The sequence below is a fragment of the Corylus avellana genome, chromosome ca4 (genome assembly GCF_901000735.1).
Source record: "Corylus avellana chromosome ca4, CavTom2PMs-1.0".
In the NCBI taxonomy this organism is placed as follows: Eukaryota; Viridiplantae; Streptophyta; class Magnoliopsida; order Fagales; family Betulaceae; genus Corylus; species Corylus avellana.
In genome coordinates this window covers 26,101,503-26,173,591 of record NC_081544.1, presented here as the reverse complement: position 1 = coordinate 26,173,591, position 72,089 = coordinate 26,101,503, and the positions used below count along the sequence as shown (strand labels likewise).

The following is a 72,089-nucleotide window of genomic DNA, read 5'->3' as shown; positions in this document are numbered from 1 at the left end:
AACTCTTTACTTATGCATATGTGATATTTTTCAGTCATATATAAATGATGAAATGTTTCTAAAATATCTAATTGATTTATGTTATGAGCTTAATGTTTCCATCGAATGATATAATTTTATTTTGGATAGTTGGGCAATATACTGTGGATCTTCATGCATATATGGGTGGCGGGTACTGATACAGTATATACACTTTACTCTATGGTCAAATTCAGTTCGAAGTTGCCTTTGTACCAATGATTTATACTGTGACATGTACAACCATGTTTGATTGACGGTCACTACGGACGGATGCCATTAGTGATGCGAATCACATGGAATAGAACACAGTCAAGCAGGTTTTGATGGACAGTATGTAGCACCATTGAGGTACTAATGTTGTACTACGTATCCCTCAAGATAATGCCAACCTTGTTGACAAATGAGTTAAAATCTCGGATAGACCATATGAAAAAAAGTTATGATTACACTATATGATTATGTTTTAAATATCGTGTTAACCTGGTTTATGCATGTATTAAAACGTGAATTTTCTGTTAAATTACGGTTATTCTCTTTAAAATTAAATCCATTTTCGTATTAATTAATTAGCGTAATAGGAGAGACATAACCTATAACTTCTCAGTATACTGGATCCTTTGCTCGAGATGGACTGATGATGAAGAAAACTTATGTTCATCCTCGATCTACGTACTGACTCTTTTAGGCTTAATTGAGGCCCCATTTCTAGCTTCCTATAATTAAGCCGGCTAGCAAGCTAGCCCCATGGCATCAGTGAGACATGTTGGGTGTGTACTGCCTGCACATCCACTCGGATATTCTAGCTCCTTTAGAGTTGAGACAACTAATAAGTGGGCTACACCAATTGCACATCACCAATTCAAACAATGTTGGCCTATATTGTACCTTGAGCAGGGATACAGTCAGCTTTAAATTTGAAAGGAACTCAGAGTCAAAAAAATTTTGTGGAAAGATCAATTAACAAAAAATACCTTAAATTATTATTGTTTTTAACCTTAAAATTGTTTATTTTTTTGCCTTAATTTTTTTTTTCTTGTCATTTGGGGAAAAACTAAAATCACTGCCGGTCCCCTCCTAAATCCGTCTCTGACTTTGAGGGCACATTAATTTGAAACCATCCCATGTATGTCACCCCCTGGCCTCCTCCAAGTGATAGGCTGCCATGCATGCATGCACCATTAGAGATCTAGCTAGTAGTGAATTCGTCTAGCTGCTTCAACAAACGCTTAAAATTAAAAAGCTGGCCATGGTTGGCCAACTGCTGCATGCTCCACATGATTCAAGCATAGATCCGACATCGTCACTTATAATACTAAATAATACAAATCTTTATTAAAACTTAATTATACTTGGGCTAGAAGCCTAGAACTACAGTTGAAAGACCCATTTATGATCCTTGTCCTAGTCCTACGAGGAGTTTGATTTTAGTAGCTTCTGAGTCGTCTAAATAATAGTACTGGCTAGCTAGCGCGCTGTCAACTTATGGTTCATTAAAGAATTGACTGAAAAGTAGGCGAAATTGGTTTCTTGTTATAAAAGTCTTAAAAGATATGATAATTACGTGACAATCGATCCCAAAATAATGGATTTTAATTTCTATCACGTCTGATTATATTATATTTGCACTAAAAAACAATATTGCATGTAATAGCATATATAGCCATCTGGCATTGAGGCATCGATGTTTTTTTTCTTTTTTCTTTTTAATTTTTAATTTTTATGAGTATATAAGCATATATAATGCATTAATTAAAAGATCGACGTAGCCTTTGTATAAGTTAAATTGGTCAATAGACTCAATTCAAAGATTTAATATTTTGTTATATTAATTGCTATCCATCATCGTTAATTAATTTCTACATCTTTAATATGTAGTTAATATTGAAATTATTAAATCTCTAAGGAGTAACTCAATCAGCTGGGAACCACGCCTTATGAAGCGGAGATCACTAGTTCGAATCCCCTCTCTTATGTGGACATGCCAAAAAAAAAAAAAAAAATTGAAATTATTAAATACGATAACTGAATATAATATTAATAATAAGTACACATAAATATATTCGTTAAAGATACGTGAATAAAGCGTGCGAATAATACTCCTTTTTAATAATTTTTAATTTTTAATTTTTTTTAACATTTGAGCCAAAATAACTCATCCGCTAGCAAGAGAAAACAGACTTACCATCATCGGTAATAGATTACTGTAATTAACATAACAATAAAATCTTCCACAAAAACACTTCTATATATAGATTATAATGATAGAAATACATGACTTTAATTGATGATTATTTTGTTTCATTCTTAGGACGAGACCCCATGCAACGTGAAGCTTAGTGGTGTCCAATACCACCACCGCCTCCCCCGCCAAAGCCGCCGCCGCTACCACCGCCAAATCCACCCCCTCCGCCTCCTCCTCCTCCTCCACCAAATCCACCACCAAACCCGCCTCCGGAGCCTCCTCCTACCCCTCCCCCAACGCCACCACCTGAGCCGTATCCCCCACCAACACCACCACCTGATCCACCTCCAACTCCGCCACCAAATCCACCACCTTTGCCAATCCCGCCTCCAATGCCACCACCTTTCCCAATGCCTCCACCAAAGCCTCCCCCGCCTCCTTTACCAATACCACCTCCAACACCGCCACCTTTCCCAAAGCCTCCACCAGCTCCCCCTCCAACTCCACCGCCTTTACCAATCCCACCACCTACTCCACCACCTTTTCCAAATCCGCCACCATGACCACCACCGGCACCACCACCAACACCACCACCCTTGCCGATGCCTCCACCAGCTCCACCTCCTACTCCTCCACCTTTACCAATCCCACCACCAATGCCACCACCCTTGCCAAACCCTCCACCAGCACCACCACCAATCCCATGCCCACCACCCTTGCCGAAGCCACCAGCAGCACCACCTCCTACTCCACCACCTTTACCAATCCCACCACCAATTCCACCGCCCTTGCCAAAACCTCCACCAGCACCTCCACCAATTCCATGCCCACCACCCTTGCCGAAACCACCACCAGCACCACCTCCTACTCCACCACCTTTACCAATCCCACCGCCAATGCCACCACCCTTGCCAAACCCTCCACCAGCACCACCACCAATCCCATGCCCGCCACCTAAGCCTCCACCACCACCAGCTCCACCACCAAATCCGCCACCAGCACCACCACCAATTCCATGCCCACCACCTAAACCTCCACCACCGCCAGCGCCCCCGCCAACACCACCACCAATCCCATGCCCACCACCTAAACCTCCACCACCTCCAGCACCACCACCAGCTCCACCACCAAATCCACCACCAGCACCACCACCAAATCCGCCACCAGCACCCCCGCCAACACCACCACCACCACCAGCTCCACCTCCCCCACCAAACCCACCTCCAAACCCTCCTCCCTTCCCTCCACTTAAAAACTTCTGTTCTTCCTCATTCTTCTCCACGCTCACCACATTCCGAGCAACCACACTAACTACAAGAACATAAAGACAAAGTAGGGATAATAGAGCAACTCTCCTAGGGCCTCGACCCATCTCAGCAGTTTCTCTAGCTAGGAGTGTAAACTCTTTGTTGATGAAAGCTTTACAGGCACAAGGGTTTTTATATTAGAGGGATCCGTTTGTCTTTGTATTAAATGCCTTTCAACTACTAACCGATCGCCACAATAATGGATAAATGCACCCCACACGTATCACCATGCTTTTGGTGCATTTGTCTTTTACGCCTACACTTTTTTCTTCTCACTGCCATTCACATAAAGAAAACCCTAACATGCAAATCCTGTAGGTGCGCAACTCTGACAAATGCACCCATTTGCAGCACCCCACCACATGCGGCCTCTGGCTCTGGGTGCATCACATAAGGTACAATACAATCTTCCTACTTTCTAGAAAGGTACAAATCAAACTACTGGAATATTTGGATCTTGTCCATCTGATATACACCATACATGCACTCCGATCGTCCAGTCTAGGCGAACACATGCAAACTCAGAAAAATAAAAAAATAAAAAGGTAAACATATATCTTTTTCATCTGATAATATATATATATATATATAGGATACATAATTATTAATTAAGTTTTTATGTTCAATTTGTAATGTGCCTAGTTCACTTACTCTTTTATGTGATAGTATATTGTACGTCTATCTTATAGGTAGGATTTTGTCAATTTTAATTTTGAAAAAATTCTTTATGTAGAAACAACGGTAAATAACAAGTATTGTCAATAAAATTTTGTAAGTGATACATGCATTTGAAAAAGAATCTAGTATGTTTATATACTTTTGTACATCAATTTGAGTATTTTAATTCTCTTTTTAAGAAAAATTTCAAGATTAGGGCAATTTTTTTGCAAACTATCATAGTGATTTTAATTTCTTGAAAGTAATAAATAAGTTTATCACAATTGGGTTATTAATTAGATATCATTGATTAACATTTTTACTATAACTGGGGTCATAATTAGGGCCTTAATTAGAGATATTGGCTAATATTTTTACCATAACTGAGGCCTTAAAAAAAGATGGGGGCCTTAATTATACTGGTACTATTTAAGGGGCTTTATTTCATTGAGGGTCTTAAGCAACTGCCTAAGTCGCCTAGCTAATAGAAGAGCTAGCTGGCCATAACCGAAGTCCTATTTGCTAGAGGCTAGACAAAAAGATGTAATTAAAGACATATTGTGAGGACCGGCCACCATGATATGAAGCATTCAAGCATACATTGACTCAAATTTGTTAGATATTTAAGCATTGCATGACATATAAAGAAAAATAAATGTTATTTAATGGACTACTACACAATTGGATCAATAAAGGCTTGTGAGTAAAATGATTAGCATGTTATAAGAAATTCAAAGCAAACTACGTGATATATAGTTTAGAGAGATGCATTGGGGTACGTAGGTCTAATCTTGGCCGGCCTATACATATATATATCTTCTCTCTCTCTCTCCCTCGATTAATTAAAGTACGATTTTGCAAAATTTTATGAGTAATGTTATTTAGTAAATTATTATACCACTGTTATACAACTTGTTGATGGGATGTGAAAATCAGTTATTAAATCAGCTCTTCTAAAAAGAAGAATCAACCGTTGATTTTCACTATTCATCATTTAAATTGTATAACAATCGTATAACAATATGCTAAATAGTTGGCAGTACTCAAATTTTATATATGGCCGACAAATAATTAACGAAAAGTCCTTTTTTCCTCGTTTTTCTTTTCCGATTATAGCAACCACCGAAAACTCATCAAATCCTACCTCAAGGAATGGTAAGCACATCTTGCTTGTCACTAGAAAATAAAAATATATGTTTAAGATCTAAGGGCATGCATGCACAATGGCATTAATTAATTAAGAAAAATAATATAATCTCTGGCCCTTGATAAACAATTCTAGTATTGCAATGTGCACATGGGCCATCCATGGTGCAACCAATTCGGAGATGAAGAAGAAAAAACATGCAAGGGATTTATGATGTTCTTCAAGAGATGGTCCTTCTTGCACGATTTCACGTGGTCGGTAGATAAAGACTTTAAATGTATGTTGAAAAACTGGTAGATTAATTTGTTTGGCATTCAATTCCCATCAAACCAGCTGTGGCCTAATTTCTGGAAACTATCTGTTTTATATTATGTGAGAACATGCAATGTTCCTCGATTGAGATACTTTGGATTTGGTTTTTCTTATCATCTTAATAGAGATAAGCTTGAAAGCACAGCCCTATATATGTATATGGTGCTTTATGTAGAGGTGCCACCCCAGTTGATAATGACTTGCTGATAAGGGTCAATCATGACTAGCTGTTGATCTAACCAGTAATTGAATAAAGTGGGTTCTCAGCCATATTCATATATTTTCTACCTTTTTTTTTTGTAGTGAATCTTTTCTACCTATTGCAAAGCTTATATTTGTATTACTCTTAGACTGCTCCACAAGATAACATATGAATATATATAATGTGATAATGAATGATTTTTATATTTCAACTATGAACTTAGCCAACATTGGTAAGTGTAGAATCGCAATTTGTGGAATTTTCTCTCTTGAATTCTCGGTGGCTATAGCTTGTTTCACCTTAGTTTGTCTAGAACAGTGTGGTTAGCGATGAATTTTTATAACTAATCGCCTAGGGTGGTGTGGTTAATTAGCGGTGGTAGGATAGACGGAGGCGATTAATAACCTTTATATATATAAATAGTAGAGCAAAACAGCATGGTTTTGTGGTTTAATACCAAAACGATGTCGCTTTGGTTTAGGGTTTCATACCAAAATTCAAATGCATACCAAAAACCATCTTAGAAAGGCTAAAAACACAAAAATATACCCAAAAAAACAATATATACTTGACACGGTGTGATGTTAGCAAAAATAATCGTTAATTGGTAGTTACTCAAAATTACTAATTGTTTAAAGCGGTGCAATTAACAATTATAAACAATAACCGCTAATTGCCACAGCAAATACCCTAAAAAATATAGAGTAATACTAGAGACTATCTTTTTATCTTCCTAAAGCTTATGTAGTTTTCAAAATTATCATTTAATCAAATTTAAGTATGATTCATTTGAAATTTAATGGTGATTTTAAAAATCACATCAACTATAAAAAGATAAAAAAAAAAATAAAAAGATAGTCCTAACCTCACTCAAAAATATATCTAAGAAAAAAAAGGACAATTTTGCCTTAGTCAGTCATTTTGAATAATATGAGGAGAATGAAGAGTAGACCAAGTCCCTCCTAGTTTAATTAGAGAGTACAAGTCTTAAAGTCCCATCCAACAACCCAATACCAACCCCTTCCATTTTTCTAAAGAAAGAGAAAAGAACACAACACAACGACCCGCTTTGGTACCCGTTTCAAAACGTTTTTCCTCTTTTTAAAATCAAATATATTTTTTTCAGAATTAGATTTCCCATTTTAAAATTTGTTAAATAATAATTTAGTTCTACATCTGTTTATCTTTTTTTTTTAAAAAAAAAAAACATTTTTTTTAGTATTTATTTCTTTGAAAATATAATTCACTTTTAAAAAAGTTCACCAATCATTTTTCTTAAGTAAATCTCATTAAAAAAAAAAAAAATCAAATGTAAATCAAAAAGTACCGCTCAATTTTAAATCATATAAAAATCAAATGTCAAAATCAAATGTCAGTAATTAAGAGCACTCACATTAATTGGCTCAACAAAATGTTGGAATGGTAGATCCAACTTCCAAGCAACCACTAAATGATCAACCTTTTAAAAAACAAAAGTCGGTTGAGACCAAAACGTCTTACATTATAGGTTAAAAATGTGGAATGTCTGTTAACTAGAGGTAGTTTAATCGGTTGAGATTATGCCTAATAAAATAAAAATTATTAGTTTGAATCTCCCTTTTTCTCTTATGCAGATATGTAAAAAAAAAAAAAAAAAAGTGGTATGTCTCATTTCTCATCTTTGATAAGGAGAGGTTGAAGGGTACTGTTAAGAGTATTACGGGTTTTAATTTCCCAAAAAATAAAATAAAAATCCTATAAAGGATGTGACATGGAGGCTTGTCATTTCAATTTGTATGCTTATTATAGTTAACTTGGTAATACCATGAACATTTTTTCAGATGAGATATCCATGGCAAAAATATTTGTTTAGATTTCAATTTCAGTTATTTCATTATCTCATATAGCATTAAGGATTATATCTATACACTACACGTAATAACCAAAAATGTATTCAATGTAATGCGTCTAAGGCACATCATTGACTCCAATCCTGATACTCTAATGGCAAGAATTTTTAAAGAGAAGTATTACGTACCTTGATGCAGATTTTATCTTTTCAAATCTCGGTAGCCGCCCATTTTATGCGTAGAGGAGTGTATGAATGTCAAAAAATTATTACAGGCAAGTAGGATGTGGCAGGTGGGAAACGGACAGAATATTAAAATATGGCATAATAAGTGGATTCCATCTTTTTCCACATATGCTGTTCAATCGCAGTTAGCATACTAGAGTGAGGCTCGAGTTTGCTCCCTCATAGATGATGACTCCAAATGGTGGAATACACAGTTGATCGAGGCTATTTTTAGGAAGGAGGAAGCTGATCTTATCTATAGTATGGCTATTTGTCCAAGATTAGAGAGTGACCGGTTGGTATGGACAGGTACCAAGAATGGTGATTTTTCCGTTCGGAGTTACTATCACCTTGCAAAAGGCATGATGGAAGAGTCAAAGGGGAGTTGCTCAAATATGGATTCTAGTTCAAGGGTATGGAGCAAGGTTTTAGAAGTTGAAGGGACCTAAAGTGGTTAATTCTTTTTTGTGGAAATCATGCAATAATATCCTAGCCACCAAGACTAACCTACTTAAGAGAGGAATCACACAAGACCCCTTGTGCCCTATATGGGGTTTGGTACATGAGACAGTGGAACACCCTTTGTGGACTTGTCTGGCCACCAGGGATGTCTGGCACGATTGTTCAGCGAGAATACGTAAGTGTACCGTGGATGATGATAACTTCGTGAATATTTTCATGAAGCTGCAGGAGAGACTCGAGGAGGAGGAGATGCTTCTAGTTGCCATAACTGCAAGATCTATTTGGTTGAGGCGTAATGCGGTTGTTTTTTGAGGAGAATTCTTAGCCCCTTCGTCAATTGTTAGAAAAGCAAAAGACCAACTAAAAGCTTATCTATCAACGGACCAAGCATGTAGAGCTCAGTTGCTCAAATCCCGAGTGGTGGTGGATGTTAGTTGGAAGCTGCCAGCTTTGGGTTTGCTAAAGATCAATTGGGACGCGGGAATTGACAGAGACAGGGGAATAGTGGGCATTGGGATCATTGTTCGTGACCATGAGGGCTCACGAATAGCGACACTTAATTGTTCATTATTCGCTAATCTGGACTCTACCTCAGCAGAAGCGTACGCAACATGGAAGATGATAGATTTCAATATGAAGATGGGTTTCCGTAACATAATAGTGGAAGGTGATTCTCTGGAGATTATAAAAGCTCTCTGGAGAGAGGAAGTGTGCAAGAGTAACTACAGGTACCTAGTGGACGACACGAGAAGCATCCTGAATAGCTCATGCAATTGAGAGGCAAGCCATGTCAAAAGAACTGGGAATGAAGCAGCTCACCGCCTAGCCAGATATGCATTGAGTTGTAACTCTGAGTGTACGTGGCTTGTTGATTGCCCTCCCTGTATCCAGGAGGTTGTACTTGCTAAGCAAAAGTCTGTTTGTTTAATATAAGCCTGGAATTCCATTTCAAAAAAACAAAAAAAAAAAGGCACATCATTGACATCAATACGTAGAGTTTTCACACTCCATTAAACCTTATACTATGATATTACTGTACTTTTCGTCCTCTTTGAAATAGCAATAACTTATAATGTTTCTTGCAAATTTGGGTTTTCCATGCGGATTACCTATAACCAAATCCGAATTCGCATTATGCGGTTATCATCTTTAAGTAACTACATCTCCTATCTAGGTATGCGGTTACTAGCTGTTATTTGTGCGGTAATTAAATGAAAAATCACACTGCTAACCGCCTATCAAGTAATGAGCTTTTGGGGGCTTATTTGAGTGTTTTGAGCCTTTACTAAACTTCTTTTAAAGGCATATTTTAAACGATTTTGAAATTGCTTTAAGCCTGTTTTAATTTTTTAGGTATATATATGACGTTGTTTTGATATACATGTAAAGGCATACAGATGAAGTTATTAACCACATCCGCTTACCTTAAAATTGCTAACAACATCTACATAGACGATTAGTGATTTTTAGTAACCACATCCATATGCAACCGCGGTTAATTGCCGCCCACTTTTACAATTATATTGCAAATACTCTTCTATCAAGATGTCCCCTAAAAACTTGTACATACGTAAAAGTTGGAAGATATTTAAGCGAGCAAGTAGTTTTGGTCGTACCTCGGCCGAGAACACTGACAAGGCCTGTTGCTTAGACATCAACCTGATCAATGGGCCAACAGTCCAAACTCAAACCCTACTCAAATTTGGGCTGCCCACATAGACATATAGCTTTCTAACAAAAAACGTCTTACATTTTTATTTTTAAAAAAATGTCTTATATATATATATATATTAAAACATTAAAAAGTATTTTCGTACCCTGCAAATTTGCTTTTTTGCAAGAAAAATAATTTTTTATTTAATTTAATTTAATTTTTTGTTGCGTCACCAACAGAAATACTTAACAATTCGAGTAGCAATGAGCAGCTTTTTGAAAAAAAGTTCGCTAACATTTTCCATGATCATCATCACCTACGTGGAATATCACCTCTAGTCTTGTATCAATGGGTCCACTTCTTCCCTAGTCAAAATAATTATATGAAGGGATAGAATTTTTTTTTTTTTTTTTTTTTTTTTCCAGTCCTGGCACTGATATGGACTGCAAACCTAACCGTGATGTGCAAATTACAATAATACTTTGACTAGCAAAAGGAAATAAATAAATACATTAATGTTTTGTTTATTTCCAAAATTCCAACCTGTGAGAAAAGCACTTGAGGGGGACAACTCACATCTACCTACATGTAATAAAACCACATATACAGCGCCAATTACATTTAACAGGTCTTATCAGTTTTGTCCTATTAAAAATCTCGATTTACTGTTCGAATTGTTAATAATACAGATGAATAATTGTACTTAATTTCAATTGTTTTCTAAATTCTTTTGAGGATGCAAAAAGAATTGGACATTACAGGATTTTCTTGTGTTTTTACTGTTATGGTTTATCAGGAACATTTCTAGTTATTATGTACATATATCTCTAATGTTTATGGTTTCATCTCATGTAAAAAAAAACAATCTAACAAAGGGAATATTGTAGCCTTGTAGGGCAGGGAACCATGGAAGTCCGATCGAGAAGTTGTCCACATAAATGAATCATTTCATCATCAAAAAGACAAAATAATATAATATGCAGCAGACATGTGAAATGACCCTCAGATGCAACACCCTCTTAGACAATTGTTGCTTCTAATGTTGCTTTTTAGTCTAATTAACACGTGAAGACTTTGGTCAAAATCATGGGAATAATAGAGTTCAAGTACGTGATTTTCATTTCCTTCCAACAAACTTCTTCAAACCATAGAAACATGTAGTGAGATATCAGAGTGCTTACAATTCGAACTCTATGTGTTTCTGTATTCATTGATTTTGTCAACTCTCGAATCTGCAGATCTTTATATATATATGTTCAGATACCATTAAGAAATCATACAATTTTTAGCTACTACTTGTGTAATAATACAGATATATATGTGAAATATATATATATATAGTGTGTGTGTGTAAATTTTAGGTGGGGATTTATGTAAATTTGTAAGTTTAAATCTCATTATATCAGGGAAAAGGTTAGTGAAAGCAATTGGGTGAATCTAAATTCACATATATGGTAGGTGCTGCTAGGCTTCACCATGCCTTTATTCTTCAATGGGCTGATTTTGCGAAGATATATAGGAATCTCCAAAGCTTTATTCCCACTAACGATTAATAGCACAATTGCTAAAATTGGATGCATGACATTTCGTATTCAAAGATTGGTATCAAATCGCTTGCATAAAGTTTTGATTTGTTTTGAAAATATCAACAATACTTTTGAATCACACCATTTACAAGATTGTTTTATATATGTGTATGATTATGGTTGACCTATGTAGTCTTATACTATGTTAATTGATTAAATAATTAAATTTACATTTTCTATCAACTTAAACTTTCAGGTAGGGTAGTCAATTCTTGACATAACCCGTAAACTCGACATGAACCCAGCATGAAATTAAATGATTTAGGTTAAGGAGTTTGACCAATTTAATTAAATGGGTCAGGTTATGGTTGATATGTATAGTTTTATACCTATATTTCGACACGATCCGAACTCGACATGCGACATAATGACAAACAATTTTTAACATGGCCCGCAAATCTAATACGAACTCAATTCAAAATTAGGATGGTTATGGTTGAAGAATTTTATCCGTTTAATTAGTGGGTCGTATTATGGTTAATATATGGAGTCTTGTACATATGCATCTACACGACTCGAACCCGGCACACAATTACAAATTGTTACCCATACTTTTAAGATAAATAATAATTTGACATAATATCGAAAGCAGAAAAACTTTCCATTCGGGTGAACACGATTATAGTGGAGCAGAAGACTGTCATGTTTTAAGGAAGTACAATATCCATTTGGGTGGTTTTGAAGGATTTTTGTCATTGAAACAGTACTTCCAAATCTCACCCGAGTTGGGGACATATATCACATATGGACCCTGTCATTTCCCACAACGTCCATTCCGGGCTCCACCTAAAAGATAAGCATTATGGGGCGTGACTCTCATTTCTTCTACCCAGCCCAAAAGCTCTTCAAAAATGACTTTGAAATTGAAAGAAACGTGACTCACAAATGAGAAAGATGAAGTAAACTGAAAGAAACGTTACATTGAAAATATAATTTAAAATGAGAAATATTAAGCTCCAATTTATTTCATATCTAAATAACAAGCAATGTGCTCAGAAAAAAGAAAAAAGAAAATGCAATGTAGATCAACCCTGTTTTTATTTACTAAGAACAGAGTACATTATAATCCCAGTTTTTTTTTTTTTAATACACAACAAATTTTATGAAGTGAACTATATTCATACTCATTATACAAATAGGTGTGTTTAGATTACAAAGTTTGGTCGTATTTGTCTTGAAATAGAAAAATTTTCAAAAGAGATATGATAAGAGTTCAATTGAGCTCTATCTAAGACCCAACTTTTGTAGACATATGTTTTGATTTTTGTCTCTTTCTTGAAATTTTAATTTTGAGAAATGCTTTAATGCAATATAATACCCACATTTAGCCCATTTTTAGTGACGTGACAGATGCACAATCACATGAAAGGGAGGATTGAAATTTGAAATTTCAATTTCAATTCTCTCTTTCTCACTAAATATGAACCAAATGTGAGCATTATATTGTACTGTAGCATACCTCTTTAATTTTGAACGACACAACTCTTATGTAACTCTGTGCCACGTAAGTAAAAGTTGGGTTTTAGATGGAGTTCAGTTGAGTCTCTATCATATCACTATTGAAAATGTGATAAAACCATACTTTACATGTCATAATATTAATAAATAATTTTTTTATCAGTTTAGATTAAATAATTTTTTTATGATAAATGATGATTTAACATAATATGGGAACAAAGGTTTTTGAGTTCGAACCCTCTCTTCTTAATTTACTTATCATTTCAATTAAATATTACTCGCATATTTTATAGAGTAATAGTACACACTATATTTTCAAAGTAATTCTAAAAATCTCTTTTGTGTCATTCAAAAAATGAGATGACTTTTAAAATCATCATTTGATCAAAATTCAATAGTGATCAATCACAAACTCAATGGTAATTTTAACAGCCACATTATTTTTAGAATAATACAAAAATAACTTATAACATTATACATATTTTCATCTCATCCTATTCTATCGGAGGTAATATGACCAAACCTATCAACACATCGTCCCAATAAAATGACAGTAAAATAAAAGTACAGTAATGTATAAGGCAGAACTAAACTAAACTAGCCAATAAATTTGCCTCCTTTGCATATACAAGTTTATCTCATATTACATCTTTATTTTACCTTTAATTTACTGTAATGATATAACAATACATTATTAATACTTATTACACGAATTTGGCTTACATGTTGTTATTTTAAAAATAACATATATACTGTAATTTAATTAACGGTCAAGATTGAATCTTAATACCAGCATATAAGCTAAATCCTATTACGCTATTACAGTACTGATCAACTTTTTTTTTAACAAGAGTTGGACAATTGTGGCATCGATTCAGTGAAATACTGAAATTAGAGTGAAATAAAGATAACAAAAAGGGTAGTTTCGTAATTTGCTGATAAGGATGGCATTCCAGATATTTTTCTAAACAGAAGGGGTTCTATTAGAAACAACCTATCCTTTAAATAAACGAACCACGCCGCTTGCTCATTCCTCCCCAACCTGTATATATCCCTAGAAATCTCTCTCTCTCTCTCTGTCTTCTCTCTCTCTCTCTCTCTCTGCAAAGTCATTTCTTCAATCTAATCCCTCACACACACACTCCCTCCCTATCTCACCGACGACTGGATTCGCGGCGGGCTCTTTCAGGCCACCTCTCTAGACCTAGATCTCTCCATCTCGTCTGCCTTCGCCCACCGCTCCTTGGATACGATTTAAACCACCCCCAACCTAACGCACCCCACTTTTTCTTTTTCTTTTTCTTTTTCTTTTTCTTTTTTCCTTTTTCTCTTTGTCTTTTATTCTATTAAAAATGTTTTTCCATTTTCGTCATTTTGCCTTTTTTTTTCATCCCTACGTTACTTGTTTTCATTTACCATTTAACCCAACCAACCAATGAGTCTTTTTAGCCTCTTTTATCGACCTTTTTCTTCTGCTTATCCCCCCGATGAAACTGATTTGACACTTTTACCCAAATCATCAACAATTTTCTTTCACGCTTTTAGCCTTGCGAAACCGAAACTACTAGACGCTTTTGCCCCCCATTAGAAACCAACTTGTTTAGTTTTTACACCCCATTGTGGAAGTTGCTTTGGCTGGTGACGTGGTATGATTTAAACTTTAAAGGCTAGGATGAGTTTCAATCCCCGTCGGATTTTGACGCCTGGCGCGTCAAGAAAGCGTAAAGAGAGAGAATCTTTATTCTCAAAAAAATCGTCGGCTGCTCCCGCTTCGGCTCAAGCCGCTGCTCCAACAACAGCTCCGAAGCCCGATGAACCGCTCTCGTCAAACCGGCTGTTAGCCGGGTACATGGCGTACGAATTCTTGACCAAGGGTACCCTATTTGGGCAGAAGTACGACCCGGATCGAGCCTCGGCCGAGCCCCTGGCGAGCTCCTCAGCCGAGTCGAAGAGGTCGAAGCAGGAAGCCGAGCCGAGCGTCAAGAAGGAGCACCAGAGCTACGCTGTGGTGGCGAGCGTACTGAAGACGGATGGGGCCCACATTCCAGGGATTGTCAACCCCACTCAACTCGCTCGGTGGATTCAGATGTGACCCGCGATGGGTGCGGCTACGTGGGTTCGCGGACGTGTCAACCTTTGATTGGCGGCACAGTATCGTCCACGTCAGAGGAAGTTCATGCCTTAAGCGCGTGAATGTACTTTGCGTCTTCTATCTGGAGGTGGGGGTGAGTCCTGTATCGGCACCAAAACCCGGTGAAAGCATTAAGTTTCCGGGAATCTTGGAATGTTGTTATAGTCCGACGTCGTTCTCTCTATCTCTCTCTCTCTCTCTCTCTCTCCCCTTGTGTGTTAGTTTTGTATCTCTGTTGCAGTTTAAACTGCAGTATGTAACTTTGGAGAAAAACCCCATGAGATCGAAATCCTTTAATGCTTTCTTGTTCATCGTAGCTTATATGTCCTTTTCTTTTGTGGTGTTATTTCTTAATTTATGTATGTATGAATGTTTTTGGCTTTAACTACATACATGCATGAAACGCGCACAGCACCTTCCTTATAGTGAAAGCTAGCTGACTGTTGAAGAAGCGCGGGGGAGTGGCTTGTGTAATAGAAAACCAATGCTCGCATGGGTTGCATGTATGCGTGTATGTACATGTAGGTGTGCATGTGAGAATGATGATGAAGGTAGTTGAACCTGAAGCCTGAAGGTGGTGGCCTCTTCTGGGAGGCCAACTGGCCGGGAATGTTCCCTAGTTGTGGAGGTTCGATTGTCTTACAACAAACCTAGTATTTGGGGCACAATGGCGGAGCCGAAGGGAGGCTTGGGGCATGACCCTCAAAACTATGACAATGTCATTTTTATAGAAACATAATTATAGCTAGAACATGAAAATGAAATGGTAAAAATAAAAATGTTTTACTTTATACGGGTTATGCCGGCTATCCGTGAGACAGTGAGTTAAGTAGGTTGACCTGAAATCTATTTTACTAAATATTAACCCGTTAACTTGGTTTGTGATTGTGTACAAGGATTTTCAATTTATAATATTTTTTATTCTTATTTCTTTCTTAGTAAGGAAAAAGAAATATTGAAGAGGAAAAAATATTCTCTTCAATTTTCATTATGTGGTCATTAGGGTGTGTTTATTTTTATTGGTATTGAATTATTAATATAGTTTTCACTTGATCTCCAATGTGTATAAATATAAGATCGATAATAATTAAGGAGGTTACTCAAGAGGAACCTACAAATAATTATAATGCTTATATATATATATATATCTCAGGAGCTGCAACACAAGTGACAAAAGTACATAAATTAGGCCTTAATTAATATGATCAGTTTAATTAAATTTGCATCATGCTAATTGAGGCACAAGTAAATCCCGAGTGCATACTTGAACTGTTCCTCACATAAACACCGGATAAATCGATCTAGGAATTTATAAGAGTAGTGGAGTATTCTTAATATATATTCTGTCTAAGAAGATGGTAAGGTTAATTGTGGATGGTACTTGTTCTAAAAACACAAGATAGGGTATCCTTGGAATTTTAAGAGAAGTTGGCGATCGATGGCGTTATACGATCGAGGACCTTCTACGCAGCTCTCGTGGGCCGGGGTACCTTTCTTGCGGGGGAGATAGTTACCAAGACTTCTCTTCCAAGCTAACTGTCTTTTCTAGCTTGGAAGGCCATTGCTCAAGCTAATGGGACAATGATTTAATTTTCCCATGATTTTTCGTGTGAAAATGAGTTTTTCCATTTCATTATATTTCGTAACATCGAAGCTTATAACTAATATCCCTATATATGCATTAATTCTCATAGCCACCCAATATCTATCACATCTTAGTTTTCCTCACGAGTTGCTCTTCCTTTGTCCATTTCTCATAGTCATATCCGTCCCCACTTCACAAAATGGGGTAACTTCGAAGTACTAGAAATACTGTTATATATATATATATATAGTCCTTTTTGCGTAGAAGGGTGCCAAGTTTCCAAATACATAATGGTTTTTACTTAAAGAATGATGTACAGATGGCCAACTAATTACATTGAGAGCCCATATGGTCCATATGCTATGCAAAAAGCCCCCTTTACGGCCCCCAATCAACAATTGCCACATCATCCATTTAACAAAAATGCAAAAAATAAAATTGAGATCATCTGCACCGAATCAAAACGAAAAAAAAATATATATATATACTAAATTTAATAAAAACTCCACATTTTGTTTATAAAAGTCAACGTGGCAAGATGCCACATCTTCTTTTAGTTGTCTTTTTCCCTCCACCAAAAATATGATGTGGCATCTTGCCACGTGGACTTTTATGGACAAAATGTGGAGTTTTTATTATATTCTAGCATTTCTAAAAAACAAAAAATCATACTCGGTAAACCCATAAACCCACACCACGACGATAGAGACCCACGTCGTGGGGCATGACCCATTGGTCTGAGCCTCAAATCTGCCGTGACCCGATTCAAATCTGCAGTGACCCGCCTCAAAACCCGTTTTTAATGCTCCAAAATTCGTTTTTAATGCCTCAAAATCTGTTTCTAATGCTTCAAAACTCGTTTTTTGATTCAAAACTAAAACTTAGAGATGAAAAGTTAACCCTTATGGATTTTATCACCCTAAAGGCCGGAAACTGGAGCCGAAGAGAGGTGAGCCACGCCGTGGGTGGCTGGCCTGGCCAGCCGTGGGTCATGGCCAGACCCATGACCCATGACCCATGGCCATGGCCGTTTATGCAAGACCCTATTTTCTTCTCTCTTTTCATCATCCAGTGAATGTGGTTCCATTTTAACTATATGCAATTGTTGTGATTTAACTGATGTGACAATTGTTGATTGGGGGGCTATAAAAGGAGCCTTTTGCAGAGCATTTGGACCAAAGTTTAATTCAATTACATTAATTTTACAGACCTCCCGCCGGGCCATAAGGCCTGTCCGGTCTATCCGAGGGCCCTTTGGGCTCAAGCGTAACTGGACCCTCCACTATCGATGAGCACATAAAACCCATCTGCTTAAAGTCTTGTCTGCCAAGCCCAAGATCAAGCCTATTCTAGTAACATGATACACCTATACTCCGACAAGGCGGCCCACTGCAACCAATTTCCTTTTTTGTAAAGTTAGATTACAGTTTTTTCACGCCAGAAAACCTTTCTTAGTTTTTGCGGGAAATTCTCTCTAGCGCCGCAGCCACAGGTAAGCCCCCTCCCCCATGGTGAGGGGAGGAGGGATGGCCATTTGCTGCCTCCCTCCTCCCCCTCGCCTACCCTTGCATCGGGTGCCAGTAATTTACTTGATGTCCCTGACCCGGGTTGCCTCCTACCTACCCTTTCTCTGCCGCCGCTTCCTCTTTGTTCCGCTTTTGTCCTTGGCGGGGCTCTCTGGTTGTTTATGCTCCTTTCCTTTCTGTTTGTTTGCTGTGTTTTTGGTGTGATGTTCTTGTAGCCTTACTTGTGTGCCATTCGGTGTGGGTGCTGATTTTGAGGGTTTCTTTCAAACTCCCCACAGTTTTTGTTTTGTATTCGCTTTCGATCTCCTCTGCCCGCTCTGCCGTCAACCGTCCGCTGCTGGGTCTTTCCTCGTGCCCCTCCAGTGATGAGCTTCAACGTCCCTTGCTGCGATGGTTCTCCGGTCAGCTAGCGATCGGTTTCGCCACCCTCCGTCCACTGTTTTGGGCTTTTTCTGCGTCCCCACCATGTCGAGCTTCCATCGTTCCCTTCCGGTGTCGGTTTCCAGCGAGTGCACAATCGGCATCCACGCTACGTGTGCCTGTTCCCATTTATTTTATTTTCCTTGTATTGTCTTTGTTTATGTTTTTTCCCTGTATGCATTTCATTCATGTTATTTACTTGTAATAAGGCCCTACCTCTTTGGTTCGCCCACATTTTATTTCGGTTTTCTTGCTTCTGTTTTGTAATAAGGCTTGGCCACTCGATCTGCCTGCTTGGATGTGAACTGAACTTTGGTCCAGATCTTTTAGGTCGTGGATGCAAATTTTAGTCCAAACCTTCAAGTTGTGGATGTGAACTTCATCCTAGCTTTTGGGTCGAGGAGGAATTTGCACTACTTATGCATTGGATTGCGTCTGTCTTATGCAGATCTGTTATTTCAACTGAAAACTAGTCATAGGTTAGCGGAGGTTTTTGGTGATGTTGTATCCTTATAGTTTCGGCTATAATTTGCATTTTCAGGACTTTGTACTCCTACGATGTAAGAGCTTTATGCTCGTGATTATTATCAATGAAATTGGAATGTATTTCTTTAAAAAAAAAAAAAAAGTACTTGCGGGAAATTCCAAAACCTACCAAAGAGAGACAGAAATGACGAGTTTATATAAGAAGAAAAGGGCTCTTCACTAGGTACACGTTCATACACCCTTATGCTATGTCAATTTTCTTTTCCTCCTATCCTCACTTATTTAAGCATCATAAGTGGTTCTACCAAACTCCTAGTAGACCTCTCCTACCATTAATTGTCCCTTCCTTCAAGCCCCGAACAAAATACTAAATTTGAATATCGTACTAAAACAAATAAATTCCAATTACTAGCTGTCTCTTCGTTCAAGTACTTAATAAATAATATAAAATAACACATTCTCAATATTTTTTATTGGTACTCTTAAACTCTAAATTCTATGAATATTACTCCAATAATTTTTGGTAGAGTATTTCACAGTAAAAAAGAAGAAGAAATTAATAAGAGAATCACGTGGAGCAATCTTCGGTCCAATAATAGAATGGGTCCAATTCTTAGCCGTTCCGAAATAAATGAATGAATAAATAAAAGTGGATTGAACAGCTTCGACCTTGCTATAATTTGTTTTCACGGCAATATCATTTGTGGCCGGAGAATGGAGATGAATGCTTTTTGGCGTTTCGGTGCAGTCGTACGAATGAGATTGGTGGTTTTCCGACATCGGTTAGGAAGTACGAAGGTTGAGCAATAAATATCCACTACCTTTCACCAACTCTTAATCATCACCAATCATATGCTTGGACCATTAATTATTATCCTTTTCTTGTCTCTCATTCTCTATGATGCCTAAAAAATTAAAATAAAAATAGATTTTTTAAAGTAAAAGATTTTTTTTCTTCATAAATGCATTTGGGCAATTTTTATCAAACTGATAAGTTTTTTTTGTTTGCACAGCTTTTTATTTACTAAAAATGCTTTTGAAATTCCTTTGACTCTTCCTAAAAAACAAAAACTCCTTTGACTCAATTGATTAAATGCAAACAGTATATTGTGTGCAGTTGGCTAGCATTAAGTTCGTTGAAGATTAGTTCGTTGAAGATTAGTCTTTGTCAAATAAAATAAAAAAAACCTAAAGTTAGTTAGAACTACCGCATTGTATGATAATTGAGAGATAAAAATATGTTCTAGCATAACTCGGAATCTTTGATTGGCGCTCGTGGTATAGTCGTGTCTTGGTTTTATAATGTATCCATCAGTCACGGCACTGCAAATGACAATTGGCCAATACTACATGCGACAAAGTTGATTAAAAATCTTGTTTGACAACGTGATTTCCGTACAGTTTGTTGTTTCTCAATTACTAGAACGATGATAACGGGCAAATCTTTGGGTTCAATTTGTTGACCCATCAACCCATGGATCTTAAATGGAATTCAAATGATTAGAGTGTTGTTCTTCTAACATGGGTAAGTTTATAAAAGAATATATAGAAAAGGAGATGTGTGTAGCTTTTCACTTTATATATCTTCTATCTGAATAAAGGTAAAAGTGGAAATTCCCATCAATGAAGGAAAGGAATGTGGCGTTGCACCCACCTTTCTCTTTTCTTCGCACCCTTAATTTTTCATTGAGTTATTTATTTAAGCGAATTATTTATTAAATATGGTTATTTTTGATACGACTCATAAACTCAATACGAACTTAATATAAAATTAACATGTTAGAATTAAGAAATCTAACTTATTTAATTAAATGAATCAAGTTAAAGTTGATGCAATCCGAACATGACAATGACAATATTTGACATAACTCATGAACCTAACACAAAATTAGAGAGTTAAAATTGAAAAGCCTGACTCGTTTAATTAAACAGGTTATATTAAGATTAAACTATATAGTCTTATACAGTTATACCCATACTTCGACACTAACATAACCCGACACAAAATTCAATGAACCAGTTTTGTATTTGCTATAATCCTTAACAAGCTAATATGGCATTCAAGCACAAATGGGAATGCCAATATATAATACTAACACAAGAAGTCAATTATGCAAAGGAAAAGTAATTCAGGGGGCATTTCAAAAAGAAGAAGATGAAGAAAAAAAACAGAGCTTCTCCATTCTAGGCCTTCTTAGTTGCAACAGTTCTTGCTTTCAGATTCAGAAAGATTGCCCTGAAGTTATCAAGCAGAACGAATGCATCAGAACTAAATCATCCATGCCATAATTTCATTGAATGTGTTACACAATAAACATATACTTGCTCACTATCACATGCATCTCAGTGTGATACTAGCTACCAAATTAATGAAGGTCATCTCCAGCCAGAGGCGGAACTAGACATTTAAGGGTGGGGGGACAAAATTTTAAGAGGTAACAATTTAGGGGTAAAAATTTAGTTTTGGGGGGACATTTCATTAAAAATTATAAATTTTAGGGGTAAAATTTAAAATTTTAAGGGTAATTTTAAAATTTTAGGGGAAATAATACCTACACAGGTCTGCCCTTGTCTCCAGCTGGGAGAAACCGCCATTACCATTGCCATTTATATCACATTTTTGGTCATGGCAGCAGGAATGTAAAGGAAATAGGATTTCTATGTTTCCTACATATCTCCCAACATAATTCAATGTAACGTAATTCGTGCTCATACTATTTGACAGAAATTTGGGAAATGAAACGTATTTATCATTGCCTAGCCACTTTTGTTGACAGACACACAAGATGCAAAGTGCTTATGCAAGTGAAGTGCTTATGCAAGTGAACTGCAAGCAGAAGAGATAAATGTTTGGTGGTACATGGGTTACACAATAAGTTACAGTAAGGTTTGAAATTTGTATACTTATATTGCAGATTTTTCCTAAAGTTGGCCAATAAGTCAATAATAGATTACACAATTGGCTAATCTCATTAATATGGAATTAAATTCATTAAAAGTTTGTTCTTGCTTCAGAGAAGCCCTTAAACTTAAAAAAACAGACTATCCATTCCTTCACAAAGAGAGATGGCCCTTGCGAATAGAGATGGAATCCTTCTTCGAGCAATATTTTCATAATATCCTATTTCCTTGGACTAATTATTTTACTTATTTATTCATCCTCACAGATAAGGTAAATAACACAGACGAATATGAGAGGATAATTAATAGAAGCAGGCGAAGTTAAAGCATATCATACCAGCATGAGGCGACAAAGCTGTGAAATAGAACACGGAATTGCAAAGGCATGTATTGGTAATTCACCCAAGCGACTATAGGCCAAAACTGCAAGCCACAAGCATCAGAGCTTTAGTGCTGCCAATTTAATGAACTGGATTGCATGTCAAACAACAAAAGATGGTTCATTGGTACCTTCCATGCAGTCAACTGAATAGAGGGGTAGTCCTTTCGAACTTTGCTCTTCACTAAACCCCATGGTCTTCCTGCAATACCAGACTATAACTTCAATTCCTGAATACCAGACTTTATTTCTTTCTAAGTTGGTGTTCTCAGCATTCTGTAGCATAAGCATTCTTCATGAAATGCCAATACTTGGCCAGGCTCTTTTGTGAACAAAAGGTATACTGTGAACCGGCCAAGGATTAAATGGTAAAAGAGAATTAAGGTAAGTTTTCAAATGAAATAAGTCGTTAAGTGGCTTCTCTTCATTTTACAAGGTAAACTTTTGCTTAGAAAAGTGAGCAGAAACTTAGTCCTCATTAGTGCTGGGCATGATTTTTAGGGGTTTTCTATGATGGAGATGGGTTTGAGCATGTGCAACCCCGGTCCCCCCCCCCCAAATTCAAACTCACAAACAGAGAACATTTGTATTTAATCACTAACTATGCTTTGGAACATAGAACTATGCCTCTTCTTTATTTTTCTTTTCTGAGATGTAAAGAAACAGTAACAACATTACAACAGCTTGGTGTTTAAACTTTACAAACTGACAAATATCAATCCATCCATCATCTACAATGACAGTGCAGCTCAATTGATAAACTAAGAAAGTATGGATTAAAAATTAAACAAGCCAAAACAGGATACAGACGATGGAACTAGTATAATTAAATTTAACAGATAAAACTAATGGATTCAATTCATAACATGGGACAAATCAAGCGAAGAGATTGCACGATCGATGCACGTACCTTCGACCACCAAGCCATAGTACATCATGAAGAAAAGGTTGTTCCAAGGAGAGGAAGTTAACTGTTCCAGTAACACCTAATAATAGAACACTTCATCTATTAATTCTTGATTATAAAAAAAAAAAATTTGCATATAGACTAGGCTAGCAAAACAGGCTCATTTGAATAAATCAAAATCGCTAGAATTATGCATAAGGCTGCAAATCAGCTGACAAAGAACATGAACTGAAGCAAAAGAATTACCTTCTTTGCAACAGTTTTGTTGCCCTTTTTCCCCTTGAAAATTTTATCCATCAACTTGTGGAGGAAGTGCCCAAAAGGTCCTCCATAAGCAAATCCATAGAGCTGCAAAGAAATTTAACGTTTTCAATTAGAAAAGGCAAATAATACCACAAAACAACAAGTCAACAACCATCTAACAATTAATGAAAAGAATATCAAATAATTTTCAGTTTGTCTGCTGAGAAAAAATGGCAAGATATGAAACTCTTTGATAGTTTCAGTGATCAAAAGCAAAGGCTGCACTTAATCGGGCCCAGACATAATTATTGGATGATCACCTGATTCGATCAATTCATGGAAAAGAAAAAAAGTTACCAACTTTTTGCTTCCACTTTCAGCAAATAGAGCGTTAAGAGATTGATCGAACCACCAAAATACTAGCTTACCAATAAATGAAAAAACTATGCAGTCTAAGTTAGCACACCATGACAAGGAGTAATCTTCTTAATTGGAGCTTCTTGATCCCAGAAATCTTTTGGGCAACCGCATCACTACACCCAGCTAAAACCCCAGATGTAATTGCCTAATAACACAAAAATTTAAACCAAAACACAAGTGAAAAATGTGTCATATCAAACTACCATTTAAATTGAAAAACAGGCACAAATTAAAAAAAAAAGAAAAAAAAAAGAGGAATCTTTTTAGAGCGTAGTTTTAATTAAGAAAGCGAAAGAGAGACAGAAAACATGGGTTTCAATCAAGAAGGAAAGAAACCTTGGTTCTAAGAGGGTGGAGTTGGAGCTGCAGGAGATATTTCCTCCAAGCCTCGTTGACAATGTCAGACATGGTGTGGGATCAATCTCACAAGTCAACCTTAACTGGCTCTTACTCTGTATCTCTCACAAGTCACAAGGTATATGGGTTTAGAGGCAGGGAGAGTAAGAGAAGGAGAGGGACAGAGGGTTGACTGAGAACGTAATTGGAAATGAGATTTATATAATTGAAAGACGAGCCAGGGGTTAGGTTGGTGAAGTTAAGACTTGAGAGAGTTGCGACGAGGAAGACCATGATCCCAATTAAATAAATAAGAAAGAAAACAAATATATATAAACAAAGACCGGAAAATTAATTTACTTTTCTTTTTTTTTTTTAAAGTTATCAAGCTAAGCTACGATTCTTTTAGTATTTGCATTTTTTTTTTTTTTTTTAAGGATATAAATTTGTGTCCCCTCTATTTGTGTGTGTTTTTTTTAAGCAAATAAGGAATGAGTTACCTCTATTTGTGTGTGTGTGTTTTTTTTTAAGCAAATAAGGAATGAGTTACATGAATTAAATCACGGGAAAAGAGGGGTGGATGTTTTAATAATATGAACAACTAATAGAAAATAGGTCAAAATATGACTTAGTCCTCCCTAAAAAGATTGCATAAAGTATTTTTTGCTGAAAAAATAACACATAAGTAGTCTTAGCAGACGTCAAAGTGACCCCGCTAAGACACTACAACAACCATTAAAAGGAGGTTGTTGAAAGATAAACACTATAAAAATCCGATTGAAATCTGTAGACGAGGAACGATTTCTGAAAGCAGAAATTTCCTTAACAAATTCAAACCACATAAGATGAAAAGGAGACAAAATCCCACAAAATGCAACACCAAAAAAGGAAAACGTACAAGAGTTGGCTCTTTTATTTACTCCGAGAAAGCAGCTTCTCTTCTCACTCATTTAATGTTAATTAAATCGTACCATGTAGGTAGATGTTCGTGTTATTACAAGAAGAAATAGAAAGCGACAACTTCCAGGCTGTAGAAATCTGCCTGCGGACACCATAGCCTTGGCCCTTGGCGTCGATGCTCACTGCTCAACTTCTTCATTAAGGCAAGTCTTGCTTTTGCAAGCTCAAAGTTTCCTCAGCTATCAGCAAGCTAGATTTCTTTTCTTTCGGCCATTCACACCGGCACATTCATGTATATCCGACCAATTTTTTCATGGAAACGAGAAAAAGTCATGTTTTGTTTTTTTAGAAAAATAATACACGCACCCTCACACTAACTCATTGTTGGGAATAATTTCAATCTATTAGTCACCTAATACATTACGGGACTCAAGACCAATACCAGCTCACCAAAAAAATAACTAGTCACAACTCTTAACACTTCTAGGACAAGTTGAAGTAGAAGACCTAATCCTAACCTATAAATAAGCCCCTATACTAGATATAAACTTGCATAGCACGAAGATTGAAGATTAAGAGACGCTTAAAAGAACACAAAGAACGTCAATCGAAAACTGTTATACTGAAAAATGTTTTCCCTGGCTACGACTTGCGGGGCCCTTTTTATGAGCATATATAACTCTCCTATTCAAACTCGTGAAGCTTCAGGCCACCATCCTATGCAATTTCTGCCTACCTGGACTAATACACGCGTGTATCACTTCTTGGTTGGTAGCCGCCGTTTCAAGGGATCATCCGGTCAAGCAGGGTCTTTTTTTTTTTTTTTTTTTTTTTAAAAAAAAATTATTATTATTAGATTTTTAAGATAAGATTCCAATAAAATAATTATAAAAAAAAAAATAAAAAATAAAAACACAAGAAATAGGCGAGGGTCTATAGTCACCCTACTCTAGTTGATACATAGTAAATAATAAAAACACAAAAAGTTGAAAATTGGTCAAAGAATTGGTCTGATCCAATAGTTTGTTGCCCCCATAACCTAAGAAAAGGATTCTCGGCTTCAGAAGTGGTCCAAAGGTTAGATTCATCTAAATCTTCATTTGACGAAGACAAAGATATCTTCATCTCCGTCCTTATTTCTAATTGGAGAATGTTAGATGATTTCCTTATATTCTTTTAATTTTCTAACTCTGACATAGACAAAAGCTAGAAAAGGCATTTTTTTTTGAATGTTTTTTCTTCATTACGTACATGGGTTTTCTTTTGAGAGTTCTTTTCTCTTTCACTACAATTGCCACACCACATATAATAGATGGTTGAATGAGTAAATAAAGAAAACATATTTAAGATATATAACAATCTATTCAACCATGCTTGCGACTTTATATTTGACTATCTATCCCTCCAGCAAATTTATTATAAACTTATAGAAAAGAAAAAAAGAAAAAGAAAAGATGAAGCCCCGGCAAATTGGTTGATAATATATATCTTCCACGGAACTTGGGAGATCATCTAAACATGGACAGACGACTGGGAGGGTTAGTCCAACCTAGTACATTAAAAAAAAAAAAAAAAAACAAAACAAAACAAAAAATGTCAGCCTCTAAAAAAGGTAACAATAATTTTGTTGTCATGATGAGTCAGTTTACAACCTTTGGAGGGGTCCAATCCTGTGTGTTTGAGCTCAGCATGCTCCTGGCAAAGAGCACATGATTCACAGCAGAAGTGTACACAACAATCACAGCATGGTTCGTCTGGTAATCCATATTTGGAACGTAATTTCTCTCTATAGATGCAGGAGAGAAGCCATTGTAATTGGAACAACATCAACATCCCATCCACACACAACCTTGCCGGCAGCATGCTTTTGCAAAATAGACAGAAACCACAAATTACATTATGAATCACATAGAATAGGTTAAAAGTAAAAGTTTTTGATTTATCACATATTGGGCTTCTGGTGCATCCACTATATATACGTTTTCTTATTCTGAGCCAAATGAGATTTATATATATACTTACAGCTTTTTCCTTCATCTAAAACCTCTGCGATTCGGCCAAAGGTGACGCATGGGAAACAGCATGTCATGCAACCTGTAATGTATGGCCGCATGCATGCCAATTACATGAGAATGTCAATATATATATTGTAGACTATATTTCAAAATTTGTGTGCATCGATGGCGCTGGAGAAAGAAAGAGAGCACTTACATGTACATGTGTCGTCCCCTGCACACCCACAAAGGCGGTTGGACCATTTGGGCTGAAAAGGCCGGTAACTAGTTCCCCCAAAATCACTAAATTTAATCACTTAATCAATACTTTAACACTCATTCTCACATGTGAGCTCAAAATCATTTTTTAATAGGTGATGCCTAACACGTAAAATATTTAATTTACTTTAACAGCCTATGACGTCGTTTTGCATCTAGGGTTTTAAGTTAAAGTGAAAGTGTTGTGACCTTAATTAATCCTTATCTTTTTAGCCCGCTGCACATCTCATATGCATCCTCCCGTTCGCTCAAATTTTCCTTTCATCACTTAGAGCCTGTTTGAGATTTCATTTGAGAAATTGAACTTTTAAGTCAAAAAGAGCTTTTAAGCAAAAGATTCATTTTTAAGTTTGCCAAAAGTGCATTTTGGCCATTTTTTTGGCTTTTTGGACTCTTAAAAGTGATTTTAATTTTTTTTACCAAACGGATATTTTTTTTTTTCAAACGGACTATTTGAGTGTTAATAAAAGCACTTTTAGACCATTCAAACACAATTCCAAACAAGTTCTTACTCTCTCGGTCTCTCAGCAGTCTCCTATACTAGCCTTCCACTCATTTTCATTGTTTTGCTTCCTAAATCTCTTCCTGTTTCTTCTCTCTTTTGAATCTCTCAAAAGGTAAGATGGGTCAGCTGTAATGGGTCTCTTACCTAATTGGGCCTTGCAACTTTAATTAGTTGAACCAGTTGTAAGTAGTTGCAGGGATTATGAGAAGGATACGAAAAGTCCAGAACCAATTTGTACTCTTACGCTTTCTTGGAGCTTTGAGATTGGGCCCGAATCAATTTCACTTTATTCTTTCTTTTCAATATAATCAGATAAATTCATCTTTATCTCTATCACCCTTTCTTTTCAATACAAAATTCAAGCAAGAAGAAAATAAAAAATGAACATAGAAATTTTGGTAATGAATTGGAAACTTTCAAACAACTCTCCAAGGGCCAACCAACCCCAAATGTATTTACTATAAAAGACTTAATTACGTTGCAAACTAATCCACTCATAAAACTTTTGTAATCCTAGACTATTAGCGTCCACTGTGAACGTTAATACTAATCATTTGGGTCGACTATTAGCGTCCACTTTGCAGTTGCCCCTAATGAGGTCACCCTGACTAGTAAATTTTTTGTAGTGACTCAACTTGCAAAATGACCGGTTTTTCCTCCCACTACAATGGTTCCAGAACCTCTTAACATTCTTCTACATGAGTCTTGTTTATGAACAAAATTTGTCAACTGCAACCTACAATTCTAGTGACTAAAGGTTTTTTGGTTATTTAGTTGCAAAAGAAGAACAAGAGAGGTGTCCCAAAATTGGCTCAAAGTGTTTGGTTTTTCTCTCCCAATGTTTTTGAATAGCAGCCTCCCTCTCTCTCTCTCTCTCTCTCTCTCTGAAAATCGTGAAACCTTTTTAAAGGCTAAAGAAAAAGATCAGTTTGTCGCAAGTTCGTTTGAATGATCTTTGAATATATAGTTCTCTTTAGCGCCTATTTTTATACTTTTATTGACAACCCGTTTTAACATAGTAAACATTGGGATTGGAAAATTATCATGAAATACAAAGTTGTTACAAAGCTGCTAGAACACGATACATGAAACAGCCCACAAAGCACCTCACGAACAAAGTCCAATACAGGCAGCAAGGAACAAAAATCTAAAAATCAGCCTATACAACAATCCTTCTCTTATTTTGTTTCTACAACGTAGTAAGTAGCAAGCAGATATGCATGCACGCATCAGATGATCATAATCTTCAATCAAAAGAGGAGGAGTACTTCATCTGTTTTAGCTTGGTGTCAGTTATATATATATGTACAACCTTTGGAGGGGTCCAAGCCTCTATGTTTTAGCTCTGCATGCTCTTGACAAAGAGCACATGGTTCACAGCAGAAGTGTACACAGCAATCGCCACAAGGATCCTCTGGTATTCCGAATTTCGATCTTAATTTCTCTCTATAGACGCACGAGAGAAGACAGTGGCATTGGAAGGCCATCAAAATCCCATAAACGCAGCCTTGTGCGACGCATGCTATGCAAAATGAATGAAGAAAGAGTGGCGGACAAGCACCAAGTTAAAATGTCAATATATAAATTTACTATATATATCATTCTGGACGGCCTAATTGTGTGAATAAACTTACAGCTTTGACCTTCATCCAAAACCTCAGCAATTCAGCCAAAAGTGATGCACGGAAGACAGCATGTTATGAGACCTGGACCACAGCTTCCATGAATGTCAATGTTGTATTCTAAACACAATTCTTAAAAGATCGAAGTATGTATGTGTGGTTGTGTGCATGAGAGGCTGCGGGGTTGGCTTGATTGGTAAGTAGTTTGGCCCCCAGGTCTCGTCAACCATCAAGTTTAATATTCTATTTTCTTTGAATGCAAATAATTTCTTGGATCACGCCCACAAGTGAATGTCCGAACTTTATCCAATTCATGTAGAGAAGACGCACTTTATGGTCATAAGGAAAAAAAAAAAAAGAAGAACACGTGTCCCGGGTCCTCTCCACATTGACAAAGGTCAGCGGATCACTTGGACTGCTGGGGACGATGATCAATGTTCATATTTCCTAGCCTTGTGAGACTAGTGTAACTGCAACTCTGAGGATCCTAGGATTACCTTATACTTCCCCTCCATTTATACCTGGAAGTTTGATGTTTTTGAGGAAATCGACTGGTTAGATAATATTAAATTATTGCATATAATTTAATCGATAATATATATATACACTTAGTATGGTATTGGTGGGTGACAAAACTCAAAAAACAAAAAAAAAACAAAAAAAAAAAAAAAATGTGGCCGGGGAAGAAAGTTATTAGGAAAAGATTACATATTCCCCTCATATATATATATATATATATATATATATATATATACCATAATTCAATATTCGACAATATTATCATCAACTTTAGATTACGACATAGAAGAAAAAAATATAGGGACTTATATAATATTACGATTGACACATGATATTGGATATCAAATGTCCAAATTTATACAAATGTCTAATAAAATAAAAATAAAAATAAAATAAAGTTATATCTATATATGCAAACCAAAATATTGTCAAACCTTCCAATTGCAACCTATACAAACATCTTATAATAATAACAGTAGTACGTTTTAATAGTAGATAAACAACAACAACTATAGTTTAAGTAACACAACAAGGATATTGTCTCCAAGAGGTAGTTCAATCGGTTAGGACCACGCCTAATGAAGCGGAGGTCACTAGTCAAAAAAAAAAAAAAAAAAAACACAACAAGGATATTCAGACAATCCAGGTAACTTCTTAATATTATATTGGGACTTATAGGGACTTATATAATAGCCACCTCGATCGGTCATTCTAGGTATAGTCACCTCGATCCGTCAGACCAATGATATATATACATGCCACCACACTGCTGGAAGTGGAAGAATTCATGGTAATACATTTTTCTAATTTATTTTATTAAAATATTAATTAGATGATTTAATTCACTCTTTTTTATGCCCTTGTATTTGTGTTTAATAGAATATGGTATTAAAGCACAAGTTCTGAATTTGAACCATAACTTTACAATTTATTCTCATAGCAAGTTAATTAAGAGCTCTAAACTGTCATTAATTTTTGAGTTTCACAAATCTAATTGTGAATTTACAAAAAGTTATAGACGAAAGAGGACCAATGAAAAGGACGGATAGCATGTCTCATACGTACATAAATAAAACACGCATGCCTGCACAATATACCCAATGATGTCATTTTATTTTACTTCTTGATAAACTATTCCACGGTCTTCTGCTCGATATTTAATAAATATTATGCTTAAATAATATTTAATAATTATTCTTGGAATTTCTTCTTGTAGACAAGTAGGAAACTTTCGACCAGGGTACAAAGAAGAATATATATGCTTACAGTTGTAGGAATGCCAAATGCTTTCATAATTTCGTTTTTGCCGTCTCCAAATAATAATATAATATTAATATTATTATCATTATCATCGTTGTAGGTAAGCCATAAGCCATATATATATAGACAATCGGGATATATATTGATTGTCTGATGTTCAATCTTTTGACTGCGTTATTTGATCAGCAAATTAGGACTGATACTTCAATTAGACTAGCTAATGCTAAAAGTAAGATTTTTACTCTTATTTATTTATATATATATATTTTTAAAAAAGAGACATGTAACATATGTTCAAGGCACAACCACTACAAAAAAAAAAAAAAGTCATTAGCAAAAAAGTCATTAGCGTAGACTAATGAGCAAAAAGTCGCCGCTATTTACAAATAGCGGCAAAGTCGCCGCTATTTACAAATAGCGGCAACATGTGGCTGCTATTTAGTGGCTGCTACTAATCCAACACTAATGCTAAATAGCGGCGACTTTTAGGGTCGCCACTAATAACTCCTCATTAGCGGTGACTTTTTGTCGCCGCCAATGACTTCTTCTTTTTTCGTCGCAAAAATTCTCACATCGTTCGATGTGAGAATTCTTATTCTAGTCTTGTAATCTCTTGTTATTTACTGTCTTTCCTATAGTTGGTTATGTGTGTACGTGTTGTTCGTCTTAATTAGTACTGTTTTAAGTTTGGTTTAAGAAGAAAGGTTTAAGTTTTTTTTTTTTTTTTTTTTTTTTTTTGAAAAGAACCCTAACTTTAGGTTGTTTGTTGTTTTAATCGGATTAAGTAGGTTTTAATGCGAGTGTAAGCTTTGTGAGAGATGGATAAGGACTATCCACCGGGGCTCTTAATTAAGGGGTTGTTAATGGAAAGTTAATAAAGTTGTTAACATAGTGGTTTGGATGCATAAAGGTTGATCACTTTTGGACCAGAAAATGTATCTTGGCTATCTTGAGGAATAGACTTAGGCTTTTAGCCCAATGGGCCCTTCTAACATTAGGATATTTTGCAGATGACAAAATTGGTGAGTTCGAAGAAGTTTACTAAAAGGACCCTTACGATCAAGATGAGTAAAATTCACTTGGAAACTATTTACCAACTTTTGCATGCCTTTTTTATTATCAAACATGCATATTCTATACTTACATGAAATGTAATGTTGTTAACTCGATCTAATTTTTTGCAAATGGAGTATTTGGGAAAGTGAATGATTGGTTGTGTGAGTTTTTTAAATTCATACATTGAAAAGAAAAAAAAAAAGATTTATATGTTTATATGACATGGGTACCGTTGGAAAAATGTATGAAATAAATTAAAGCATGTACATATTAGTATATGGGCTTCAACCCATTGTCCACGTTTATTTTAATGTAAATTGCCTTGGATCCAATGGGAAGAGGTGACCTGCCCGATACAAATGGTGGTCACGCCCTGCGGCACTGCTAGTTGTGTGGATCATTCAAGGTTGATCTTCGTCGAACCACTAGTGGTAACGGGTCATTGTATCTCATTGGGACATCGATGTTGCACGAGTTTTGTAAACCTCTTCATAAAAGGGTTATGAGTACGAATATATCATATGGAGGATAATTATTACTTGAACACTTATAGTAATATATATAGTACGTATATTAATGCATCAACATGATTTTCAATCTTGTTTATCTTACAATAACCATATTGCATGATGATGCATCATGTGCGTCATTTTTCTTATTTTTATAAAAGATTGGGTTCCCTACATAAATAACCTATTTTCTAATATATTAACTCGCTAAGTCGTAGACTTATGCATTATCTTTTCCATCTATAAAATATTTTTACATTTTTGCTTTACATGCAGTTGGTGAGATCTGTAAAAGATGCATGGTCAATTCGTGGGGGTCATTGCAAGAGAATTACATGGGTGACTTGGGTAGGCTTATCTTTGTGGAGACCCCTAGCTAGTATGGTGGAGTACATGTAGGCCTGGAGGAGGGTTTTTCCTTTTTTGGGCTCATGTTGTGGTACGTAGTATATAAGCTTTGTGCGGGATCTTTGTGGATTTCTTTTGATGAAGCTTAGTTATTTGTATTTGATGTTCTCTTGACTATCAGACTTGATATGTATTATTTTGAGTGCTCTAGATCTGATGACCGGTCTATGATCAAGATACTTGACGTTATCCTTTATTTTTAGGTATGTTGTGATGCTTTAGCATCTTGCTCTCGTTATCATTTTATGTGACTTAATTTTTATTTATTTATTTATTTTTTGACATGTTCACATAAGAGAAAGAGGAGGGATTCAAACTAGTAACTTCCGCTTCATTAGGTGTGATCTACAGCCGATTGAGCTACTCCTTGAGAACTATGTGACTTAATTAGATGCATGGCTATTTTTTGTTTGTTAATTAGGAATAAGAGATGTATATTCCTTTACATTTTCCTTTGATCAGGACGTCTATGGGACTTTCCGAGATAATTACTTATTAAATAGTCTTGGTAATGTTACGGTAACCCTTCTGAGTTAATTAATTTCTGGAGCATTACAATATTATATTGGATGATATTAGAATTTAAGGTGTCCTAAATAAGGTAAGATAGGGAATTTATTATAGCTAGGCTTATAAGGAAACTAAATCTTTAATAAACATAGAATATATTTTAATAGTTACCATTCATGTTTGATGCATGTTATGGGTGTACATGTTAACTTGAATATACTCCTTCTATTACCCTTTTTCGACATTATTAACCGACAAAGTCAACTTACGTCATCTCATTCTTTTGGTGCTTAAACTGTACATCGCTAATGGCCTTTTGGTGCGATACAGCTTTAATCATGATGATATCACGCCCCGATTTTCATCGAATTATTGACAATATATACTTTCTGCATTTGATCGATGTTAATATATAGTTTTTCAATTCCTTCTCTAAATTAACCTGAACACAGCTAGCATTGATTGCTTGGCTATAAGTTGGGTTAAGATTATTCATCTGATATATATATATATATATATATATATATATATATATTTTTTTTTTTCTTAATCATCTAATATTTTCCTAGCTAATTACATGGATTTTCATTTTTGCTTTTAAGCTGGGCAAGCAATTGCAAGCTTATAGCTTGAATGCAATTGGGATGGTGGCAGTGGGTGTATCAACATTTTATAAAGCCGCCTCCACTAAAATAAGTTGAGTGGCCATGTCTATTCCTTAATTACTAACCAACACATTCATGGATTAATTTCAATGTTCCCCACTCAAATTGTTCTTACAAATGAGAAGGCCTTCTCATTTGCTGATGATGTCACCTGTACTTAATTTTGAAATTAATAAGGAGCCACTTCTTGTATAATGCGGTGAACCAAAAAAGGTTTGGCTCTGGAAAAAAGTGAAAGAAGAAAAAGAAAAAGCATTTGATAGTGTTTTCAATCTTTCACAGGTGACAACTCTATTCTCAAATGCTCAACTCCACAGATTCTGGGTGCAATATCGATGAGGAGGACAAGAAAAATGTTAACAAAAGCATTGGGAAATATTTCTCAAGTACTAGCTGTCACATTTTCCTGACATGGATTATGGTTCGATTCAATGTGTCTCCATGATGATTGGGACATGTTGACTAAAGAAACGGATTTTGTTCTCGAGTTTAAAGCGATCGACCAAAGAGCATAAAGAAAGAAGATATGAATCACTCTATCTACTTTTCTAATATTATCTTGAATCACATGTTAAAGTCTTTACGTGATTTTCTTCTCATATTTACTTTGTACTATATATATAGTATAGTGGATATTGGATAGTACATACAACCTTACCTACAATACAATGTATATATATATACAATACAATGTATACATTGTATTGTAGGTAAGGTTGTACGTACTATCCAATATCCACTATACTATAGACTTATATGTGCTATAAGTAAGCCGTCTCATTTCAAAAAAACTCATCGAGATGAGTAATACTATATATTTAACAGATTGTTTTACAATTTTCATACAATTAAAATTACGTGATTATAAAAATCAGCCTCAATATAAGCTTGTAAAAGGAAAAAATTGAGGGCTAATTTTTGTTATCAGGTCATCTTAATAATATGACAGTTTTTTATTTTATTTTAATCAAATACGGGAAAAAGATTATAGGAGAAGATGACAGTTATATATATAACAGCTTATATTCTTGTCTATGAATACCTTCGATCACTTTATCACGTGTTTATTGATCGTGCCATATATCCTCCATTCTCATTTCTCATGGACGATGATCATCATCACTTTCAACTTTTTGTGGTAATTGTCCTGGATATCTGATCTTATGGCTGTACATGTCTCGTGCGTAATAATCCACTTCATTAGAATTTCTCCCCTAATGCTATATATTGGTTTGGCCCTCCAAACTAAAAAGCTTAGCCGCCGGCAGCATCTCTTAATAAAGCACTTGATGAGAAAATATCCCCTAAGACTATTGACTAAGCTTTCTGATGCATGCAGAGCGGTTTTTAATCAGACTAGTTCTAATAAAAAGGACATATTTTGTGATTTAAAGCGTCAGTTTTTAATGTATTTTGATCCGTTATGTAAAAAACACTTTAAGATAATATCAGTGGGGTTTTTATTCTTTATATATATATCCTACCTGATTTTGGGAAGCATCACCCTCCAAAACAAAAGCTTAACCTCACATCTCCGGGCCTTGAATTAATTAGCACCTAAGAGCATTCTCAGCAACTTTTCCTTAATTTTTTCTTAAGAAAGAAAAATATATTTTTTCTTCCTTATCAAAACACACTCCACAATAACTTTCTTTATATTTCTCTATATCAATTAAATATTCTTTATTTACAAAATACAAGTTTCTATTCTTACCCTCAACTTTTTTTATAAAATCTCAACATAATTCCTAATGAAAGGTAAAGGGACGAGAAATGAGAAGAAAAATAAATAATTTGTATTAAAATAATGGATAAGCAAGCTCTTTTGATTTCTTACACATTTGGTAAAATTTAAGCATTCTCAATACTTAGAGAACCAATAGAATATGTGTTGTGGGTATTTTTGCGACTTTTTTTTTTTTTTTTTACATTGTATACAGGGAAGGTGAGTAATAGGGAAGCTGTTGACAATGCTCAAGATCAAGAAATGGCTCCCTCCTCTTGATTTTCTAAAACTAAATTTGGACTTGGCCTTAAATGGACTCATTCTCTATGATGGCAGCAGTTTGCATTGGGCTCCAAAGGTCGTATAACCTGCACGGTTGGACTAAGAGAGAGGCCCCTCTTGTTGAGGCTAGCTTGCGCAGCCCTGATCTCACTGTTTAGGGCATCTCCACCTTCTTTTTTGGAGGGTGTGTGACTCTTTCATGATTATTAATTCTGAGTAGTAATATAAGAAGGATTAGAGTTTTATTAGAATCTTCTAAATGTGATGTGACTTTTAAAATCACTAATAGATTGAAATTCAATAATGATTATCTCAAATTTGATGGTAATTTAAAAAATCACATCACATTTGAGATGACTCTAAAAAAACTCTAATTCTCCTTATATTATTACTCATTAAATATTCTTACTCTACAGCATAGAGATCGATCCTACTACCGACTCTACCATCTCTAATTCTACCCGTTGGTTAGTAGGAAAAGATCCCTCTGTTGGATTTGTAGCTAATTTTTACAAATCGCTCTAATAAACTGTCATGCATGTGAATAGCATATGCTAATTTATAGTTTCTCCTCTTCTCTCTCCAGCTGTGAATAAAAAAAAAAAATAAATAATAATAATAATAATAATAATTTATAGTTTGTAGCTAATTTCTATCCAATCTTGAACCCTCTTAATTATTTATTAGAATTGTACTACTAGAGTTCTGGAATAATGCCAATATAAAGAAGTAGAGAATCCTATGGTTAAGCTTGCTTGGGCGGCAATACTGCTGATGAATCAAACGTGTACGTCAGACCAACAGTAGTACAGCAACAAATTGATGAGGCCCTTTCTGTCTTCTTAACCTTGCATGTCGAATAATATCATCTTTTTAATTTTCTTTTTCTCTCTCTCTCTCTCTTTTCTTTTCTTTTTTTAATTAATATATCTGATGACCCATCATGATTCATGAACAATATTCACCTTTTAAAGGAAAGTGCAACAAGCGATCGAACAACCCATTTGTCTCCATGTGCATGTATCATTGCGGCAAACTTTAACGTGAAATTTCTTGTTGTTGACTAAATTGTATACATGTTCAGACTGATCGAAGCTCTAATTTCTGGATCAGGTTTGTTAATTAATTTCCTTTTTTGCAACTTTATATATAGTTTGTGATCTTTGAAGCGACGAGTGTGACACTAGGAAAACACAAAACTATCGTTTTGTGACAAAAATACCTCTCTATTAGCATCAGACCCAAGACTGAACGGAGATGTCGTGTCCAAAAATTAATATGAGAATTGTAAAATTCGGGAAGAACTTCAGTTATTTTTTAGTTGTTGGAGGTAATATTTAATCTTCACCCTTAATTTTTGCACGTAAAGATCTCCAATAATTTTTTCACTAGAGATAACCCAATTAAGCTCGACCTTCCACCATATGTTTTCGGAACATTAAAGATATGCATATCTTGATAATTTATCACAAGTTTATGTTTACAATCACGTGATTATGACGTGTTAATCATGTCAACATTTTCAATTGTTGCGTCTCATTAATAAACACGAACCATATATACAGTGCGTGCAACCCCTTGCTCATCTTCTTAATTACCATCCGGTCATATCAGTTAATCCCCCACAGAAAAAATGTGCAAATCCTACATTAATATTCCTGAAAGAAGCCTGCTGTTCGATTCCAGGTGTAAAGCAAGCATGCACTATATATATATATAATTCTTTCAAACTTGTGCATTTCAAATCGTGTTCAATATTAATTAACGTGGCTGCATTGACTTTCCGAAACAGTTTGTATACCTTAGGTTAATTGGAGACTAATTTAAGCATATATCTAACTTTATATGATCTCATTTAATTAATTTATTGGGTGCTCACACTGTGAAACCCTGTAATGGGTTTTCAGTGTATTATTACACATATATCAATGAGTGTTAGTGAAGAATGATTTGTTAGCAGATACTTTCCTTTTGACATCACCCCGATTCCCCCACCAAAATTTTGGTCGAACTTTCCAAATAATGGGTTGATATGATGTAAAGCTTCTGCAGATTTTATATTATTTATAAAGAATCAGAACAGGAGATGGATTGGTTAGTAGAAGTTGGGGTTAGGTCTTGAGAGGATACCCACCAAAAGAATAGGCCAAAGAAATTGTGCAACGCCCATAATATTAATTTCTTTCCTAATTTGCTTTCTTGATTTAGTGCTAGTTTCTTTATCAATGTTTATGTATCCTCCACTAAGATTCATGCACTCAGTGCTCTTGGCCCTTTTCCCTTGTTAATCATACCACATTGATGCATTTCAACGTTTCCCACTCAAAGCTGAGGCCTCTGTTTGTTCTATATATAATTTTCAGGACCAAATTAAATTGCCTCCAGCTTGTAAATACACGGATTTTCCAATTGATGATAGAACCTGTAATAACATTTAGAGCCGGTTCGAGATTGCGTTTGAGAAACAAAGCTTTTAAGTAAAAAAAAAGCTTTTGGGCAAAAGCTTCATTTTTTAAGCTTTTGTAAAAGTGCGTTTTGACCGTTTTTAGACTTTTTGGACTCTTAAAAGTGCTTTTAATTTTTTTACCAAACAAATACTTTTTTCTTTAAACAGACTTTTTTGAGTATTAAAAGCACTTTTAAGGCCCATCAAACACAATGCCAAACCGGCTCTTAGCCCTCCACTCCTTTCGTTTCGAAGTGCCCACTTCACATCATCTTGTCCCTTCCTTCAAACCATATACGCATGCAATTTCCCACATACTTGTGGGGGTTGAGTATGTACTACGTAAGAACTACATTGCTCTGGCTTTAAGAATTATAGGGACGTTGGACAACCTTTTTAACCTTCCTTTTTGGTTTTTACTTAACAAAAAGAAGAATTGAAAAGTGTTTGCCAAGCCACTTAAAAATAAATGCTACTTTTAAAAACTATTCTGATCGTAACACGTCATAAGGGACTCACGTGTAGAGTTGAAATGTCTGTTTCTTATACAATATTTCGTACAAAACTAAAAAAACATATTTATCTTCCCCGTACTTTCTGAAAAACGCTAAGAAGTAAGTTTTAGAAAGAAGCAAAAAAGGGGGTAAAAATTTATTAACCCCAAAAAGGGACCTTAAAGGGGTTATCAAGCCATAGCCAAAGCCCTAGTGGTGTTACGTAGGCTTGCTAACATAAATGGCATCAAAAGTTGACACTTGTTAATTTCAAACTTTCACGGTTGTCGTCTTTATCAAAACATTGGACAGGATAATCCATGTATATATATGTCATGAATTCCACTACCAACAAGGAAGAACAAACTTAATAGGAATGGATGAAAATTTTTCCATCTGTCACATTTGCTTAATTGACATTGATTTTTGTTTGATTTTACATGTCTCCATGGTGCTTGGACAAGTTGACCGAAGAATAATGGAAGGAGGCCCGGCCCTCATGTACTGCCGGGTATTCTTTGTGATGCCAAAGGGGACTCATTAGGTGGTGGAATATATATCAGAGGGCCCTTAGTCAAATTGAAAAAGATCGAAGATCGATATGGCCCTTACTGATCAACAGCTTTAATTTTGTGCAGCCAAAAGGTAAGATATATATATAGACCTCTGCTTCTACTTTAATATATAGGTATAATCCTATAAAGTACCAGCAGCTCTAGCCCAATGCATTTGGCCAGCAACCTTTCAGATGATAAGGAGTCGATCTGAATTTTTGGTTCACTTGATACATTTTTAGTGGGTTTTTGAATATTTTGTGATTATTATTTTGTATTTTAATTATAAACAAAAAAAGGAGAAGGAAAAAAGTGTTATCCAATAATTTTTTTACCTTTTATTTTCTGTTATTTAAAAAATAAAAATAAATCGACGACGACCATATATCAGCGGCGTCTATTCCCCACCCCACTCCCACCATTTTAAATTTTGAGTAGACGACCTATTTATCATCTAATTGAGTTAGTGCGTTTAACGAAGGATCTTTAAAGCATATCCGCTTGTGATGCCAACTCAACTCCAATAGGTGGCCAAATCAAAATTGTTTGCAATTAAGAAGTTATGATTACTTGAATGCTTTTCAAATATTACTTCAATCAAAATACTACTATATATGCCCGGGCCGGGGCGGAACTAGCATTTAAATTTTGAACTAAAAAATAGAAAATTTGAGAAGGTAAAATTCTAATTTGAAAAAAAAATTATAGAGGCATTTTTAAAATTTTTTTTTGGAGAAACATGGAGCTTAGCTTTCATGTAGTTCCGATCCGGACTATGCCTTAATGTTTGTTAAACCGGCAACGAAAAACACTACAAAAATTTTATTTTCTAAATTAACTGAAGAATAAACTATAAAGATAACATCAAAGCACTAAAACATCATAGTTTACTTTCATAATTAATCACATATTTAACTCACAACCTTAATTAAAAATCATAATCTATCAGCTCCTACTTGAGTTATATTTTCATATCAGAGAGTTCAGGTCTAGGGGAGCCAAATTCCACTAAAACATCCTATGCCGGCATGCAGTTGTGTCCAAATTAGTCTCTTCAAAACGATCGATGTTTTACAGGTGTAAAAAAATAAAATAAAATAAAATTCATGCAACAACCCACGTACCAAAGTGAATCATGCAGGATGCATTAAATCTTTCCCTATTAAAGGAATAATTAAGTCTACTTACAAATATTTAATTACATGTGAATGATATTATATATCATAGTTAAAATGCATCTTCATTTTCTGCATTGTTGTTCCGACAAGAACTTAATTTATTGGACGATGTTGTATGTGTGTTGTGAAAAGATTAGTTAATGGTCAAGCCTAACGAAATGGCTTATTTGTCACAAAATGATAATTTGATATGTCAAAGCGGTGTCACATCTGTCAATTTCTGAAGTTTTTTTACAAAATGACCCGTAGAATTATTGAGAATGTTTAACACTAAATAGCGTGTGAAACACTAAAACGACAAAAGTTGTCGGGGTATAATCATGTGCTGCCACGCATGCACGTGTGTGTTGAGAGGCCGTTAAACTTAACATATGTCTTTTATGACAACTATTTTATCATGCACATGGCCGTGCTCAAAAAATTGAAAATTACGCTCAATAGTTAATGGTAGACTACAAAAATCGTTTATCTCCTCTCGACCCTCCTACTCTGCCATTGGCAATTAGTTTGTAGTCAATTGATCACACATTAATTAGTTTCCTGAATAATATGAAACACGTTAATATTGTTTCTCTTGATGAATATATATTATAAAGAAAAATCTATTTATATATTACTATGGAAACAGAAAACAATGATGGTGGGTCAATAACTTACTCGTACTAAAGCTTAATTAATTAATTAATTAATAATCTAGCTACCTTACACGTGTCACAGTTATCTGCATTTCTTCATAATGCGTTAGCCTTTTGTGGTCATAAAGAATGCGATAGTCGTAGGTATTTTTCTCTCGTCATCCAGAATCCTGCGTGTTTGTGCAGGTGCGGTCACCGTGTTGCTTGACCGCGTGTCACATCACGCAATTGTAATTGGTGGCCAGCTGATTCACATGATCAATTAAATGACGGTTTTGTTGTATTATTTAACCCAAAAAAGAAAAAAAAAATACGATTGGAGCGAGCATGTGCATGGAAACATACCTAATTAGCATATGAATAATGATTTAAGTTCGTATTCTGTTTGATGATTTAAAGTGGATGCTATTTATATTCTACTCAAAATAGTCATATTTAAATAAGCGTAATTAATACTAATTTTTTTTTTGTCTTATAATTATTCCATAATATTAATGTGATAGTTCCATGCCATCAATCTTTAGATTAGTTATTGTTAAAATTAAAAATAAATAAATATTGGCTGAGATTATCATGTCAACCGTGTAAAATAATTGTGAGATATAACATTATTCTTTAAATAAACATAAAGAAATAAAGAAATAGTTATTGATACAAGAAGTGGATCCATTTCATAATGAATGATGTACCTTGTACTTGCTTTGCAAGCTTATTCATAATGAATGATATCGGTATTTCTTAAAAAAAAAAAAAAAAAAAAAAAAATGGATCCATTTCATGATCTTGTTGTCTCATTTAAAATTTTATTAGGACGACATGAGTCTTTGTTCATCTTGGCATAACCGAACTAAGCCAATTGCTTATGGAGGTTGGCCTAATTTTGTTATAAAAATTATGAGGGCAAAAACATATTTGTCTCCTTTTTAAATGTTAAAGGGATTTGACAAAATTGTTCGTATATGATACAATAAAACTCAAATGTACTTTAAATTTTCATTTTAGAGTAACATGAAAACACCCTTATAAAGAGAATAACACAAAAGAAATTTATAGGAGACATGAGACAACGGTACTGTGTTTGTATCTATGAAGATGACCAAAATGTCATACTTAAAGTAATTTTGGACACATCTAACGGTTCAAAATTATTTAATCCAATTGTCACAAATTGTAACCACAACATTCAACTTAATGGACACCTTAAATAGCATATTAATCAATTCCAAGGCCTAGAAAACATTAGATTTTCATTAAGTTTGTGTCTTGGCCGGTTGAACGAGGTTCTCCCAAGCCTTCTAATGATAATAAGGCTCTAGGTTTTTGTATGGGGTCGTGATGCATCATGCTTGGTCGACTGAACAAAAAAAAAAAAAAAAAAAAAAAAAGGAAAAAATATAAAAAAGCTCTCCAAATTACCAGCCGTTTTCGATTTAACCCCCTAATGTTCCAAAAGTGATAAAACAGCCCCCTAAACTACCAAACTATTGTATTTTGGCCACTCTGTTAGTCAAAACCGTCAGTTTAAACGGAAACTGCAAAACGACTTCGTTTTGTTATGGGTAAGTTACTACAATGCCCTTTTATGAAAAAAAAAAATTTGGGAAAAATATAAAAAAGCCCCTCAAACTACCAGTCGTTTTCATTTTAACCCCCTAATGTTTAGAAAGTGATAAACTAGCCCCCCAACAAAACGACGTCGTTTTGCAGTTTCCGTCGAAACTGACGGTTTTGACTAACGGAGTGGCCAAAATGCAATAGTTTGGTAGTTTAGGAGGCTACTTTATCACCTTTGAAACATTATGGGGCTAAATTGAAAACGGCTGATAGTTTGGGGGGCTTTTTTATATTTTTCCCAACAAAAAAAAAAAAATACGAAGACTCCCTTTGTCAACTTAGTTCAACTTTAATTTCCAAAATTAATTAGAGTCTCTCGCTCCAATGCATACATAATCCCCATGTCAAGGGCGGCGCGCTAAGTGACTAGTTCTCTTCTCCACCACTCAATTTATTAATTGTTAATTAAGTGAAGATGATACTTTATAAATTAGTTGACCTCTTTGTATCTAGACAATATGGCACAAACGTTTCTCCATACTCTTCAAAGTTTTGGTTTTTCTTCCAAAATTTTGGATTGACATGAAAGATGTAAATCTTTCAAGTAAATACACTTAATACTTTATATATAAAATGTATTTGATTTTGATTTGAACAAGGATCGTAATTAATTAGCAAGATCATAGCAAATAATTTCACAAGGGGTGGCTGTTTGTACTATCATAAACATACTTTATTATTATTAATTTTATATTCATAATGAGACGGTAATCATCATACTCATAAACATACTTTAGAAAAAAAAAGTCGCCTTCACCAAATTTTTTATATAAACTGTCCCAATGAAATTGAATTAAAATGCATGTTGACAATTTGGTGACTCCTTGGAAAGAGGATGCGTATTAAATTGTGCATCTTAGGTACACCAAGTAAATGCTAATCCATCTAATTAATCCACTTCAATTCGGGCCCTAAGCTCAACCACGAATCCTGCGATTCGCTTGTGGGTTTGTGGTTGTCAGCCAGAATTTATAGGAAGAGAGAATTTGATATCCACCACGATAATGGATTACACACTTAAAGTCATCATTTTTTTTCCCAAATTAATACTCGACTAAAGATTAAAATAAGCCTCAAAAAGTTAGAGCAACGGAAAGAAGTGATTGATCCGAGACTTTACCTTAACGAGAAAGTGTGTCAAGATAAAAATGGGCCGGGGATGAAAGTTTTGGTGGGAGATCGATGCATCATTTTCTGTTTTTTTGTTATGTTAATGCAGACTCACGTGGAAAGTTATTAAGAAGGTTGTAACGGCACTTCAGCACACATTTGCGTTATTAGCCTAAAAGAATTACTTAATTTGAAAATCAATTACTAGGGTGTTATACAATCTCCCCCCATTAAATCTTTCAAACGTCTTCGTCGAGGTCACGTCATATGGTGCTCTAGTACCACATAATGTTATTAGGTAGTTAGGTTGCTCTGATACCAATTATAACGATGTAAGAAAAACACTAGTCGTGCACTCTCACTCTAGTTAATTAATTTGGAATAGAAATAATCACTTATAAAAGTCAATCATACCTAATAAAGAACCACTAAAAGAGACTTATGCCTTTATAATTCATCTACTCTTTGTGAAATTTTCATTTTCTCGATATAATACTGGGTTGGGACAAGGCCTTCTCATCCTAAACAAATTGATATTGATCTCTTCTCCTTTGCTGAAAAGTGGAAATTGAACATTCTTAACCAAAGCAAATATATATATATATATATATATATATACACACACATACTTGTAGTTGAAGTTGCGCACTACAACCTCTAAGAAATTAGAATTAATTAAGTAGATAGAGTGCTAGTAGGGGTATTACAATTTTTATTATAAGTTGGTAAAATAATTAAGCAAAAATTCTGACTTGTTAATTAATTTACACTCTTATATTCATTTTTATTTATTTATTTTATCGATTGTATGAAAAATGTAGTAAAAACTTTAGTACTCCAAACATTTATCAATAAGATATTCACATAGCTAAAAGTAATTTTAATCCTAAATTGCTTTTAGAAGCTTCTTATCCCATAGATACTCTTACCCCTACCAAGATCAGGTTTCCTTTTCAGGTTGGAATCAGAATTTTACCTTTATGGGGTCATGCATGAGAGGTGCATGAATGAATCTACATTTAGAACTAGGAGCATAATTATAGACATAAAATAAAATACTCCTTTTTAGTGGTTTCTTTTCGTTTTCTGTTTGGGGAATCAAATAATGTCCATGAAGATTTGACCTCATGATCATTTGGTAAGGAGATAAAAGGAGCATTAAAATTATTGGGGACTCTACCCCAGCAGAAATTGAATCTAGATCCTCTACAATTCCTTAATTACCCAATGTACAAGAAATTGTAAGGAGAGACAAGGAAAATTGTCGGGATCTTCAATTATAGGGAAGATTCTGATTCCACCAATTTGGACACTTCAAAGTTTCCCTTGGCACTATAAGTGACATAAACATGAGAAAGCAATATTTGACGACCTCATGTGCCATCCAAGCGTTGGGACAGCCCTTAAACGCAATAATTAATGGGTACCCTTAATCTAAAAGGGTACATACATACCCAGCACTATCCCACGACATTAATTCCTTTCCAACCCCAAGTGATGGGCAATCTTTGGCTTAAATCCCCTAAAACATTTATTTTTTTCTTTTTCTTTTTCCCCCCTCACCAAAAGTGCCTCTTACAAATCCCATTGAGCAAATTGATTGTGTGGGGCTTTTTCTTTAGTGGGGGGAACACAAAGGGGAGCAATGTTCCTACGTCAAGCACACTCAAAAGAAAAATAAAATAAAAAAGTGTTGGATAAACTATAGCTCCATTCCCCATTATTATGATGATCATGCAAATCGCACTAAAACCAGTGTCTCTGTAGAAAACAACCCCCCAACAGTCCCTGATCCTGTAGAGGCCCCAAGCTTCCAGTAGGCAAATCGAGTGCATATTATTCTTGGAGAAGAATCTGGACACGATTTCACACACCGAAAGAGGGACCATTTACTTCCATCGTGACGTACGTGAGAGATGGCGATTTGTAGCTAGCATGATAAACCCGTTTAATCACTCATCAAGACCTCTAATTAATTCCGCGTGGCTGCCAATTTGGGACGCTTTAATCATGGTCCGTCTATGGTATACAATTTGGGATGACCAATCCATTTTTTCTGAGCAATTTGGATGATCTAAAAGGCACGTCGACCCTACGTGGTTGGAAAGGCCACTTAGTCCTTGCTCCAATAGAAGGGTGGCGACTCATTTATTCATACTGTTCTATTTGGGTACAAGGAACTAGTTATGACAATACACAGGTCAACTAGCTAGCTCCATCAGATGGGACTCATGAAATCAACATTAATTACATGCTGAATTATAAATGGGCTTACCGTTATGCATTTAGCAAGTGTTAGGGACAGTTGACCGTTGACAGCATACGTGTTAGCTAGTAGTTCAATCAAGGAGATCTGTGGAGACACATAAAACAGGTAGAGGTGACACGTTGAAGGCGTCAACGAAGAATATTCTGATGTTTAAGTTAGTAAAAAAAATATCTTGAAATGAATGTAAAGTTATAAACTTAGGAATTAAGGATTAGAAAATTACCAACTAGCTAGAGCGGATTCCTATTTATAGGAGAAGGGGTATAGCAACTCGGGCCACTTCTGATTGAGGAACATCCTGTTAGCAGGGATTGTCCTTCTTGAGCACCCGACAACTTGTTAGTATGGGCTACTCCTTTTGAGCATTAATATGCCGTCATGTCATAATGGATTGTCTTGCTTAAGCGTATGACATCTTGTCTGTACGGACTACCTTGGTCTAGATGTGTGGCAAACATGGTTGTTGTGACGCAAAGAATGTCCGACAAATATTCTCCTTCACATACAGTTGTCAGAGTGGTCTTACTATACTCATCGTAATACACCCGACGAACTAGGGTAGCCAATCAGTGGTTCCCCTTGGAGAAGAGGGGGCTAATCTGACGGCACTAGTCTTCACCATCCAACAGGAAAAACTTAGCTCGAAGGCTAAAAAAGCCTTGTTAGGCTCAAGGGTCCACGGAGCCTGACGTAGACCGAGGCTCAAGCGGACACTTAGTAAATGATATCACCAGTGTACGTGAATGATACATGCATCTACCTGTATTCGAAATTGTCAAGAAAGAAAAGAACATAAATTATATGATCTATTCTAGACCCAATGTAAGTACGGAAATTAGAAATAAGAGGGGAAACTATTCTTTTTTTCCTTTTTTCAGCTGCCTATTAAATATTCAATAGTGCCTTTTTCCACTTATAATGATAGATCTTTCATGAGTGAAGTTCACAACACTCAAATATAAGGAGGAGTGCTATATATATCGGATATAAGAAATAAATAATCTTTTTAAACCTTAGGTTCTCATGAGAAACAATTTGGTTGAACCAAAATCAATTGATAAGAAATAGTAATTATTTAGCTTTTGAATTCTTTTCCCCTCGGTTGATATAACGGTTAACGTCCGACAGGTACAAGGCCGAGGGGAAAATGATTGCGCCATTAGAATAAGGATTTGCTCTAGCTTCTTCCACAATATATATTGCCTAACCCAAATCCTTTGAATAAAATACAAGAACATGTTGCCACGTGTCTCGAGCAGGCATTCATCCGCTCGAGAAAACGTGATGCTAGCTAGCTATTGAGTGATGCGTTTTGTTCCAATATTTAAACTCAAGAACAGAAGGAAAATTGAGGCTATGGCCATGGCAAAGAAATTAAACCCACCTCCAAAACATGAATCATGTCCTAGCATGCATGCATGCATGGTGTTAGCATGCTGTGGCTCTTGGAAAATGAGATAGTCTCTTGCACTGCAGAAGCAATAATAACAGACTGACTTTCATGCATGCTGTAATTTAAACTGGTTTTTGCTTATGGTGCAGAGCTTTCCCTACCCCATATATGTTTCCCCTGATAATTTTCTTTATCTTGGAATATTCTCTGAATATATACTTTCACTAAAGCATTATCCCTTTCGGATCTCCACTGGGAAAATAAAGAAAGAAGGATAATTGCAGGCTTCAATTCAGAAACTTTAGTGGTGGTTCCATTTTTGATGAATCAATCATATTATATTAACTGTTGCACCCATTATTCATTTCCCAACTATCTTTTCCCTCAGGCTTGGCTATGTGGAAATGGTTTTTTTTCTCTTTGTTTTTTGCAATTTGGCACCCCTGCATCAAGCTATAATAATTGCAATTGCAATAATGCTTGAAGCTTCTATATGACCTAATAGATGGTCGACCAATTCTCTTGGTGAAACTTTATGTTATGAAAACGTTAATGAAATTCTCTATTGATTTTATATTCAGCTCACTAACATCTCCAGTAGATGCTCTAAAAGATTGATAATATGAAAAATGATAAAGTGCAATAAAAAATTTTTTTTGGTGCATAAAAGTTCTTGGTAACAAAAGGCTATAGGCTCTATTTGTAGTTGATGTGGCCCCACCCACTGATGAGCCTATGGCCTCTTGCCACCTAAGACTTTTATGAGCAAAAAATGATCTTTTTATTACACTATAGTATATCTTCTGATAATAGCTATATTTAGTTATTATCAGCCTTTTTCGTCTTAGTTATTCTAAAATTTTTGCTACAATGAACTTTCATATGTAACAGTTCACTGTAATAGATTCTACAATTATTTTAATCATTTCTCCTTCTCTTTTCCTCGATCTCCCTCTCCTTACCCTGTAAAAACAATAAAAATAACATTTAAAGAAGTAGCAGTAGAGAGTTGAATATATAATTTGTTGGAATTTATATTAATTAAAATATTAGTAACTAAAATAAAAAAATGTGTATTTTGAATAGCTAAAATAACCACTATTGCTAGAGATGCTAAAGTTTCGGAATCATCAATCATGCCATCCACAACACACGTCCTTACATATTTGAGAATAAATAAACATTATAATTAATGGAATAAAAAGGGTAAGAGCTGTAATACCCTTAAGAGCACCGAGGTTAAAATTATTATAATGATAATCTTTATCCAATATCTAGCGGAAGTGTGGCCCAACATAACAGTGACATGGCTCCACATAATTTGAAGAAAAGATTACACAGACCGTTATCTCTCTAGCTATTTGGTAATATTTAAGGCAAAAAAACTAGTATTAATATTAATATTTAAGTTTATTGCAGTCCACAATTATATTTAATTATATTTAGACTTGACTAGACACATGTACCATGAGAAGACCCACGCACGATTTAATCCCCCAATTGGTTTATAGTGCATATAGGGTGAGGTCCTCTGCAGTAATTGCCGGCCTCTACAACGACTCTATTATATATTGAGTTGTAACGTAAAAGAAAACCTCCACCTCTCACTTATACTAATTGGTTGCTTCATGCTTCTTGGGTTGACTGAGCTTCTCTTCAAAACTTGACATAATTCACATACCATAATGGCATAACTGCATACCCAAAAATTCAAAATTTCTGAAAATCTTACCAAAACAAAAACAAACCCAAAATACCGCCAACATTGTCGCCGCCGTCGTAGAAGTAGTCGTCGTCATTGTCACCCGATCGAGACGGCGTCATGCTACTCATCATTGTGGGCATTGTGCATGTCGAACTCGTCCTTCGATTCCATATTCGGGAGCTCTACAGCTTCAGTTAGGGATTTCAAATATATACCACCTAGGTATATTTATTAGAGTAATATTTTTTAGCTGATTGCTATACAACTGCCATTAAATAACTGGGATAATGTACGTAGCAATGAAAATTAGACTTTATTTTTCATTTTTTAATGTTTTGATTTAATGGCTAATTTTTACTATTGCATCATCAAATTATATGACAATTGTATAATAGTTTACTAAATAGCATTTTCATATTCATTAATTAAGTATATAATATAAACAATTACAAATCAAAGAAAAGCAGCTAGAACATACAAGATACAAGAGATAACATGCACGTTGATAAATGGATACAAAGAATTTCTAGCGTTTAAACTTCATATGTATAGCAATTAGGCTCTTTTTTTATCTTTATCATGAGACGTGAGTTTGCTGCATTCTTCTTGTCATAGTACTGTTGTCGGTTGAGATGGGCAAATGGAGCATATATAAGTGGCCCACTAAATTAAAGTTCATTGGTGACAAAACAACCAGGAAAAATTCAAGCATGGACGTCAGTGTGCCAACTCTATTATGGAGAAGAACAAAAATCGTGGAGAACTGGAGAAGAACTTTGATTGATACTTCGTTCACACGTATTGTAATATGATTTATACTTTGTTAACATGTTTCAATATTGTTTCGACACTTTATGTTGTATGATGTACATATTTTGGTCCATTCTCTCAATAAAGAAACGAGATTTATAGTCTAGTTATATATATATGAAGCATTCCGGTGATATACTTTGACATGAAGGGATCGGAAGTTGAAAAGAAAATTTTAGATATTTAAGTAAGTTTGAATTCCTCACTAAATTAAGAAATGGATTAAAAAAAAAATTATGATTAAGACGATATCTTTCTTTTGTAAGGGAAAATAAACTAAGTAAATCTAAAAACTTATGCTCTATAGTCTATAATCACCACTGTTTTGTGATTCAAATGTTATAATGGTCAACATGATTAATTTTAAATCAATAAAGCAATGATTTTAGTTGTCCAGCGAAACATTATTATTAAACTTTATTATGGTCAGAATAAAAACTGTTTAAAGGAGTGTTAAAAGTTATATATCAAGATCTCCAAACCTATTGGTCACAGATGGGACCTGAATATTTTGGGACCTAAAAGTTATATATATATATTATCATGAGATGTCCATGATTCTTTGAGGACCTGAATATTTTGGTCACGTGTGTAATTATCTTCTGTTCTGGACTAAGCATTTACCAAGAAAAACTTATCAAGGATAGAGATCGATATAGGGAATTGGAACACCTTTATGCCTTAAAATAAGGAAAATTCTTCGATCAAAGGTCTTTTTGTTTTTTGAAATGCTTCGATGAAAGGTCTAATAACAACTTGTAGTACGGCATATTATTAATTTGTACAATATAATTTAAATATGGTATGATACAATTTTTGTTCTTTCGTAATTTGAATTTATTAAGAAATGAAATTTGTGTTAATAATTAGTAGCAAGGTGGAAAGTTTCCGTGCCACACGCATGAGAGTTTAGCAGAGCCGCAGGTATATATAACAGAACTGATTAATTTTCATAAATAATACACAGTGTTTGCATTAATAATTAGGATAAGTGTACAATTGGTTAATATGGTTTGAAGTTTTGACAAATAGCTTATTGATATTTAAAAAATGATTAAACATTCTATGGGATAAACAAACAAACAAAAAACAAATAGGTCCCAACCCTTAAAGAAGTTGACAGAATTTAATCATGTGTCACATTATCGCCAATAATAATATAAAAGGTGACAGAATGATTTTTGTCACCTTTCATATGAAAGGTTTTTATTTTTTTTATATTGTAAGTGACACATGTGAATGAATTCTGTCCCTTGGCCCCTGTCAGTTCCCCCCTTCCTCCGTCCCTCGACACGTGTCACTTACAATATAAAAAAATAAAAACCCAAATATAAACTATATATTAAAAAATGAAGAAGAAGGAAAATGAAAGGGGTGGTACATCACTCCCTTTGGTCAAGTGCGAGTTAGGGGTGGGCACGGGTCGGATCGGGTTGAGTATTGGATATTTGGATACCTGCTCCGCAGGTTGCGGGTATTAAAAATTAGACCTGCAACCCAGCTATAATGAACAATTTCCACCGAGTCTTGGGTTTTGCGAAGCCGGGGTGAGTGATGTGGGCTTGGGCAGGTTTACATCACCCAGAGAGAGGCGCATATGAGTGGATGAGAGAGTGAGAGGGAGAGAGCCGCAGACAAGAGAGAGAGAGAGAGAGGCGCAAACGAGAGAGAGGGAGGGAGGCGCATATATAGAAGAGAGAGGAAAGAAGAAAATGAAGAAAGAAGAAAAAAGAAGCGGCGTGAAGAAAGAATAAGATGATGGATGAGTTATTGTGAGTATTAGGGTTTTATGTTTAGGGTAAAGGATGGGGCGAGTATTCGGGGTTTTTAAAAAAAAAAATCAACTCGCAACCTGCCTTGCCTCGTACAAATATTCGAAAAAAAAACCCAGATCTGCACTTTTATTAGGAAAAATAGGCGGGGTGAGGCGGGTTTCGCAGGTATTTGCCCACTCTTATGTTGGGTGGCCAAACCATCCCATCTCCAAGGCCATGAGAATGGTTCGGCCACCTCAAATATACTTAAAGAGAGAATGGCCGAACCACTCCCATGGCGTTAAGGGTATATGGTTCAGCCGTCGTGTTTTTGTTTGTTTGTTTCTTTTTGTTCTTTTTTTAATATATGTTTTATATTTAGTTTTTTAATATTTTTATTGCAGGTGACAATAGAATTTGTGTTGATGTGATTGTTGGATTTTGTAAACTTTTTTAATGGCAGTTACCTCTTTTTTTTTTTTTCTTTTTTTTTTGTTGCTTACCTAAAAAAGTGTTTTAAGACACCATAATTTATTTGTCAAAATCTCAAACCACGTATACTAATTTTACATTTATCCTTTTTAATTTGCACCATGTAATTCAAATATGGTAAAATATATTTCTTATTTCTTTTCGTTATTTGCTTTTTCTTGAAAAGTGAAATTTTTGTTGATAGCAAGACAGAGAACTTGCATGCTACGCGCATGACTAGTTTAGTGGCCGCCAAGTTGGCATATATATATATATATATATATATATATATATATATATATGCCAAAATGACTTTCATAAAAGCAATTTCATTTTTTTTTTTTTTTAACACTACAACATGATAGTGTGAAAGAAAACAACATGGACCTAAACTTAGACTTGAAGGCTCCACATAAACTAAAATCCCATTACCCTTTAATTTTCTAAAATTTTTTTTTTAAAAAAAACTAATAATAATAATTCCGTAAAGAAATTGAAAAATTCCATATCTGAATAGCAAAATCCGTGTTCCATATATTTTCTCTACACGGCTCTCTCTTCTCCCCCTCAATCTCTTCTATAAATGTAAAGCTTTCCAATCACTCTCTTACCTCTTAAGCTCTACTTTTATATATGCCTCACTCTCCCCCCTTCATACACTTCAAGAAACCAAAATGGTGAAGTTCTCGAAGGAGCTTGAAGCTCAAATCATTCCCGAGTGGAGGGAGAAATTCGTGAATTACCGCCACTTGAAGAAACAAATCAAGAGAATCAAGCTTTCTAGATTGCCCAAACAACCTCAAGACGTTAATGGCGAATTCGGTCTCTCCATTTTCGACCCAATTCGATACTTGACGAACAAAATCTATAACAAGTTCCACGATCCCGATAACAAGTCGACCGATATAATTCAGGTACATATATATATATATATATAATATGCAAACATGTAGAAATCCATATGTAGGTATGTATGTATGTTTGTGTTTACAACCCTTTTGCTTTTCAAAGAAGAGCAGCCTAATTGAAGTTGAGTTAACGTGTACGTCCGATCGATCATTGAATTCCGGTCACTTTTTTGAGTTTTTTCCGGTACTGGATTTATCTCCATTCGCAAAAGCTTTTTTGGTTTTGTTTTTTCGTACCCGAAAAGTCCGGTGTGTTTTTGGTTTTTGTCTTTTTGTGTCTCTACGTGTATATTGTTTTTAAACTATTTCAAGAAACTTTATTACTCATGACGTCATTTTCCGGCCAAACTCTCTTGGGTGTTTCCGGTACACCTGAACTCTCTCTCTCTCTCTCATACACGACAAGACATGGCCTACCTGTTATTCACTAAACATCGTTCATGTTCCATGACCATATATAATATTTAGTGCTTTAATTTTGCAATATTGCAATTATTGTCTATCAAATACTAGAAGAAGAAAAAATGGACGTAAATTGAGAATGCTATGAGAGCACTCCAATGAAGGCGATGCATATATATATATATATCTTAGAACAATTTTCTTTTCTTTTTTTTTAGGTGCGTTTTGCTTTCCCTTTTGGAGTGTTTCTCATTCTCTCACGAAACCAAAAAGAAACGGTTGTTATAGGCACACACTCCTTTCACGAAAAGATCGTGAGCACCCAACGGAAAAAGACACTATAGAAAGCATGAAGCTTCTCCATTATATATCCATTTTCTGTTTCAGGTCAAGAATAAAACCATGGAGGATAGTGAGGAGGAGGTTTATGAAACTGAGCTTTCTCAGCTGTTTACTGAGGAGGATGAGGTAATTAATAATATTAATTTACTTGTATATATATATATATGCCACATTTTTACTGCTTACCCATCATTTTAATTATTATTATTATTATTATTGCTAATTTTATTTGTGGGTATTTGAGTGATGTGTAGGTAATAATGTTTTTTGCGAAATTGGATGATGAGCTCACTAAGGTGAACCAATTTTACAAGAAAACGGAGGGTGAGTTGCTTGAGAGATGGGAGAATATCCACAAGCAGCTTCAGATTTTGCTTGAACTCAAGCAAATTATCAATGACCGTCGCCGGAAAAGCTCTCCGTCGAGTCCCAACTCCCTAAGTTCTCCTCGTTCTTGGTTATCTCCGGCCCGGAGTTCTAATTACTCGGGTGAGTCCAATTTTTTTTTTGTGCTGCATGTAGTCTATAGAATTTCTCTGTAAGGTCCAACTTACTGGACTATAGACATGGAACAATGTCATGCTGACACGTTGCCAAACATGCCTTAATTTCTGTAATAAAATAATTGTGTTTAATTTGGACCGGTGAGGATTTGGGGTCCTACGAAACGTGATTTAGAGGGCATACAAAAATCACATGGCAATTACTTTGAGACTCATTTTAAGTAGGTAGCCAACCAATAAATGCTAGCTGCATATGCGAAATTAATTTGCTCTCTTATATTTAATTTAAAAATAGATAGAAATTTTCAATCTCTAAATCAACCTGAAAAAAGTATCTTCTAATTAATTCATAGTGCCAAATATCTGTAAACATTTAAAATGTACATTAAATTTAATCTAAATTAATAAACTGTTATTAATGAAGTTAAAAGTTTAATGTGTATTTTAAATGTTTATAGATATATATTTGGCATTATTTTACATGGCTTAAAAGATATTTGAGAAAATTTATGTCCTTTAAAAATTAATACAAAGTTAATTAGTCCTCCGATCCTTTAATAAATAAATCATTAATTATATATACTGCATGCAGAAGGGTCGATTGAATTGGCTGAAAGCCCTACTGATCAGAGCTCGGAGACAGAAGAAGCAATAGCATCATTACAAAGAAATGGTGTGAGTTTCGTTAACTTGGAAACAAGGACAAAAACAAAGCAAGGGAAACATAAGATGGCCATGAAGATAGACATTCCGGCAACGACAACAACAAGGGCAATCGCCGCCCTTACATCGATAGTACTGTGGGAAGATTTAGTTAATAATCCCAGAAAAGAAGGCTCCGGTGAATTCATTAATCGAAAGAAGGTTCAATGCGCTGAGAAGACTATAAGAAGCGCATTTGTTGAGCTCTACAAAGGCCTTGCTCTACTCAAAACTTACAGGTTCTTTTCTTTAATTTCTTTCTTCTTTTTTTTTTTTTTTGGTTCATAAAAATAGAGAAATTAATTAGATTGATTTGATTTGATGAGTGGGTTAGCGTTGGTGGAGGTAATGGTGATATATAGTTAAACATGAAGCCACGTAAGGGTGCCTTTAATAAATGAAGTTGGTGATGATAATGCGCTATTGCCTTTACTAAAAGTAAGTACTGATCGAGGCGTAGAAATCTCCATGGGCCACATGTGATTTTGTGAAGCACAGAATTCTGAAATATATATTGCTTTCGATTTTTGGGATCATATATACTTCAGTTAATTATATATCAATGGGTCCTTTTTTTTTTCTTTTTTTTTTCATATTAGTATAATTAGCTCCATCACCTTTTCGATGAAAGCAACTTAAGTACTAATCACTTTACCTAATATTGAATTTGGTTGTGGATTGTTGTGAGGTTTTTTCTTTTTGGTGTTATGTATAAAGACATTTTGTCTATATTATGCATGTTCTAATAATCGAATTAACTATTTTTGGCAGCTCACTAAATATGGTGGCATTCACAAAGATACTGAAGAAATTCGATAAGGTATGGTGATAATTAATATCTATCTTAATTAACCTCAATTTGCCAAATGAAAATACCTCACTGTGACACGACACGACACACATAGAAAGTGGACAAGAAACAAATTAAAGGAATTGCAGAGATATTTTAGTGATTAGTCTTTTTACATAATTGGTAATTAAGTGAAGCTTTTGCTTTTTGTTGGCACTTCATTTCACACTCAATGCCATTAAATTTGATCCTTTTTTTTTTTTTTTTTTTAAATATTAATTAATGAAATACTTGAATTCAATACATCATGCCTTGGCCGGCAAACTGGTTTCGGCCGGAGACAATGATCGATGTCTAAAAACCTCACATGAAGAGTGTGAAACTCCAAACTATTTTCTTCCTACACACACCATGATTGAAGAAACCAAATGTTCCTAACCATCTCTGACTCATACCACGTTTTGCCTTTTTCTTTTTCTTTTTCTTTTTTCACGTTAAATTAAGCCCTTTTTTAGATACCTTAATTTGTTATAGGGTATAATTAATGTAATTATCCTCTTAATTAATTCTGTCAACAACTATAGCATTAATATCAATTTCTCATGTGATCAACAGGTATCCAACCAGCAAGCTTCGGTAAATTATCTAAGAGCCGTGAAGGAATCCCCTTTTATTAGCTCTGGCAAGGTAAATTATTCTTCCATCCTCTTTCTTTTTTTTTTTTTTTTTCTTTATAATGCAAATTGGGGAAAGGGGGGAAGTGGGAGATTACAAGAAAAAATAAATAAAGGGTGACAAACCCTAACAATAACCTCAAAATAAACAAGAGCTGAGATAGCAAGTGTTAAAAAGTTGGTCAAGTAAATGATCCAACCCATCGAAAGAACGGGGCCGCCATAGAAGGTGGTAAACAAAAGACAATTTCCTGTCTTCTTAGGGTCACACTCACACAACCTTAAAATGTCTTATCATTTAGAAGTCATAAACACCACCTTTCGCTTTGCCCCCATGATTGTCTTCGATTGGCCTCGTGCGCACTACCGTAATGTCTCTCCAAAAAAAAAAGAATGAGGCTCAAAACGTTTGCATTTTCCACATCCAAATGATAAGACTCAGTGACAATCAATTTCAGTACAATTTTATTTTATTTTTTATTATTTTTTAAATTATATTCCTTTTCCAATATCTCTAAGTGGATTTTGGAGAATGGGTTGGTGTTGGTTTTTTCTAATAGAGATTATTATATTTGGTCTGAAAAGGTTGTTAGACTGATGGACGATGTGGAAACCATATTCACAAAGCACTTCGCCAACAATGACAGGAAAAAGGCGATGAAATTCTTGCGCCCCCAACAGCCAAAAACATCTCACATGCTCACCTTCTTTGTTGGTAATTATCTTTCAGTAACCCACGTATTAATTCTTAATTAATTAAATATTTGAGCCCTTGCTAATGCTGTCCACTAATTCCCTAGCTAGTGGGATTACTCCCCGGCCAGTGTGGCTGAATTTCAAAAGAATTTGTTAAATCCCACTTCTGATTAAACTTGCTTAATTTAATTTGTTTTGTTATTGTTTATTGCAGGATTGTTTACTGGTTGTTTTGTGTCCCTATTTATTATATATGCATTCTTAGCACACTTGTCGGGTATATTCTCCTCCCCTTATAGACAACAAAAGGAATATATGGAAACAGTATACCCAGTTTTCAGGTGAATTTTCCTCTCGACTTTCTCCTCATTTTATATTTTTACACCAATTAATATTGCAAAAAACAAAAAAAATTCACACAGTGACACAGATAGTCTAAAATCTAAATGACCCTTTATAGTTAAATTAAATTATTATGAGCTATTTTTCTCTTCCAATAGACACTTCAAAAAAAAAAAAAAATTGCTAAAATTTGTGCAGTGAAGTTCATTGTAGTACCTTGTAAACTTTTTTATTTATTTATTTTTCTCTCATATCTCTCTCTCTACTAAACGGGGGATGAACTGACAAAGTCAAAGTTTGAACCGAAGACCTGGTAGGAATGAATAAATTTAATCATTTAATCAATATTTTAACATAAACATTTTTTTTTTTTTTTTAAAGGTTCAACATCAGAACTTTTGATTAACAATAAAATGCCTGGATTTAAAGGGGCCAAAATGAATAATTTTATTTATTTATGTTAAAATAAATAATTTTAAAGTATATGGAACTCGCTCTCACTATCCCGGCCCAAGCTCAATCACATTAATTAAAGCCATTACGGAAGCAGTCTTCCAATCAATTACTTGGACTCAGTAGGTTAATTAGCCATTTTCTCGATTCATCTTAATTTAAAGTCATAATAATAATTGTAAATGTGGGTGCTATTTAAGGAAGAACACTTGTAATATTGTCATCAATATTTTTATTCATGCAATGGCAAAATATAAGATGAAAGAAGCATATATTATATATTATTGATGTGTAGGTTAATTGAAAAGGGTGTGACTTTTGCAGCATAATTGCTTTGCTGAGTTTGCATTTGTTCATGTATGGATGCAATTTGTTCATGTGGAAGAATACAAGGATCAACTACAACTTCATCTTTGAATTCTCACCCACTACATCCCTCAAGTACAAAGATGCCTTCCTCATTTGCACCACCTTCATGACCATTGTGGTCGGAGCCATGGTTGTCCACCTCCTTTTACGGGCCACCGACGTCTTTCCTTCTAGACAAGTTGATACAATTCCTGGAATTCTTGTGTTGGTTAGTGCCTTTTTTCATTTCGAGAAATGTTTGATTTTCATCTCTGGCTCTCATTTTACAGAAATATTCCCGTAACTTAAACAACATAATCTCATTTAAGGTTTCATAATCCAAACATCCTCTTTCTCAGTCTCTAGATAAAACCTGCTTAATTTACTCATACAAAATGTACTGATCGTAATTGATCCCCTTTTTTCAGTTTTTCTTTGCACTGCTCATTTGCCCATTTGACATCTTCTACCGCCCGACACGCTACTGTTTCCTCCGTATAATTCGTAACATAGTCTGCTCTCCATTTTATAAGGTAAATTTAATTATTTATTTACTTTCTCATTGATTTCCTTCAACAATATGATGAAAATTAGTAAATTGTGGCATTTTTTGTATCATGTATACATATATGCAGGTTATGTTGGTAGACTTTTTCATGGCCGACCAACTTACTAGCCAGGTAATTAACCACTCTTAAGCAACCTCATGATGCTATTGAAATCCAAAACATCAACTTTATATTTATTTTCTTCCAAGTTCTTGGTAACCAAACAAATTAAGCGATGGAAATAAATTTGTTTAAGATTCATTAATTATCTTCTCTCTACATAGCTTCATTAATCTCCGATTAATACATCCTTTACTGTTTACAGATTCCCTTACTGAGGCACATGGAATCCGCAGCCTGCTACTTTCTTGCAGGAAGTAACAGAACACACAATTACAGTGCCTGCGACCTCAAATCCGGAAGGATATTCAGGGAGCTAGCTTATGTCATTTCTTTTTTGCCATACTTTTGGCGTGCAATGCAGGTATAATTATTTAATTTAAATTTATGAGTTCATTTTCTTTCTCCTACACTGCATTTAAATTTTAAATTTTGGCTTATCCTAAAAGATTAAGCTAATAAAATAAAATAAATTTAATTATTTAATTTATATTATAACATTATCCCTCACATGCAAGTTCAGACTCCTTTAATAGAGTCAATTTACTCTCTATTTCAATTAAATATTTCACATATATATTGGACCTCAATTATTAAGAAAGAATATTATTATAACATAAATTAAATGATTAAATTTATCTATTTCTGTTTGATTTTAAGCTTAATCTTTTAAGATAAACAGTAATTTAACAATTTGACATTAATTGGAATAAGTATTCGAAATGCTATATATTTGGCTTTGGAACACTCTACAATAGTCTATGTATATATATATATTCCAACTAACACCTTGCTTTCGTATTGTTGTAATTAACAAGTGTGCAAGACGATGGTTTGATGAATGTAACGTGGACCATTTGGCTAACATGGGGAAGTATATTTCAGCCATGGTGGCAGCCGGTGCCAGGTTGACATATGATAAACATAATAAATTAAACCTCTGGTTTGCCGTACTTACTTCTGTGGTGGCTACTCTATATCAGTTGTACTGGGATTTTGTTAAGGACTGGGGGCTTCTCAAACCCAACTCCAAAAACCTCTGGCTTAGAGATGATTTAATTCTCAAGAAAAAATGCATCTACTACATTTCCATAGTAAGACTACTTATCTCTCTCTCTCTTTTTCTCATGATCTCTTTACACAAAACATGTCTGAAACAGACAAGAAATTGAAAATTGCAGGCCTTTAACATTGTTCTAAGAGTTGCGTGGGTGGAGTCCGTACTTAGGTTGCCTAGAGAACCATATGCTGAGCAACGGTTGCTAGATTTTTTCCTGGCTTCATTGGAAGTTATTCGTCGTGGACATTGGAACTTTTATAGGTACGTACTTTAATTTCTGTCTAGATATTTCACACATAAAATTACTAAAAAAAAAAAAATATGTGAAGTATATAATGAAATTTTGTCTGATATTAATTAATTGGTAAATTGTGATGAAATAGGTTGGAGAATGAGCATCTGAACAACGTGGGAAACTACAGGGCAATGAAGGAAGTTCCATTACCATTCCAGGAGACAGATTCTGATGGGTGAATCGTTGCTTAGACAGCATGCATGCATGCATGTACAGACGCCCGTACGTCCATGACAAGCTGGCCAGTCATTTTAAATAACAAAACGGCTCGTCATCTCCATTACATATAATCTCAATTCTAAGGCGCCAATTGTTATGAAGAATTAAAGCGCGTGTTAAGACAATAATGTTTAATTTTCTTGTACAATTAACAAACAGGCATTCTGAGTTGAACATAAATATCAGCTGCTTTACATTTCCTTTTCTTAGTTTTATCTAATTAATTAAGTTGGCTAGCTACTTCATATTTTGGTCTGTCGTTTGGCAATTACTGGCAATCAAACTAGCTTACGTATCCAAAAAGACAACTTCTGAAGTTAGGAAAAAGCAATATGGTATTCGTTCTCACAAGAAAAATCTAATTAACTAGAAAGCAATCAATGGGAACTCACTTTTGAGTTTTGAACATTTGAAACAGAGCTTCCTACTAATTTCTCACAACAAGGTAGAACAGGTTTGCGAAGGAAAGTGACAAGGAGCACCTCTTGAGAACCCAATTAATAGTTCCTTTTTTGCATTGAAAAACGCTCAAAGACCCCAAACAACACTTAGAAGGGAGTGAATCTATAGGAGTTTGCAGACAATCACAACCAATTAAAATTTCCAAACCACAGCCACAATCGCAAAAATAAAATAAACTTGACAAAAAAGTTTTGTTGACGAAATGAAAACATTCTGAAAAATTATTCAAAAGTAAAATCACTCCCGATATGATGATGATAACCAATTCCAAGAAACATCCACTAAAAAAAAAAATTACAATTAATTTATACTTATAAAACCTTTGAAGTAAAAACCCGACTTATACCAAACAAATGCCATGGTTGTCTTATACTGCAATACCTCCATAACTCTCGCCTTTCTTCTATCAAGTTTGAGCTACAATGGCTGAATGTTGTTTTGTGTGGTTGATTTTATTACATGATGCTACAATTGGCCAAAATACTCCCAAGGCTAAACGCCATCTCCAGTGCATTAAACGCGGTAAGCAACCAATTATGCTGAAAGCGGAATAAACAAGAAATGAGAAAACTTTAATAGGAAAATCAAGTTTTCATACCCCTCTCAATTTTTATTTATTTATTTTTTTTTGTTTTTAGCAACATTGGATATATTCGTGCTATTGGTAATAACCATTAAAAAGGAATTTGCAGGTAGTACAGCTAGCTATACATAGTCCTCTAACGTCGATATTTATTTACTCATGCTCTCCAAAATTTCTAGCACTATTTCCTGTCTTATTCCTCCAAAATCTCTTTTGATTCAAATTGGATGCACATATATATATATATGGACAAAAAGAACTACAATTATTTATCCATGTGTCAATAGTGCATGAGGTGATGAAGATGTCGAATTATTGATAAAGGATGAAAATTAATGGAGAAAGAAGCGGGTAAGACAAAGAAACTTACCCTTGGAGGTACGTTTTGAGCAACAGGCAGTTGTGGAAATAGTGTCTGCATTAAATAAATAAATAAATAATCATCCATGCAGCATGAATTAATTGGACCAGGTGCATCTGCATAAAAGTAAGTTAAGGATGCCTAATTCCCATGCAAACTCACGCCCCTAAACTTGATTAATTACTTGATCGCATTCAAGACCTAAATCGATAGAGCACAATAAAGGGAAAATAAAGGGAAATTGTGGTGGATCTAGCTAGATAGGGCACAATTGGGCTTGTAGGCGTTTGATCATTAAGGCAATAAAGTTGGGAGTTCGTTTCAAGTAATTCAAATTTGGGCGAGTTCGTTTGAACGAGCTGCAAGTTCGCTCGAACATAAGTTGATCTCTACATGACAGTGCCACATGTGTGGGTAGGTGAGAAAATGACCAGCATTAAACGTTTTTGACGTACTTTGTTCGAACGAACTTTATCTTTGTCCAAACAAGATGGCATCTTCACTCAGCACAGCCTCAAGAGTGGTGGGAGAGATCAAACGGCAGAGATTGATCATGAATTTTCCAAGTTCGGTCGAATGAAGTACAAAGTTGTTCGAACGTACAGGGTTTGTTTGGTAAACGATTTCGTTTCGGTTTCAGTCCGATACTGTAGCAAAAATTAATTGATGTTAAAAAAAGTAAGAATGTTTTTTTTGAAAAAAATTGTAATGATTTTTTTATTTGAATAGTAATAAAGAGTAGTTGATGTGATATAAAAAGTAAGAGAATGTTAAAAAAATGAAAAAGTAGGATTGCCTTGCCTTTGTCTAAACCGTTTACAAAACGGACCCACAGGGTTTCAAACTTGTGAGTAGGTTAGATTCGACATTTAATTTAATGCTAGCTGCAACATTCGTTCGAATGAATCCAAGTTTTTTCGAATGAAGCAAGTTTTAAACATACATTTGAAACTGCATTAAGGCTCTGTTTGTTTCGGCGTAAAATAATTTTCGGAAAATGTTTTTTTATATTTTCGGGTGTTTGTGCCACGTAAAATAATAGTTAGTGGAAAATATTACCAAAAATTCTTCTTTAATTTACAGAAAATGGTTTCCATTTTTGAAAACTGTAGACTATCTTTCGAGTTTGAATATCTCATTCTCAAATCGACAAACCCAGCTAGGACATTGTCAAGACCCGCCTGAAACCTGACCAAGACGGGACCCCACCCGAGACTCGACCTAGAGCCATTCGAGACGCACTAGGACCCAATCGAGACCCTACCGGGCCCCGTCCGGGACGCAACCCAGACCCCCCCGGGACTCGACCTGGTGGACCCACCTGGGCCCCGTTGGGGACCCGTCAAGGACACGCATGGGACCTGATCGGGACCAGACTGGGAGCCCGCTGAGACTTGATAAAGACCCGAACGGGACCCAACCGAGATTTGCCCGGGACTCACCCAGAACCCACCCAAGACTCAATTGGGACCAGCCCGGGACAAGACCAAAACCCGCCTGAGACTTGATAGGGACCCCGCTAGGACTCAACTAAGACCCACCAGGACCTATCCAGGACCCAACCGGGACCCGTGGGTTACCTGCCCGAGACCTGATCGGGACCAAACCGAGAACTTGCTGAGACTCAACCAGGACGTGATCGAGACCAAACTGAGACCCCGCTGAAACTTTGCCGAGACCCGACCAAGACCTAGTCGAGACCCGAAATCAAAAAATGTTTTCAGCGAAAAACATTTTCCTAGGAAATGATTTCTAGAAAAACATTTTCCTAGGCGAGTTTCCGTGGGGTCCCGGCCATTTTCGTAATTTAGAGTTTAATATGATTGAGTAATATATATATATATATATATATATATATATCAAAAAACATTTTACGTCGAAACAAATAAAGCCTTAAACAAAAATTGAAGGGGGAGAAACCTCCTTCTGAGAGAAAGAGAGAGAGAGAGAGAGGGCTTAAGCTTGAAGAGAGGAGCTTGGTGGAAAGACAATTCTCTCCCTTTTACGTTTGACATATGTTAAGTATTTGAGGCTACTGTTTAGTTTTTAATGACTTTTAGAGTACTGTAGTGATTTGTTAATTAGTATGTTCATCATTTTTGCGTTTTAATGAAATATGGATGTTAAGATCGGTGTTGAGTTGTTTTTTTGATGAAATAGATCGAGCTTGTAATGGGGTTTTAGTAATGTTGATGGTGAGTTTAGCGGGCGGGGTATATTGAAGTTGTGATTTGTGTTGTTAATGTATTTTAGGGTGTTGATTTTTTGCTGAGTATTTATGAATATTGTTGATCGAATGTAAAAATGGGAAGTGTTTTTTATGTTGAAGGTGATGTGTTCAAATGGTGGTGAGTTAGTTTAATGAAATGTAGTGTAAGTTGAAGGAAACTTGTATCTTCTCATCTTGAGGCAAATTCCTAGAGCTCTCCTTGCATGTGTTCGTTGGGGCCGGGCATGACAGTGACGTTGAGCATGCATGAGCCACAAGATCATCAAGTGAATCTTTTAAACTGATGATGATATTAATTTGTCTATCAATCATGAATAATATTGACTCGATCTCAATTCTCAAGTCAATGACGTATATATTGAGCAATATTAATTGACTCATTCAAGCCAATGTGTTAAATCAAGCAAAAGGCTGGCCCACACCCCAAGACAACTCCAAAGACCCGCCAAGTCAATTGTTAAGGTGTTTTCAAACCTGACTAATGGTACGGAAAAAATTTGCAGATGATAGACAAAACTCTATGGAAGAATAGTCATTAATTAATAGGGATTTAAGCTAACAAATCAATTAAGTAAACTCATTTCGTGAGTAGACACAGATTTATTGCATGCACTTTGTAAATGAAAAATAAATTTTTTTCTAAAAGATGAAATCACATAATTTTCTTACATATTGTGAGCCCGAACTGAACACTTAGTTATGAGATATATATATATATATTCTATGTTATGGAAATATTATGATTTACATTATTACGGTATGCAAGCCATGTTATGAAAACAACGTTTGTGAATTTTATGTTTTACAAGAAATATGTAAAAATTTTGCGGGTTGATAAAAATTTACATTATCATAAAAATAATAATAATAATAAAAGAATATATAACATTTGCTAATTACCAGATTATGATGAGCAGAATTAGGAGGATGGGTTCTCCTGACGATCATGTGGTGTATCAACATGTAGTTATCCAAGAAGATGGTGTGGGCCGGGTGTTGATATACGTGATGCTTTGCTCCATAGCAAGTTGCACAGAGATGGTAGGTGTGGCCAACGCTGTCGAAGCATTGGAGGCACGTAAAATAAAGTCCCAGCAGCCGATATCCGCACGAGTGGCACCAAACATAACGGGTTTTCAGGATGTAGTACAACGTAAGGAATTCATGGAATTCCAAGAAACCGTTCCTGTTGGTGTCCAACGCATAGAAAAGATTCGGGTCTATATTGTAGCCACGTTGCCTAAAGAATTCAACCAACTCTGCCATGGTCACTCCGCCGTCGCCGTTCATATCCATGGACCGGAAAGCTTCAAACGCTAGCCCCCGAAGTTCCGGGGAGGCATTGTTATAGTAAGCTTCAGCGGCCTTAGTTAATTCCTCCATTCCGAGCGATGTCAATTGTCAAGGCCTCTGAGGCTTCAACCACTGAAAATTTAACCCCTTTTCGAACTAAAATAGAAAGGATAGTGAGTCTCTGTCAATTTGATTTTCTTGCAAACTTGGCGTGCTGCATTTTTTGTGGTCGAGAAATTAAAAGAGAAAATATCTACTGTGGAAAATACCCAAAGGACCCACAGGGATGGTAGCACCCACCCCAGACGCCCACAGGGGGGCCGCCACCCCAAAATGAAACGTAGTGGTGCATGCGGCCACCCCCAACCTCTTTTGTGGGTGACTGACCACTTTATTTTTTAAAGTTTAAAATAAAATAAAAAATAGTATAAATGTTTTTGAAAAATGTATTACGGAATAACTATTTCTCTCATTTTTTTTTAAAAAATGTATTCCCCTTTGTATCAAATGGGGACTTAAGAGAAAAAGTGTTTTTATTTTTTTTTTATTTGAATAATAAGTGATTAATATAATATAAAAGTAATTGTCCAAGAGCCAAGTCCAAGTCTTCTAACGATAGAGCCAAGTCTTTTAAGGAACAAAATCTTCTTCAGTTCATTTTGAACTCGAGAATATCCCGTTAATAGTCAAGATCTCTATAGAGAGTTCCTGAAGCTATAAATGGGACATCTATCTCATTAATAAAAAAAATAAAAAAATATTAAATATATTATAAAAATAATTAAAAAAAATTAAGGGTCGGCTAGCCACCTACAAGGGCCAAATAATTAAAAAAAAAAAGGATTGGGCCCTTGGGGTGGCCGATCCACCCCCAAGGGCCATGAAAGTGGTTCCGGCCACCACAGACCGGCCATGAAAGTGGATCGGCCACCCCCAATGGCCAAATCTTTTTTGTTTTTTTTATTTGGCCCTTGCGGGTGGCCGGACCACCCCCAAGCCCCAATTAGGGTGGGCGGTCACCCCTTAAGTTTTTTTTTTAAAAAAAAAACTTTTAATTATTTTGTTGATATATATATATATATATATATATATATATATATTAGACATATGTCCTATTTATTGCCTCAAGATCTTTTTAAATAGATCCTGACCATAATTAACTGAATATTCTCTAGTTCAAAATAGATCGGAGAGGATCCAGTTCCGTCTTTTAATGGGTAGGCCAAGCTTTTTTAATTGGTGGAGCCAAACAATTAAAGTTTCACCTTTTAATGTAAGATTTTCAATGATCATGAGGGGACAATGGTCCATACCAACCCCTCTCCCAGTCTGTCTATGATATAATAGTCATGTGGCTAAAATGACATCAATGTGTCAATTTGTGCTTTTCTTTACAAGTTGGTATGCAAGTTTTTTTTTTTTTTTTTTGAAAAGTGCTGCAAGTTATTCTGTTAATAACATTCATTGTACATCTTTATACAATTTTTTTGCAAATGAACTATTGGACTTTTGGGACCCACAAGTACAATTTTTTTTTAGTTGAATATGAAAAATGGTTATAGGAGAGGATCATTCTCATTCTTCATCCAAAAAGCCAGAAATAGAGAATGTGCGATCCTAAAAACGAAAATGGGGTGTGCTCATCAACAACAAACCCAAAACAAACTAAAACAGTGCTGAAATAATTACAAATGGTAAGAAATTGATCAAACAAGTGACATCATCCTCTCAAGAGACCGCACAAAGAGGTTACAGAAGCAAAATTGGCACAAATTAAGGCGAACCTATCTGAGCCACCACTTGGAACAAGCAACATCCACCGAAAGGTAGATGAAGCCGAAGATGCACTGTCAAAGTCTGAATCAGGGACTGCAGAAGAGAGAGATACCAACACAAATTCGGTAACAAAAGTCTCAGCCCCTGGATCTAACCAATACAACACAAGGAGATAATAACTCATATAAAAAAACAACAGAAATACAAAAGAAATAAACAAAACAACCAGCAAAAAACAACAACGGTCGAGGCACGGAAGAAGGAGCTCACTGGACGACAAGTGTGAGACACACTCTGGCGAGTGCGAGCCACACTCCAGTGAGTGGGGTCCACACACCGACACGTGGTGGACGGAACTGTGCAAGGAGGGCGATGACACAGAGCTGGGATGACAGCGAGCACAATGGATAGGTTAGTCGGCAAAAGAAACTGGTGGAATAGAGTAGATCTAATTTTTAAAAAAATAGATCTAAAAACACCAACATCTCCGAGAAGAGGATGCGTGGTGCGGTAGTGAGCATGGATGACGGTGACCAGGGGCGGCTCAATGTATTTTGGGGCCTTAGGTGAAACTTTGAAATTGGGCCGAATTTTTATTTTTTTATTTTTTTAAGTCAAATATGCTCTTGCTTTACTGGGTCAAATTATGCAATCATTTCAATTAGACTTAAAAAAATTTCATTATTTTCTTGGTAAATCTTTTCATTTTGCCCTCTAAATGCCAAATTATTTTTACTAAGATTCTTTACTACAATAATAATCCAAGCAATACTCTTTTCCAATGATCTTTCTCTCTGTTAATTTGTTCGTGGACATTTTTATCAATTGTTTTATTTTTTAATAATCTCATTTCTAAATCAACCCAATCATTCATGTTAATAATATGTTCATTGATTGTTTCATGACTTTTAAGTTTAGCACTAAGATTTTTAAGTTCCTTCATTATCTAATTGCGTTCTATTAGGTTTTGAATTAAACAACTTGCAACAAAAACAAAATAGTCTATCTAAATCTTTTGAATAGACTAGCCATCTTCTATTATGTTGCTCCTCATTTGATAATGTTCGTATATAATATGTACTAGAAAAATGCTTAGACTTCTCATCTTTAGGAAAATCTATATATATTATTGTATCTTATTGGACCATTTTCTACTAATAAATCTCTTAATTTTGCATCAATATTTTTCCATTGGCCATGGTCATAAATATTTGTAACAATAGAGTTAGATACATCAATAGTATTTTCATTATCTTCTAATTCTTTTTTCATGAATTTGTTGTTCATTTATGAGTTTTTCACCTAAATTACCCTCCATATTTTGTTTATTGCTAATAACAAATTTATTTAAAGCTCCTCTTTGAGATTCAATCAATTTCTCTACTTTTCTTTTCTTTTTAAGTTTTTCATATCCAGATGCATATTTTTTACTAGTAGACATGTTTAATTAAAAATATTAACAACAAACACAATTTAAATAAAAAAATATTCTGACTATAATAAAGTAAATTACAAAAATATAGTAATAAAACCTGACTTAGAGAGGCAAAGACGAGAGAGTTCTTGGAGTTGGAGATTTCTAGTTTTGAAGGAGAAGAAGAGTTGGGAGCATTAGCATGAAGGTTCTCGTGAGACTCAGAAAAATTGCAGAAGGACCGAAGGTTCTTGACTTCTCGTTCTTTATGTTGGTCCTTATTAAATTGGGCCTTATTACTTATTTGCTATTATTAGAGGGTTAATTTTTTAAAAAAATAAAAAATAAAATAAAATAAAAATTGGGCCATATTAAAAACAAATTTACTTTTTTTTTTTTTTTTTTTTTGCCTTATTAAATTTTTTTTGGGCATAAAATTTTTTTTTTTGGGGCCTTATTATTTGGGGGCTCTAGGTGACGGCCTCAGTCGCCTACCCATTTAGCCAGCCCTGACGGTGATGGAGCAATGGAGGCTAAGCGAAGGGAATGAAAATGGCCAGAGCTTTTGGTCTGGTCGAGAAGAACTAAAAAGGGCAAAGAGCTTGATAGAAAACAAAGCAAAAAAAGAAGAAAGAGTGGAGGAGGAGAGGAAAAAGATCCATTCCTCCTCCCCTAAAAACCCTCACGAGAAAGTGGAAAACCCTCATAGAGGAGGTGGGAAACCCTCACAAAGGAGGTAGAATTTGACTATAAGGACTAAATTGTTTTTTTGGCATATATCAGGAACCTTTGAATTCATTTTAATACCACATGGATTTAATTATAAATTAGATAAACTATAAGGACTAATTTTGTATTTTTTTTCCTTCCTTTTATTTGAATAATAATAAGTGATTAATATAATATAAAGGAAATTGTCCAACAGCCAAGTCCAAATCTTTTTTCTTTCTTTTATTTTATTATTATTATTATTATTATTTTTTTTTTTTTTTGACATTTCCACATAAGAGGGGGAGGGGAGATTCGAACTAGTGACCTCCCTCATAAGGCCTAGTTCCTTGCAGATTGAACTACTCCTTAAGAACCCAAGTCTTTTAATGATGGGGCCAAGTCTTTTAATGGGTAGCCCAAGCTTTTTAATGGGTAGGGGCAATCAATTAAAATTTCACCATGTAAGATTTCAAAAGATTACGGGGGGACAATGGTCCATACCGACCCCCCTCCCAGTCTATCTATGATATTAGTAGTCATGTGACTAAAATGACATCAATGTGTCAATTTGTGCTTTTCTTTCCAAGTTGGTATGCTTCTTTTTTTTTTAAAAAAAAAAATGCTACAAATCATTCTGGTTAATAACATTCAATGTACACCTTTATACAGTTTTTTGGCAAATTATCCATTGGACTTTTGGGACCTACAAGTACAATCGATGATTTGCAAAAGAGATGAACCGCAAATGAATATAGAATGATGTGTAATATATCATTTTTTTTCTTTTCCTGAGCTGTATTTATTTTTTTCTCCAACCATGTTTAACTCATTTTTACATTAAACCCTAGCCGATTTTGACTAATCATTGGCTGACTTTTTTGTTAGTAAATATATAGCAAATTAGAATTAGATATTAAGTCCGTTGTCTAATTATTAAATGATATATGGTGGATCGGGCATTTGATCATCTCATATTAAAATTAATTAGTGTCTAATAAGGAAAGCCAAAATCTTTTATGACATTCGAAATCTTACTCTGCAATGCATGTTTTAAGAACCGTTCACGTGAGCAGAACGACATTGTGACGATACTTTTGGGGGTTAAAGGTATTCTCCACTAATTTTTATTATACGCCAAAAACATGTCCTCTGATTTTGGAATAGCATGCTTGAATTAACAACTACCAATGTGATTGGTCCTACTAAGCTTCCAAGCTAGGAATGATATTTTGATTAACCATTTACTTCTTTTTTTACTGTCAAATAAAATTTTATTCATAAAAAATAAAAAGAGTACAATATATGCATCCAATGATCAACACAAAGTGTGTGTGTGTGTTCTGCGTAGATGCAGATCGTGTGTATGATAAAAGAACAATAAGACGAATGAAGAAGCTTTAGAAGGGTACTTTTTGTATGGACTCGGCTATTTTCTTTGAAAGGCAGTAAGCAGTTGACTGGATGGTGATCATGGGATTGACACCAACAGCACTTGGCAGAACACTAGCATCACAAACGAAGAGGCCTTTTGCTTCCCAACTTTCCCCATTCACATCAACCGCTCCTTCTTTGTCATCAATCCCCATTCTACAGCTACCCATTTGATGGGCAGAGGTAAGTGGTGTCCAATTCTGCACAAGTGACAATGGCCCTTCTGCAGTAGATACCGTGTCCAGAAACATCTCCACTTCTTTTTCGCTAATTCCTTTGCATTTGAGTCTCTGACCGTCACTTCGATGGGTGCCCACCTCAACAGCCCCGGCTGTTACCAAAATTCTCAATGCCTGCTTTAACCCAGCCCTAAGGTTTTCTCC

General features: G+C 35.2%; 6 protein-coding genes across 6 annotated transcripts in view; 2 read left to right on the top strand and 4 right to left on the bottom strand.

The window, feature by feature from the left end:
* Positions 1-2,181: 2,181 nt before the first annotated feature.
* LOC132179186 (glycine-rich cell wall structural protein) lies at positions 2,182-3,612 on the bottom strand. The gene has a single exon (XM_059591850.1). It carries the CDS (start codon positions 3,573-3,575, stop codon positions 2,355-2,357), a length of 1,221 nt encoding a protein of 406 aa, XP_059447833.1. The 5' UTR covers positions 3,576-3,612; the 3' UTR covers positions 2,182-2,354.
* A 10,474-nt stretch (positions 3,613-14,086) lies between these two features.
* Positions 14,087-15,483, top strand: LOC132178812 (uncharacterized). The gene has a single exon (XM_059591369.1). It carries the CDS (start codon positions 14,714-14,716, stop codon positions 15,131-15,133), a length of 420 nt encoding a protein of 139 aa, XP_059447352.1. The 5' UTR covers positions 14,087-14,713; the 3' UTR covers positions 15,134-15,483.
* Positions 15,484-21,105: 5,622 nt separating this feature from the next.
* Positions 21,106-24,662, bottom strand: LOC132178951 (peroxisomal membrane protein PMP22). The gene is made up of 7 exons (XM_059591536.1): positions 24,376-24,662; positions 24,086-24,184; positions 23,623-23,724; positions 23,380-23,455; positions 22,601-22,671; positions 22,428-22,513; positions 21,106-21,425 (listed from the first exon to the last, which is right to left on the bottom strand). Exons 1-7 carry the CDS (start codon positions 24,445-24,447, stop codon positions 21,374-21,376), a joined length of 558 nt encoding a protein of 185 aa, XP_059447519.1. The 5' UTR covers positions 24,448-24,662; the 3' UTR covers positions 21,106-21,373.
* A 2,209-nt stretch (positions 24,663-26,871) lies between these two features.
* LOC132178303 (cell number regulator 7-like) lies at positions 26,872-50,127 on the bottom strand. The gene is made up of 3 exons (XM_059590746.1): positions 50,061-50,127; positions 27,294-27,369; positions 26,872-27,139 (listed from the first exon to the last, which is right to left on the bottom strand). The coding sequence occupies exons 1-3, from the start codon at positions 50,125-50,127 to the stop codon at positions 26,872-26,874; spliced, it is 411 nt and encodes a 136-aa protein (XP_059446729.1).
* A 3,554-nt stretch (positions 50,128-53,681) lies between these two features.
* Positions 53,682-61,625, top strand: LOC132179416 (phosphate transporter PHO1). The gene is made up of 15 exons (XM_059592143.1): positions 53,682-53,957; positions 54,741-54,821; positions 54,950-55,184; positions 55,791-56,139; positions 56,672-56,720; positions 57,306-57,377; positions 57,950-58,079; positions 58,275-58,401; positions 59,180-59,432; positions 59,632-59,736; positions 59,839-59,883; positions 60,077-60,235; positions 60,690-60,965; positions 61,053-61,192; positions 61,315-61,625. Exons 1-15 carry the CDS (start codon positions 53,718-53,720, stop codon positions 61,403-61,405), a joined length of 2,352 nt encoding a protein of 783 aa, XP_059448126.1. The 5' UTR covers positions 53,682-53,717; the 3' UTR covers positions 61,406-61,625.
* A 10,047-nt stretch (positions 61,626-71,672) lies between these two features.
* Positions 71,673-72,089, bottom strand: part of LOC132178302 (long-chain-alcohol oxidase FAO1-like) — a 1,924-nt gene continuing 1,507 nt past the window's right edge. The window contains exon 2 of the mRNA XM_059590745.1: positions 71,673-72,089. This exon is cut by the window's right edge and continues 1,326 nt beyond it. Coding sequence (XP_059446728.1) covers positions 71,673-72,089 — 417 coding nt within the window.

Bases quoted from the DNA above. Each gene is read 5' to 3' on its own strand.
- LOC132178951 (XM_059591536.1), bottom strand. From the start codon at position 24,447: ATGTCTGACATTGTCAACGAGGCTTGGAGGAAATATCTCCTGCAGCTC. The intron at 22,672-23,379 runs GTACGTGCATCG...CTGGTATTGCAG, and splicing joins CTATGGCTTGGTGGTCGAAG to GAAGACCATGGGGTTTAGTG. The intron at 22,514-22,600 runs GTACCAATGAAC...TGTGGCTTGCAG, and splicing joins TTCAGTTGACTGCATGGAAG to TTTTGGCCTATAGTCGCTTG.
- LOC132178812 (XM_059591369.1), top strand. From the start codon at position 14,714: ATGAGTTTCAATCCCCGTCGGATTTTGACGCCTGGCGCGTCAAGAAAG.
- LOC132178303 (XM_059590746.1), bottom strand. From the start codon at position 50,127: ATGACGCCGTCTCGATCGGGTGACAATGACGACGACTACTTCTACGAC. The intron at 27,370-50,060 runs GTATTTTGGGTT...CATACATTACAG, and splicing joins CGGCGGCGACAATGTTGGCG to GTTGCATGACATGCTGTTTC. The intron at 27,140-27,293 runs GTATATATATAA...ATTTTGCAAAAG, and splicing joins GATGAAGGAAAAAGCTGTAA to CATGCTGCCGGCAAGGTTGT.
- LOC132179186 (XM_059591850.1), bottom strand. From the start codon at position 3,575: ATGGGTCGAGGCCCTAGGAGAGTTGCTCTATTATCCCTACTTTGTCTT.
- LOC132179416 (XM_059592143.1), top strand. From the start codon at position 53,718: ATGGTGAAGTTCTCGAAGGAGCTTGAAGCTCAAATCATTCCCGAGTGG. The intron at 54,822-54,949 runs GTAATTAATAAT...AGTGATGTGTAG, and splicing joins TGTTTACTGAGGAGGATGAG to GTAATAATGTTTTTTGCGAA. The intron at 56,140-56,671 runs GTTCTTTTCTTT...TATTTTTGGCAG, and splicing joins GCTCTACTCAAAACTTACAG to CTCACTAAATATGGTGGCAT.